Consider the following 72,089-nt stretch of genomic DNA (forward strand, 5'->3'; position numbering starts at 1 on the left):
GCAGAAACAAGATGGTATGTTCATATTTCATTTATGACGCATGGAGAATAGAGTTTGAAGTTCATGAAGCTTACCTTCAAAAACGGCAAAACTGGAGATTTGATTCTTCAATAGAGGTGTTACAGATGCTTTGTATCGATCTGGATAGCTTCAATGATGATTATGGAAGGTGTCTGGATGCTTGGAACCAACTGAATTCATCTGAGCATGGCCATGGTACCCGATCTGCAGATGCTTCAAGAGTGAATCGAACTTGATGATTCTGGAGTTTTTGATTGATGATGGGTGTTGGGATAGTTCATATGTGATGTATATAAGGTGTTGGAAGTGTTAGTTTGGACAGAAATGATCTTGAATGGATTTTGGCATGATAAGGCTCTCTTTATGCAAACATGGAGGTGAGATGATGATTCTGAGTTTTAAGGTGTTTTGGGGTGTGTGAGTGGATCAAACACATCCCATATGATATTTATGAGATGTTAGAAGCATCATTTTGCTCAGATCTTCGATGGTTTAGAGGTTGAGTTTTCTACCTCTTTGAAAACTATGAAACTTGCAATTCAAGAAAGAAAGAGAAAACCTATGCTTTGTGAGGTTTTGGTGTGTGTTTGAAGATGATTTTAACCTCTATTTATAGGCCAAGGATTCTGAACTAAAAGCTCTTGCAAGTTGATTCAAGAATGATGATTTGGCTTAAGAGATAAAATGGAATCTTTCACATTAAATGCAAATGGTTAAAAGTGACTAAACCATGGTTAAATTCCAAGCTTCCTATCCTCTTCCATTCTGATCTTCAAATCAGAAAATATCATTCAATTATTGGTTCTATGCATCATTGCTTGGATTATAGGTCATGTAGTCTTGAAACTTAGTGAAAAAATAGTGAAAATTCAAGTGAAAATGATCACTAATGTCAAAATTCAAAACCATGGCTACACTCCATATTTTTTCATGCTCTTGGACATTTTGGAAAGCTCATGTTACACACTTCAAAACCCTAGTTGAAAGTTTCTTCAATACCTTTAAGGAAATGGGTGAAAAAGATCCATGAACTTTGAAAAAAATGAAGTTTTAAGTGAAATTTTCCAAAGATGCCAACTTTGAAGCACCATATCTCTTAAATGGTTGATCTTATGGAAAAAAATTATATGTGACAAAGTTGTTTATTGGATCAAAATCTACAACTTTCATGTTGGAAGTTTTTTTCAGTTTGTAGGTGAAATTTTGAGAAATTCCCTTCCAAAGTTTGGAAAAAACCATGCAAAACACTTAGAAAATTTTTTAAGTATGTAAAGTCAAACTTTTGACTTTTTGATTCTTGATTGATTTTCTTGATTTTTCTTGATCAAATGACTTCATATATCATATATTGATGATTTTCAACTTCAAAAGTCATGGTTGACCAAAATTCCCAAAAGTCAAAGGTGTTCTTGTACAGTTGACTTTTTCAGACGAATCGCGTTTCTGGAGATTTCAAATGAAACAGGCTATCCTCACCAAATGAATGGTATGAATGGATCATATTGAGGCATTAGAGGATATTGAATCATAGTTTGAGTTGTGACATCTTGTCCTGATTAAAAAGTCAGTTGTTCAGATGAATTAGGTCAAAAACCCTAATTGTCGACCAGATGAAATTGATGACTGTAGGTCTTGAATTGAGATGTAATTTCCATTGGAGGTTGTCATAGGGATTATTTGAAGATGATTGAAACTTTTGATTGACTTCCTGGGGATTTTTAGGGTTTCCCAAATGTGATCCCTGATTTCAGTCCCTGATAGTTCAAAACCCTGATCTGAGGATTTGTCTGATCAATCTTTGTGTAGGAGATGTCTTGAGCTAATGGATTAGGTCAAAATGATGTACTTGGGGTCTTGAGGTCTTGTCCCAAGTCATTGGGTCAAATCCTGAGCAAAAGTCAAGAGTATGCTATCTTCAGTCAAAACCCTAATCTGGTTGGTTCAGAGCCTTTGAGCTTGTTGAAATGAATCTCTGAGGACCAAATGTTGATTGTTGATGAAGATGATTCATTTGAGATGAAGGGAGAACAAAACCCTAGTTGATTGTTGCTTGTACTGATGAGTGATTTCTTGATTAAATCCCTGCTGAGTCACAAGTAGCAAACACAAACTATGCAATTTGTTAGAGATGCAAATGATGCATATGCAATGATATGAGGTGGTATCTTAGGTCAAAAATTGGGGTATGACAAGATGCTGGTGAAGTTTCTAAGTTCGGTCAAAAGAATGAATCCGTAGATGCTGCTGGTGTTGTTGAAAATAAAGGGTAATCCTATGATTTTATTTGGTTTTGCATGTTATGATAGTAGGTATTGATAAATGTATGGTATTGTGTGATGTTTACTATAGTTTATAATATAAATTTTTGTTATATTATAATCTGTTATGTTGATTGTAAGTGTGGTGTGTGTTATATAAATAAATGGATATTGCAGGTTTGTAGTCTGTAAATGAAACTGAACCTCCACAAATTTGAATATGTTTCCCAAAGAATGTGTTCAAAACTTAGTGTAATGATCAGTTTGTATGTTATTATGTTGAAGGAATAATGGAGATGGGATAGGAAGCGATTTATTGAAAACAGTGGGTGTGAAAGGGAAGGAAAGCAATGCTGCTGGTGAAGTTTTGTTGCCATGCGACAACATAGGTGGAGATAAATTGAAGGGAATAAGTGAAGTTGAAAGGTTGGAGAAAGGAAAGGATAATCATGTAGGTTCATCTTCTGCGGGATTATCAGATACCGCTGATTTGAAGGAATGCATAATGATCTCTTCTAATAGTGACAGGTAAAGGTTTTTTTAAGTGATAGGGAATATATTAGAGTAATAGGCATACTGAGGTTGTTGTGTTGGCATTGAGGTGTAAATGTGGTGTTTATTTCAGGGAAATGAGTCCTATAGAGGAGGAGCTGGAAGAAGCGTACTGAACTCGTGAAGTCCATGATGTAAAGAAGTTTTGCTCAAATGTTATGGTAAGTAGTGCGTAAAGTTTATAGTTGTTGGTACAATGTTGTTATACACAGATGTAATCTAACTGATATTGTTTGTCAATGAGTGCAGCATATTCCTGCAGAAGTAGTAGACAAATGTGGTCTTGCTGGAATGTCAGAGATAGTTCTCTATGATGTGGACAACGGGTACCTATATGACTGCAATGTGAAGAAGAGGCCAAAGAGAAAGGAAACATATTTGTACGGAGAGTGGTTTGACTATGCAAAGGCAGCTGAATTGAAAGTGGGAGATAAAGTGCACTTTGTGATTCGATACCCGCCAGTGTTAGATATTATGGTAACAGTGGAGCGCAGTGGTGGTCGTTGATAAAGCTGTTGGTTTGGCAATGTTTGTGGTGGATGAATAGGACTGTTTTTTGTTAGTTTGGTTTGTATGTGAATGATCGTTTTGTTTTTTATTGTTAATTTTGGCAATGGTGTATGTGAACAAAGATTAAGAATTATGGTACTATGTATGGTTTTTAATTGAATATTATCAGTTTTGGGGTTAAGTTTTATTGATTGTGCAAACTCTGCCATGGGTTTATTTGCAAAATTGATTACCATTGTGTTTCTAAATTAAGTATTGCTTATTATAAGTAGTGAAACAGGATCTCTATCAAAATTAATTACCATTGGGTTCCTAATTTAGTTATTATTGGTTATTATAAGTAGTCAAACAGGATCTCTATAAGTAGTGAAACAGGACCTGTAAATGGTTTCCTATTAAATCTAAATGGTGAACATACAACAATAGACTTATGAAGAATTGAAATTCAATTTAATAGTAAGTGTTAAACAATAATATAGTAATATTAAATAGTTATAAAATAGTTGTAATGTGTTATATTATATTGGGAGGTGAAAGATCAATTGGGTTATGGGCAGTAAATGTGTTCTCATAAGGAATATAAATAAAATGAAAACTGTTTTGAAGTGATGTAAATGCAAAGAAGACTAATTGAACAATTGCATTGAATTCTATTGGACGGTGGAAAAGTAGCAGGTATGTGAAGAGTCCATTTAGAGTGTTATATAAGTAATGTGTAGGAAGGTTGAAAGCACTAAAAACTGAAGCAGTCATCATTACTCTGTAAACAATAGTGTAGGCTGCGAATTTCTAAAAAGATGGAAGGAAATGTTGATCAAGCAATGAAAGGTCAAGGTAAACATATCATTTGAGTGGTTGTTCTGTTACATTTTGAATTGAAAAGCTGAATATGGTTGCATGCAGGTGAAGAAAACTCGGTGAACAAAATGGTTGTGGGGAAAGCTGTCACTTCTGATAACTCTGTGTATGTTTGAATCAGTTTATGTTGAGTATATGTTTTTATGTTTTTATTTAGAAGGTTTGACAACATATTGGTTTATTGGCCATGTTGTTTGTTTGTATTATGTTGCAGATGCCATGAAGCTGATGGTGAGGATGTTAGCTACCATGTAGAGTAGCCTGTTGAGTTACCATATTGTATCTGGAAGAAAGATGTGGTGAATGGGAAGATGGCTCAGTCATGTCTTCTTGTAAGTTATTTTTCGTTTTAGGCTTATTGTCTTAGGACCCTTAATGGGACAATCTAATGTTGTTTTATATTAATATTGTAGGAAATTCCTGAGCATGTTGTGGCAAGTCGCTGGCTAAATGGAGTAAGGTTCGTAGATTTGGTCGATTGGGAAAGGGAAGTCAGGTATGAATGTGAAGTTCATCGTACTGAAAAGGGTCAGATGTTCTTAGGGCGTGGTTGGTACAAATTTGCCAAGGGCAGGAGCCTGCTTGATGGAGACTCTATGGGTTTCAGCATTAAGGATCCCGTCAGCAAGGAGATACTTGTAACAATGTTGAAAAATTGAAAAATGATGTAAAAGTTTGTTATAAGTATCTATCTATCAATATTTTGTAATTCCCTGGTGGACTTAGCTCCATCTTTATATTAATATATAAGATTTTGGTATTTAGATGTTTAGCTATACATACATTGAGGCTTAATAATATAAATGAGAAAGGTACCATAAAACATTACAACATACATATGAAGATATAATTAATTGTTATATTTTTTAACAGTAACGCATCATAAGATTCTATTAATATATGAAATTAATGTAGTATAACATAGAATGCTGTTAGTAATATATATTACTGCTATTACAAAATTACTGAGATAAATGTTTGAAACTCATACATTGTTAAAAACCTCTTTATACACAACATTTGTAGTTTTCCCCTTGAATTTCTTTTCTTCATCATGTATCAGTATTTTGATTCCCTTTTTTGTTGTTACTCTTGACAATGCAACTTAAATCTGGCCGTGTGTAAATACATCTCTTGGTATGTACAAACCGACATTATCCAATAATTGTCCCTGTGTTTTGTTGATTGTCATAGAATAGGAAACTATAATAGGGAACTGTCGTCTATTCAGTTTGAATGGACATGGTGATTGGTATGGTGACATGTCCATTCGAGGTATGTAAACCAAATTTCCCAAACCCTTACCGCCCATTATTGAAGCCTCGAGTACATGGGATGCCATCTTTATTATGCACAGCCTAGTGTCGTTACACAAACCTTCAGATTGATCTATGTTTCTCATGAGCATTATTGGTGTCCCAACCTTTAGTTTTAAGTGATGGTTAGGCAAACCTGATGTTCGGAGGGAACTTAGAAATTCTGGCGTGAGGATATCAACTACTGTTGGGTCACGAATCTCAGACTTGTTAACTGAATTTGCGCTGTAGTAGTCACGAATTTCTCTTGCATTGTTGACTGAACATAATTAGTAAAAGCATAAAATCAATTAATATAATCCATTAAGTTATATATTTTTGTTGTTTAACCTGGCATTAAGTCAAGTATATGGTCATTGATCTGATCAACGATCTCTAGTGTAGAGGCCAGTATTGCTCGACTTTTAAGGTAATCAACGGATTGGAAATTATTTATGAAATCAGGGTATGTGGTATTGACAATGGCCACAATTGGATCATCAAATTTTGTTATCAAAATATCAGGTGGTATGTCGATTTCGGTGGTGCCGTCATTAGGCTCAGATATTCGGCCCTCTCCTATTCTTAAAAGCCAATCTGAAAACTGTGCTATTTCATTTTTATCAGTCTGTGTCGATCCTGTTTGAAGCCGCATGTTTCTTGTCAATGTTAATACCTCAACTGAATGCCATATGTAAGATGCATTTATGGCACAGTGTACAATATTGGAACGACTGCCTCTGGGGACGAGCGGTAAAATCTGTCTAAAATCACCACCGAAAACAACAACCTTTCCACTAAATACATCCTTGGAATATTTGTTTGCACTCATAACATCTTTCAAAGTTCTGTCAAGCGACTCTATTGCATACTTATGTGCCATTGGTGCCTCATCCCATATTATAAGCTTTGTCTGTCGTAGCATGTCTGCAACATCATCGTTGAATTCAACCTTGCAAGTAGAATTGTCCATAGTTGGTATCGGTATCCTGAACTTTGAATGTGCAGTTCTACCTCTTGGAAGTAACAAAGATGCTATACCGCTAGTTGCAAGAGTTAAACATATATCATGTTTTGATCTTAAAGCTGCTGCGAGTGTTCTCCACATATATGTCTTTCTGGTACCACCATAACCATGAAGGAAGAAAACGGCAGGATTCTGAGACTCCACAGCTTGCATAATTTTTTCATAAATACCTCTTTGCTCATCTAAGAAATATAATAGTGAGGGTAAAAGAGTGTTAAAATAATTCATTGATTGAATTTCAAAGTGTAAAATAAAATGAATTTAATCGATGCAGTAGTAACCTATAAGAGCAACAAACAGATTTTCAAATTCCGAGTTCATTGATGCTGTATCGTAATTACACTCATCATATATGAGTCTGTTTCCCAATTGTTCAAGTACATAAGCATTCGGATATGGAATAGGACTAAAATCCTTTAGTGTCCTTCTATTTGCTTGAAGCAGTTTCTCAATTTCTGTTAAAGTCAAATTTTGTAACTCTTCTTGTGTGAGGACTAATTCTGCATTGATATGAGGAATTGAGTTATAATAATGTTGGTAAGTCATCTGTAGATTGTTATTAAGAATTCTTTTGTTTGCTATTTTATTTTGCCTAACAAACCTGGATTTGCAGCCAACGCTCTTTGTGTATGTAAGACACCATCAGATAATAGGAGCCAAGATTGTTCCCAAACATGTGCAGGGCGATTAACAGCACCTGACAAAAGCATGACGACAAACAGTTTTCGAAAAAAATGATCTGTCCCCCAATGACTCGCCTCCTTTATAGCAGATATGTATTCTTTGTCATCTTCAAGAAATCCCATTGCAAAGCACGCATCTCTAAATGTATCAAACTGGATGTTACCCACAGTCCTCATTTCCTCATAAGTTGTTGGTCCTTTTGCTACCGTCAACATCATGCGGAGGTAAAACAGTTCACCAGCTGTTGGCGGAACCCATATGAGACGTCCAATGGTGAAGCCTTTTTTACGCGGTTTCCATTCTCTTTGTTTTTTGTGATAAACAAACTTTGAGACAAATTGACCATAAGTTAATGTTCGTGCTTCTTCATATTTAGCATTTGCCACCAGCCATGCAGTAAACATTGATTCAGTCACACTTGCAGTTTCCAACTCATTTTCCATGCGTGCATAATCTGTATAGTAGATAGGTTTCTCCCCAACCAAATGGTAGAACATACGTTCCACAGCCGGTTTTCTGCCATGAATATTATAAGAGTAAATGCGCCAGGATGCTTCATTGGGGGAGACATACCTGCAATCGAGATATTGTTAGATTTCATCAACATGTTGATTGTTATTTGTTGAAACTGTTGCTGTTATTCTATCATAGCCTTTATTGACATATTTGAAAAGATATTTTATGGAAGTACTCTGATTACACCATTCCATGTTTATATGTGCCTGGTATTTCATAAGAAATCTGGTGTTATATGGAACCACATGTCTGTTGTCCAAGGTGATACAATTTTTTTCAATAGTGAAGGTTTTTGATCTTCTCCTATAAAGTGGTTATCCCTCTGCATCAATAATAGTATGTTCAATAAACTTTTTGGGATAGTATTTAGAACATCTTCCATTCTTCATACATTGTGAGTTCATGCGCGCGAGGCCACAGGGTCCATGCATCATATGTGCCTTAACCAACTTGTATAAATTGGGATGAACAGTCGGGTCGAGAATTTCAGCAGAAATGATGTTGTCTATGTCAGATGGTGTTGGGTATTTGCTCTGAGGGTGTAGGAATATCAATATGTGCGCATGTGGCAATCCACGCTTTGGAATTCAATGGTGTACATATTTATAAAATTGAAAGTTCGTTTGATGTAATATTTTGGTACTCCACAGACACATGATTCAAATGTAGTATAATTAAATGAAACAACTTACATGCAATAACTTTTCCGACGACATGGTGTTTTGTAATATCATCCATGAGGGTATCAAACTTTATTTTGAAAACTTTTGAAATGATATCTGGCCTATCATGGGGTTGTAGTCCTGTTCCTGACAATGCTCTTTTAATTTCAGGCCAATTTGGGTTGCAGGTGAATGTAACAAATAAATCAGGGAATCCCAATCGACTTGAAATGGCCATACTGTCAAAATATAGGTGATCCATATATCTCTTGCTACCAACAAATGTTGATGGCAAAACAACTCGTTTCCCTCGCTTTTGGTGTTCATTTCTTCTATCGCCATCAGTTTGAGTGGTCAAATTATTATATTTGCCCACTCTTAACTTTGATTGATTATCCCTCAACCAATTCAGTCGTTCGGATTCCATCATAGCATAATCGTCGACTAAGAATTGTTGAAATAGACGTCTTGAGTAAAGTAGTGTTTTTGCCTCTTTGTGACGTTGTTGTAACCGGTAAGAAAACCAATCCTTAATGCTCTGACGGTTTTTCTTGGTGACCTCAGTTTCATGGCGATATTTGTGCATTATATTTTTCCTGTAACCATCTTCCCCATAAGGAAATATAAGAGGATACTGATATGCCAAATATGCTGGGTGAAACTCATCTATTCGTTGCAAACCACCATTGCGGCGCTTAATTAAGATGTCCCTTTTATCAGCAGAATCAATGTCTCCCACAATGAGTGCAGCCACTTCTGAGACAGTAGGTTTGTTGTAAACACGACCATCTTCGGATCTATCAGAAATAAGCCTGAGTTTTAAATCTGTGAAAGAATTTGTCCTTAAAACATCCCTTTCCATTCTAAAAGCTTTGGCATGAACATTGTGCTCATCTAACATTAGCTCGAGCTTATTGACAACGGGTCGCTCGATGCCTTTGTTGTCCCTGTGTATTTTTGGCAGTCATGAATAAATAGTTCAACAAAATATTTTTATAAACAAATTGTGTAATTGTGTCTGAGCAGGCTTACTTGAAACATTTTATTCTGTGTTCAACTTCATTGTCCGTGTTGTAGATGTATAATTGAGCGTATTGTGGAGCTTTTCCAGTTTCTGGTAGTAGTGTACCAATTCGATGACAGGTCTGACCCTGCAGTCTCAAAGTAGGGGGTCCTCCTCTTTTAGAGTATGTTGTGTCGAATTTCATTCCGGGGGAGGTGAATGAGAACATTGCGTTGTATGTTCGTATGTTAGCCTGGTAGTTTTTACTGTCTGAATATGTTTTATTAAATAGAAGATCTTACAACACCTGTAGAGGTTGCTCAAGGAACGGGAGAACAATTTTTCCTCCACGGCAGCAATGATGAAACCGAGGAATTGCCGTAATTTTGTGTCTATTCACTTTTTCTTGGTACCACATACATGCTTGGCAGTGTGCGCATTCATAATTTTTGTCTCCAATATCGTAATATTCTGAAAGAAGAAAGCACAATATTGAATATGTCTATTAATAGTGGAAGTGTACATCATTTGGTTATTAGTGTATGATATGGGATATACCTTGAAGATGGGCCTCCTGTAATTGTGCCGGAACTGAATCCTCCTCAGAGTCAGAACTATTAGAAGAATTTAAATTATTGTCAGAGTTGGAGTCATCATTGTCCTGATAATGAGACCCAACTGACATATTATGATTTGAGGTAGATGCATGATCGATGTTCTGACTTTGACTAACAATGTTATTTGAAATTTGAACCCCACTAACTTCAGTATTGAAGAAATTTCTCAATCTTTTTCTGTTATCCAATATTATCTTCCTTCTCTTTCTAGCCATAGCCGTTTCAACAGTGGTTTCATATGTTGCAGAGGATGTAAAATTAAGATTTAAATGGGAAGCGAGGTTGTTTGATCTGACACCATTTCGATAATCCCTCTTCGCTTTGAGAATAAGTTTTCTCCTATTTCTTGCAATTGATGTTTGAGGACCAGTGTTTTCAACAACATCTGTTACCATCACAAACACAAAATATGATGAATAATACAAATAAGATTGATTTGTATAGGTTTATGCACACTATATGAGATGTATAGCATGCTACCTCATGACTTTGAATACTAAAAGTTTACAGTTTCTAATTGAAGGGGCATTGGTGGGTTAAAATGTCATGAATGCAATGTTGATTTTAATTTTTCTTTTCATAGTTGAATATATATGAAGTTGGAACTGAATATGAATAGAATGATAGTTATAGATTTAAATTACCAATTATCCCTCCCTTATAACTGTTGTGTGTGTTAAATGTATTTAATTTAATTTATATAGGTTAATTATAATATTTTATTTGATGCATGTGTTACTATTTTAAAAACACTTTAAGTAAAAACTAATATTATAAGTAAATAGAAACTGAACAGTTAACTTACTCTCTGCATGTACAAAGTACTTGTTTTCTCTTGCACTGAATAGAAGTTTAGCATTGCAACTGGTTGTCGGTTAGGGTTTTCTACAATGGCATCTTCACAAGGAGGTTCTTCTGTGCGGATTCCTTCTGATGATGATAATGATTTCAGGTATGAGCAGTTAGTTTTATTTCACTTTTGTATTGGTGTACAAAATAGGGTCTATTGTTATACAAAATATGGTAGTGTGGTAATAACAGTTATAAGCAGTTAGCGATGGGTGAAGTATCAATATAGTTTAATGTTGTATTATGTGTGATATTTGTCAAAAAATCAAATGCCAGTGAATGGCTATTGGGGTTTTTTATTGTGGGATTATATAGTTAGTTTTTGTTTTATCCAGTCTGTGTGGATCCCGTGCTTGCTCGGTATATAACTATTGCTTAGTAAAGAATGCTTCATATGTGGGTGGTTTTTAATCCATATTTGATGTTGGAACAGCAATGATCAGGCAATGGAAATCATAGGAGAATTGGTAAAGGAAACAGGGTATGATCCCAAGATGGAAAGAAAACGCAGGAACAAATAGCACGATGTAACCCCTGGTAGTGTTGTGTCGAATATTGATGTTGGTACACAAAATAGCGCAGCTGTTAAAAGCAATCACAATGCAGGACCTACAAAAGTAAAAGAGGAAACAACAGACATTGACACAAGTGAAATCAAAGTTTCAGAAGTTGGTGAAGCAAGTGGATCAAAAGAGGGTAAGAAAGGAAGGCGTAAAGTGGTGAAAAAAATCAAAGGTCAGAACAGACATTACTGTAGACCGTTCTACAGGTGCTCAAAATTTTTTCTGGAACACTCATGTTACAAATGCTAAATCTACACAGCAGAATGTAATGGTAAGGAGACATTTGAATATGATCATCATGTTATTGAAAATATAAATAGTGTATAATGTTAATAGTTTCTTTATTTCCTGTATGCAACATTTCCCTAAGGAAATCGCAAAAAGATGCCTCCGTCGCTTTCAAGATGAAATTAACCTGCTGGATGTGAGGACGAAGAACATTGTTACCCGTCAGGTCCACAAAGCTAATAGAAAGGGAATACCCCAGCTATATGAAAAGTACATGGCCCTGGGATGGTACGAAATTGCCAAATCTCTTAACCTGCGTAATGGGGATACAATAGTGTGGAGTATGCTGCGATTCTCTCCGTATATCTACGTGAAGGTTGAAAGACAATGAATTAACTGCTGTTATCAGCTAACCTTGTACTATAGCTGAATTTTAATGGTTATATTATATGTTGGGGATGTTTTTTTTGGTACAGTGGGTTTTATATATTCTACTGTATGTTATTTTGTAAGCACCTTAGCCAAAATGGTAACATACTAATATTTTGTCTATTTGAAGATCTAATGTATAATCATTTTCGGGACAAACTTTTGAAGTTCTCCTATTATATTCTTTTAATCCCCTCTGATATGTTGTTAGTTAAATTTCATAAGATCTATTGTTATCAGCATTATACTAAGATCAGTCATAATATTATTTATTGATAGTTAACATAGTCAAATGTTTAAAGTTTTGGTGTTTCTTTGTGAGGCACAATCAATGTTTCATCATACAATGTAATGAAAGAATGCTTAGGTTCTGTAAATACAAACAAACCATTCTCCGCGACATACATTATTTTAAATACATGCAGTAGAATATTCATTAGTATATCACAGTCAACATCGGATCATTATGTAAAGCTTATATTGTTAAAATAATAAAAAAGCAAGGCCACGTTATAAGAAGTACAGTTAAAATGGAATGAATGGTATATGTTCAAAAAGAATCAAAATAATTGATAATAGTATATATAATATGTAGTAGAAGTTGAATCATTTGAATATAATATGACACACAAACCATAGACATCCTTAAATCAAAATGAACATAACAGAAGCACATAGCCAGTATTCATGCACTATTTATTACAGAAAACCAAATCACACACATTTTAAAAGCAAAGGAAACTAACATCCAGTTTTTATAACAAAGACATAAGCAAAACACACACTAAATAACAATAGATCTAATCAATCTTCTCCATTTCAATTATCTTCTTCAGCTTGTTTGATGACAGTTCTCCATCATGTAATCCGTCCAAATCAGTGGATTCACTTGATGCACTAGGAAAATGCCTCTTACCAGCAGGTGTGACAGCATCAGGCTTGTGCTCAGATGTAATTTCCAGGTCCTACAAGATAATGATGAAGAGTATTAGTCAGGAATATTGATATAAATGTAAGGAGGTAAGTGTGTTGCATTAAAACTCACTGTAACCAATTCACAGTCTTCATTGGCATCTGTTTTAGCCTCATCAACACTCTCTTTAATCTATATATAGTTTAACACATTTTTCAGTATAATATAATCACAGGAAAAGCAAAAAGAGGCATACACAGTTTAAAATTTCTACCTCCAGAGTCTCAGGTATTACAGTTTGGATTGGAATAGGTTCCTTGAGAGTTTAAAAAACAAAATCAAAATCAGTCGAAAGATTGTTATAATAGCAAGTCCTCTTTTATAAAACGAATGACAGTTTATAAGAGCTGACCTCATCTGTTCCCCACTTTTCCTTAAGTTGCTGGATAATAGGATCATTTTTTATAATCATAACGACGGAACAGTTCTTCCAGCGTGGATGCCACTTAACCTTCATAGCCATTTACAACTTCAACAACTGATCAAGTGCTAACGGGAAGTCCAATGGATTAGTAATTCAGCCTATTTAAAGAACCGGCTGTATTAGTGTACGCAGAGTATCGGAAAGTACATTCTAATTCGTGAGCAGAATATAAATATAACCTGAATCATAGTGTTACGAAGTTGGGATGCAGATAAACCTAAGAGCATTTCACATTCTCTGTTCCAGAACAGAAAATTGCAGCTTTTGCCCCCATGAGTAACCTCAATCTCAATCTTATACCTGAAACATCATAAGAAGTCGCTCCATTAAAAAAGCCGACAACATAGAAACGACACAAACATGACAGAAACAACATAGATTAGGTGAGAACAACTAAAACCTAAGGACTTCAGCCATGGTTTCATGACCAGCTTCACACTCAAATGGGGGGCTGTCTCCACGCGCTATAGATTGACACATATGACAGGCACGATAGTACCATCCAAATGGAGACGCGACTAATAATTTTGTTGTAGCGACAGTAGCACAAAATGTAATCTGGACAAAGAGTAGTCAATATCAGAAATTTGGTTCACAATAAATGATGAGGTTATAATTATAATATGGAAAAATAGTAAGACATACATCCGTAAGTTGAATAATCTCAGCAATAGGTAAAACAACAGCCTTTGAGAACAATTTTTGCACAGGAGTCAGCTGTTGATTTTCAGAACTCTGGGAGGATAATTGGGAATTCCCTCCGAGTTGATCAAACAGGGTTACCCTGCTCTCCTCAGGCATTCTGCAGATCATGGATCATTATAAAAGTCATGAATAAAATAATTGCACATAATGGATGATACTAACAACATACCTATCAATACAGTCTTTCATGACAGGAAAATCAGCATCAACACATAAAAGGGTCACATTGTAGGTGTTTGTCACAGACAGAGGATACATTCCTGCAAATTCAAATTATACCTTGTCAATGGATTTATCACAGATTTTGTAGTTTTAGTATTACTTTAAAATGATTTAAATAAGTCATGAAATAACCTTCTTCTTTCACTTTGGCATACTGAAACCACACAACTGTAGGGAGTGATGCAGCAACCCTAACTTTGTTAAACCTGATGAACTGATCCGTGCATGATTCCCACAGAGTACAGTTCAACATGTTGTTGCTAAACCATGATCACAACACATTAGGGTATATCACATGATTCTACTATCAGGGAGTCTTATGTATAACAAAAACAAACCTGTGGTCACGCAACATCATGCTAATTTGCTGCTTCTTTGCGCCCGACTCAGTCTGTGCATAACCAATACTATCCACCATTCCAACGACATCTGAAAGAAATATATTAATTTCACACGGCTAAAAGGCATCAAAACATGAGATAATAAAACATCCAAAAACTATACTCACGAATCAGGACATGTTTGTCAAACTTCCCTGTTATGATGTCCGGAAAACTTGTAAAATAAATCGATTTCGGGGGTATCTCATGTTTGTCTTCATCAAGAACAGACGTTCCAGCAGTAAACTTTACCATATATTTGTGTCATGATGCCTTGAACGCCAGAACATAAGGCACCGCCTTAAAATTAGATACAGTATAAGTATGCCCTAATAGGCATTTTTCGGTGAACACCGACACACGTGGTGCTGGAACAACAACATGAATATCATCTCCCTGCGCCAGAAACCAAAAAATTTTCCAAATTATATAAACATACGTAAATGATAAACATGCCGAAACATAAACAGCGTAATCACCAATTTATCAACAAAGATCATTTCAAAATGTTCCTTGTTGTTAGACACAACATTCCATCTGTGGTGAATCCTAACAACAATCTTCCAAAGCTCTTTTCCATCGTTGACCTCTGCTATTCTCTCAACAGGTCTAGACATGATCATGCAAATTCACACTGCAGTGAATTATAACCGCAGAAGTTAGAAAGCATGGAAAGAGAAGAATGAAAGTGTCTGATAAATAGGCAAGCCATTTAAACAGGTCATTATTGCGCATTGTGCAATTTGGAGCGTGGATAGGCATAGAATGATGAACAATGCGTAATTGCAACATCATGAGAAGCTGGGAGGGTGAAACTTCCACAGTAATAACTGCCGCAGCCCACCATGCAGAGTGAATGATGAGAGAATGATGTTCAAATGCTGATGTGGAATTATGAAGGAACAGATGCTGATGTGGAAGGCCTAAGAATTGAGTAAATGGTAGACTCTTCTTATATGATAGATTAATTTTCATAGGTATGTTTTTTTAGAAGAAATTTTTATTTGGATGAACAAATACAAAATAATTTTTAAATTATTATTAAACACAAAAATCATTTTTGGCATTACAACAATTTGATTTTTCACTCAAATCCAACTTGAATTCTACCAAAAACGACCATTTTTGTCTTCCAAGGAAAATGTTACATCGCCGCCGGGCTCTGTCTGACGTAGAATAGTCTATATTATGTTCATCTAAATCATCTCTTAGATCTGTCTTTGTTTTTACCGTCGCTTATTCTATTCTTCTCTCACAATGGCCACTGGAGTTAACAGAAAAATTTCTGCAGCATCAGCTCGTTCTCACACCAGGAGGGCTAACAAATCCTCCTCTTTTCAGCTTCCTTTTGGTGGGTCTTCGTTTTTTCACTCTTTTTTTCTTCTTTCTTTTGTTAAAGTTTCGATTTTTGCTTCGTTTTTATCCATTTTTAACTGAAAATTTTAATGGGTCTAGCTGTGTAGCTATATAATTGAGGTTACTATCTCAATTATATTGTTTAGTATGAGATTTGTTTCTTAGTATTGTTTAGTTATTAGTAAGCTAAAGTTTAGGGAGAGGTCAAGAACCAAACTTAAGTCTTTTAAGTACAATCCTTTGATCTATCCTTGTTGGCCTTAGTGTGAGGTTATAGCTAGATTTACCTGGGCTCAAGTTATTAATGAGCTTTAGTTAAGGTCCAATTTGTTGGGCGACCGGGGGAATACGAGAGCTAAAAAGGACTATAAGAGACATTGACACTATATATTCATCCAAAATCTTAAGGCGATGAGTTGTAGATGTTGCGTTCCCCGGTCAACCCATCCCTGGTCAACCCAACAAGTGGTACTAGAGTCTGGTTCGAATTGGTGGGGGAGTGGGAGTTGGATCCTGTTATAGGATGTGGGAACTCACACTTGTGGGGGAGTGTTGAAATTCAAGTGCGGGTGGATAAGTCTTACATAGACTAAAGAGAGGCAAGGTTAGATAAATAAGAGAAAGAACCTATACACCTATTACCTTAAGTTTTTGGGTGAATATGTGGTGTCGAGATCTGTTATGGTTTTTGGTCTCGTTGTAGCTCTTGCATTCCCTGATATCCCTAATGAGTAGTATATGCGGGAACTTACACTTATAGGCTCCTTACCATTCACACTTGAATTTCAACATAATCGATCAGAATAAAATAATTATTCAGTTGTAGTATTTTGATATTGAAGCATGGACTTATCCGTTTTTATGTTAAGTTGTAGTATTCCCTGATATTGAAGTATTTTGATAAAGATAAACCATGTTTTGTGTTTTAAGTTTTTACTTATGTGTTTTTAAATTTGGCATTACAAACTTTCAGGGATACTTAAAACAACATTAGCAGTGTTGTTTATTGGGTTTCTAGCATGGGCTTATCAAGCAACTCAACCTCCTCCTCCCAACATATGTGGCTCTCCTGATGGACCACCTATAACCGCGCCAAGAATCAAACTAAGAGATGGAAGGCATTTGGCATACAAAGAGCACGGTGTTCCTAAAGCCGAAGCAAAGTATAAAATCATCTCTGTTCATGGTTTTACCAGTTGCAGGCATGACACAGTGGTGGCCGACACCCTATCACCCGTAATTTTCTATATCACATTTTCTTCTGCCTATTATAGCATTCTTAGATATTTTTCGTGATTTGTAATACTATATTGTGAGGTTTTTCAGGATTTTGTTAAGGACTTGGGGATCTACATTGTATCTTTTGATAGACCTGGTTACGGTGAGAGCGATCCCGATCCAAACCGTACGTTAAAGAGCATTGCTTTGGATGTAGAAGAGCTTGCTGATCAGCTAGGATTAGGGTCTAAATTTTACGTGGTCGGTGTTTCCATGGGTGGACAAGTTGTTTGGAACTGTCTTAAGCACATACCTAACAGGTTGCTTGATTAAATTGTTTATTCAAACACGATCTTATTTAGCTTTTCGAAGTTTTGTTCTGTTGACATTAAAACATTTTTCAATACTAACAGGCTAGCAGGTGCAGCGCTCTTAGCGCCAGTCATCAATTTCTGGTGGCATGATCTTCCTGCAAACTTAAGCGCTGAAGCCTATAGCCAATATAAATTACGTGACCAATGGGCTATTCGTGTTGCACACTACACACCATGGCTAACGTACTGGTGGAACACTCAAAAATGGTTCCCAATTTGTAGTGCGATTTCTCGTAGTCTTGATATCCTTTCAAAACAAGACAAAGTGCTTTTAACTAAGTTGATGGATGATAAAGATAATTATGTGGTAAGTATGAAGCTTTTAGATGATCACAAAATTGGATTTTATTTTCTAGATGCAATACATAGAATGATTGTGCCGATAGAGTATTGGTTTAAATTGATAAAAATTGATTTTGAATTTTTTTTATGGCTTCCACAGGCACAGGTAAGACAGCAAGGCGAATATGAAAGCGTCCACCGCGACTTAAACATTGGATTCGGGAGCTGGGAGTATACTCCTTTAGACATTCAAAATCCATTTCCAAACAACGAAGGTTCCGTTCATCTTTGGCAAGGAGACGAGGATATTCTTGTTCCCGTTACGCTACAACGATACATTGTGCAAAACCTTCCGTGGATTCACTACCACGAACTTCCAGGTTCTGGCCACCTCTTCCCTCATGCCGATGGAGTGAGTGAAACTATCCTTAAGTCGCTTTTAGGTGTGAAGTAGGCTTCTGTATTGGTCGCTGGCTATCTGTGGTCAGCTTCGGCATTTGTTATTTCCCTTTCGGAGAATTGAAACTGAAGTTCATACATTACATTTATATTTGAGAAACTTCGAGCAACGTTGGATGCAAGATGAATACAATTACTTCTTGATGATTAAATATGCCAGATTTTCTTTTCGATTTTTGATTTAACAGAAGGTGTGATGTTTTGTTTTTAATAATCTGTATTTGGTATAGCTTATAACTATTACATACATGAATGCATTTGGTGGTGGATTCTAAATTAGTATAATTTATGAATCTTTTTATCTTTATCCAAAAAGTCTAATTTGAGTATATTGATTATATGAATTTATGACTACATATAATTTGAATTTCCAAACCAAGCTTTCAAGCATAAGCTCCAAGATCTATTATAAAACACTGATACATACACAAACACAACATTGACATGTAAAAACAAATACTAATATAATAGTGTGCGTTAATAACCTTTGATACGTCTCAGACACAAGATACATATTTGATCTGAAGTGTCGGTGTTATATAATATATTACTCAAACTCTGAAGCTCACTATAAAGCTACCTTTCTTGTTTTGGATCAAGTTTTCTTTTCATTGTTCCAATCTGTTTAGAACTCAAGCCAAAAGCCTTCTGCAAAAGCTCCTCATCGATCCCGGAACCAAACACAGCAGAAGGTATCTTCGTCAAACCAGGATTCTGGCCATTAAAACTACCAAACAACGTAACAACTTCATCGCCAACATTCATCATAAAATGAACAAGTCCTCTAGGAAAAACCATAACCTCGCCTTGTTCAAGTATTCTAGCAAAAACCCTATTGTTAGAATCAACAAAACCGGTATAAACTTTTCCTTGAACCACATGAACAAGTTCAGTAGCTCTTGGATGAAAATGCGGTGGATTGATTCCTCCGACTTCAATGTCTGTTCTCGCGAACGACATGCCGAGCGTGTTGAGACCTGGAAAATTTGTAGGGTTTGCAGGTATTACGGATAAGCCGGTTTCTGAGAAGTTTCCGGATGTTTTCATGTTGGAAAAGATGAAGTCGTCGGCGGTGACTTGTGAGGAGTTTTTGCATGGGAGAATGGTGTGAAAGGTGTGATGTGTTTTAATGGATTCAAATGTTTGGTTTGGTATGCAATAGTCTTGAACTGGATCAGGGTCTGAAGCTAGTGTGATGGTGATTAAGTTGAGGGAGAAAATAGAGAGCATAAGCAAAAGCCAGAAGTTATTTTTGTTAAACATTTTTTGTCTTGAAGAATAAGAATGAGTTTGAGCTTGCTTATATAGAAGGAACTAAGGTGCATGTAGGGGTGGGAATAGGCTAGGCTAGGTTAGGCTAGGCTTTATAAGGCCTGGGCCTGGCCTACGATAAACTTACAAGGCCTGAGCCTGGCCTATGGCCTACTATAGGCTCGTTTTTTCAGCCTGGCCTGGCCTTTTTAAAAGCCTGGTCTGGCCTGAAAGCCTATTTAAAAGCCTCTTTCTTATTAATATTTTCAATTAATTCATATTACTTAAAAAGCCTTATAGGTCGCATATATATGAACATTTAGACCGACCTATTTAGCATTTTTTTCTAATATATATGCATATATAGACCAATCTATTTAACACTTTTTCTAATATATATGCATATATAGGCCAACCTATTTAGACTAATTTTAATATATATATGAAAATATAGGCCGGCCTACAAGGCTTTATAGGCTTTTTTAATAGCCTGGGCCTGGCCTATTTTATTAAATAGGCTTTTAAAAAAGCCCAAACCTGGCCTTTTTATCAAATAGGTCTGGCCTGGCCTGGCCTTAAGTAGGCTAGGCTATAGGCCCCTGTAGGCCGGCCTGGCCTATTCCCACCCCTAGGTGCATGTTATGTAATTAGTGCACAAAATTATAATTTTATCAAAGGTCCTACTAAAGTCAACTTTTGTTACTAATGGTTTGATATATTATATAAAATGATTATAGAAATCTTTTTGTTAAATTGATTAAAAGTGATTAAATCATAAGCTAGTCCACGCCTGGTATGAAACGGTGCAGACATTGCATATGATTAAAATGATTAACTAAGAATATGTGTTTTGATTAAAACGGTGCTACATGTTCTAATTGCTTTGCTTGTTTGTGAAGAAAGAATGATATAAATCAGAATGATGAATTTTAATTCACGCATTGCTGACATGGTTATAAGTGTAGGTATTATGGGAGGTGCTCGTGTGTCTTGTGGTCCTCTTTATTTTATTTTTTTATAATTCACACATATTTTTAAAATTATATAAAATTATGAGGTTAATTCTTATGCATGGTTGATGTAAAAAGTTTTACATAGTTAGCCATTTATAATCATTACTTTAAATATAGTTAAAATAAAAATCAAACATAATTTGAAGTCTGATGATTACGATTCACTAAAAATATTTTATATTATTGATGTATTCTAATTAAATTCTAAGTGCTTCAATATTGATCTAATAGCAATATTGTTGGTGAATGAATAATTATGATCATATAGTAGTTTATAGTGATATACGAATTTTGTTTTCATTTAAAATGATAATAATAAAATGATAAATCAATGTCACATCTACGAGTTCGGTCAATGGGTTCACGGGTTTAGAAACTCAAATTAATATCTGAGCTAAAGTTATGCGGGTTATCATGAGTTGGGTTAGATCTACCTATAGATGAACAAGTTTAAATAAGAAAATTTCTTTACGGATCCCCAGCGGTGAAAATCCCGCTGGAAATCCGAAAATACCATTCGGAGATGCATCTCCGAAAAAATTGGGATTTTGATTAATTCAGAGATGCATAAACACCAAAAAAAAATTGGAATTTGGATTAATTCGGATATGCATATCCGAAAACCCAAAAAAATGGTCAGATGTCTTTTTATATATGCATATCCGAATTAATCGAAATCCCAAAAAATTTGGGATATTGATTAATTCAGATATCATAAAATTGATATAATTTATAAGATTTGAATAATAATAATGATAATTATACGGTGGATATTTCCATTCTAATTTCATTTATAAATTAAAAAATAAATATAAAAAATATCACTCATAAATATAAAAATAAATATAAAAAATATGAGATTAAAAATCTTCATATTGATACATAAATATATAAGATATATATTTGTCCTTCATACATAAAAAAATTAAAATATATTTAACTCAAATTAATAAAGAAACGCAATAAAAATTATATTTTATTTGTATATGAATTAAAAATACAAAATAAATATATCCCATAAACATATCCTATCCTAATTTCAATTATACATAAAAAAAATTAAAGGATATTCACTTTGATTTTACTTTTTTAATTATTATTAAGTTTTTTCGGATATACATATCTACAAAATTTCAAGATTAAAAATTGGAATATTTCGTATATGCATCTCCGAAAATACCTTTTTTCCTAAAAAATGTGTTTCCGGAAGTGCATCTCCGAAATCACTTTTTTTCAAAAAAATGAGATGATTTCGAAAGTGCATCTCCGAAACCACATTTTTTCATAAAAAAGTGACTTCGGAGATGCACTTCCAAAATATAGAGGCATTTTTAAAATTTCGCCGCAGATTTACAAGAAGGTTGAGGTCTATAAAGAAATTCTCTTAAATAATTAGTAGGTTGACACGGTTTGGATCAACGGATTTGCGGACCGATCCACACCTATATACTCGTCCTACTCCCAACATGTAAATACTAGTACACAGATTTGTTCTTTTTCACAGGGTTTTACGATATAACCAATCTTATCCATTGATTTGTTGGTGAATATTATTAAGTTGAACATCTTATTTTAAATTTGACTTCAAATCCTCCTCATTGTAGTTGTATAGGTGATTTTTTAAAAATTATTATCATTTATTTATAGATAAAAAAATAAACTTAGTTGCTGTTTTGAGATCGGTCAATTTTAATTTCAAACTCGATTTTGCATACTAAATAATCTTAATTAAGGGTGTATGAGATTGAGTTGGATCAGATTTGATCTAACCGATTAACCAATTTGTTCAAATTTTTAACCCACAATTTTTTTTATCAAAATCAAACTGAATTTACTCAATCATTTGCGACTTGGATTGGATTCAAGGGTAATGTGTAATTGTGTATTAAGCAAAAAAATATTTTTGATAATTTTTTCCATTTATTACAAATTGCACACATTTTCAACAATTAAATTGAGTGGAAAGTTTCATATAATGTCTAATAAAATTTATACATATAATATAATACATAATAATATTAATAAATTTCATAAAACACATTATTTTTTGTAAAGTTTATAAATAAAATAATACAAAAGAAAATAAACAATAACTCTTAGTTTTAAAATTATATAAAGTTATTGGTCTGAAAGAAATTAATATAGTGAAATATTAATGGTGAACGAATACTTGTGGTAAAATAGTGGTCCGTAGATATATACTATTTTTCTTTTTTCATTCAAAATAACTAATAAGATACTCGTGCGTCTGCATAGATTCTATTAATTTGATATAATATAAAAGTATTTAGATACATATGTAAATTTAAAATGAGTTGCTTAAGTGTAAAATAAATAATGATCATAACTCAATTATATTAAATATGTATTGTGCTGATAGTTATTTGTGAGATGAAAATAAAGTTGTTTACACGATTATGGAATATTATCCAATTTGATATTGTATAAAGGATTAATGAACTTTTTGGTCCCTCTAAATATCTCAAACTTCGTTTTTAGTCCCTCTAAAATTTTCCTTCAAAGAATGGTCCTCCTAAAATTTTAAATTTTAACTTTTGGTCCCTCCTACAATTTAGCGACGGTTTTTACAATTTGGCGACGGTTTTAGTGGTTTTTTTATTTTAGCGATGGAATTAGAGACCATTTTAGTACGATTTTGTCATGAGGGACCAAAAGTTAAAATTTAAAATTTTAGGAGGACCATTCTTTGAAGGAAAATTTTAGAGGGACTAAAAACGAAGTTTGAGATATTTAGAAGGACCAAAAAGTTCATTAACCCTTGTATAAATGTATATAGAGACACATATAAATTTGAAATAAGCTACTTAATTGTAAAATGAACAATGATCCTATAAACTCAATTAATGTTGATTAGAAATACAATGACTATTGTGTTGATAGTAACTTGTGAGATGAAAAGTTAGTTGTTGCATGACTATGGAATACTATTCAATTTGATAGTGTAAAATATATTTAGTTATACATGTAAATTTGAAATGAGTTACTTAATCGTAAAATGAACCGTGATCCTATAAACTAAATTATATTAAATAATTGTAAAAAAAATAACCCGTGAGATGGAAAGAGAAAAAAGAGAAAATTTTGACATTTTAAAATAAAAAACTTATCTTTCAAATAAAGACAATTGTTGATTAAAATAAAATAGATATAATGACATGTGAGAAAGTAGAAAAAATAAAAAATGAGTAAATGTGATGGAGCTACATGTCACATTATGGTTGATTTAGAAATGAAATAATTGACCCATTAACGAATTACTGAATAATATTTAGATATACATATAAATTTAAAACTGAATACTTGATTGTAAGATGACCAACAATAATATAAACTCAATTGTATTAAATAATCATACAAAAAGAAAAAAAGAATATGTGAAATGGAAAAAGGAAAAAAGAGAAAAAGATATTTTGCTGATAGTGACCCATGAGAAAAAGAAAAATGTTAGACATTTGAAAATAAGAATTTTGTGTCTCAAATAAAGGCAATTGTTAATTACAGTATAATAGGTATTTTATTGATAGTGATGCGTGAGAAAAAAAAAAGAAATTTTGACATTTAAAAATAAAAATGTTATGTCTCAAATAATGACAATTGTTAATTAAAATAAAATAGATATTTTGTTGATAGTGACTGTAAGATGGAAAGTTAGTTCAAAGTTAGTTCAGTTGCGTGCACAACTATTGAGTATTATCCAATTTGATAAAATAAATTCTTAATTTTATTAAAATTTAAAAATAGATTAATTAGTATATTTAGTAATAATAAATAAAAAAATTGATTAGATATGTTGTAAAGATAAAACTAAATGTCAATATTGTATACAGTTATACACCAATTAATATTTAGTATAATAATCATATACTATAATTATACATATTAATATATTATAAATAGTTTTTAATATGTATAAAAATTATAAAATTAGTAATTATTAGAAGGGTGAAAAAGATAAAATAATAAAATGAAAAGAGAAAGAAATATAAAAGAAAAATGAGTTTAATTTGAAAGAATACTAAGATGGTGAGTGAAAGAGTGTAAAGTGAGTTGAAAATGTGTCAAGTGAGAACTTGACACTTGACATCATTTGGTTGAAGTAGAGTGAATTAATTGGAAGATTAGGTTTTTACTATTTTAACTTTTTGCAATTGTAAACAATTTTAAAGTAAAGACATTATCGGTAGTTTGCATGTATGTTATGTTAATAGTTATATAGTTGATAGTTGATTGATAATAGTAATTTGAAAATGATTATTAGTAAGAAAGTATGAAAGCAAGAAATACAAAAATTAAATCTCAATCATTCATCATTACCACTACCCATGATTCCTATTAAAAAGGAAATTAACTTTAAAATAAATTTAAAATTATCCTCTAAAATAATGACAAGTATACATTCATGTCTTTCTTGCTCAAATGATTCTTACTATATAGCATTACTCATAATAAAATGCTAAATCTATAATGTCACATTAATGGGTTGAGTCAATGAATCTGCAAGTTTAAAATTCAAACTCATTAACTGAACTAAAGCTATGTGTAACGCCCGAATAATTTAATTACTATTTTAATCACTATTTTAATCGGTCGTATGTGATATAATTATGTGATAATTGATAATTATATGGTATTGTTGGTGCTTGATGTATTGAGCTACCTTTGTGGGAGGTAGTAGCCTTAAGAGTAGAACTAAGGTAGTGGGGTGAGTGAGCAAAAGTGTAGAAGTTGGTGGCGTGGAAAGTAAGACTTATTAAATTATATCAGTTATTAATTATTTAGTTATTTAATATTAGGTAGATATTATTTAATTAAATAATTGGTGGAAATGGTTACTATTATTTTAATTAGGTGGAATTAGTAGTAATAGTAATATAATAAAATAATAGAAAAGGGGAAGATGAGTGGAGAAGTTGTCATTACGTGAAAAAGAGAAAGAACAGAAGAAGAGAAAAAAGGAGGCTAGGGCTTGGGCAAGATTTCCATGGAAGAGAGGAGTAAAACTCAAGATCGGGAACCATCAGTCTAAGGCAAGGGTGGGGTTCCAACTCTCTAATAGGTGGATTAATTGTGGGTATGTAGGATTGGTGTATGTTAGGTTTTGGTGTAGGGTATTTGTGATTGATTCTTGAAATTGTATGTGATTTGATATGTTAATTGCTTCCAATTGATGTATAGGATGTACAATGAATTGAGTTGTTGTTGTATGAGATAAACATGAGGAAGTATGATGATTTTGAGATGGTATTGTGTTGGATTTGAGTGGAATAAAGGTTGTTGAAGTGCAGAAATTCGTAGCAAGGAAGAATACCACACAGTAGAAAAATTATGTAGAAAACAACGATATGTTGACCTGGAGGCCTGGGAGGTCGACCTAAACTATCCAGAAGCAGGCATATTCCACACTCACAAGTGATAGGTAGACCTGGAGGCCTGGGAGGTCGACCTAAACTGTCCAAAATGTTGTCCATACTTTGACAGATTTTCCTAAGACCATAACTTGAGTTTCTGAACTCTGATTGATGCGCAGTTCGAAGCGTTGGAAAGCTAATGTAATGAATTATAACCTAATAGGATAAAATGATTAATAGGATGTAGTTTCCTAGTAATTGTATCGAGATTGAGTGATAAGATGATGTAGTGATAACATAGTAAGTATTCCCTTTGTTATGAACTGACGTAACCATGTCATGAATAACTTGATGTGTGTTTTCCTTATGACGATGTGATGTTATTGAGATGATGATATGTGTTTTCTTATTATAATATAATGATGTCTTGTGATGAATTAACAATAAGTATGCTTTTATTAAGAAGTTAAAATAACTACGTCATGTTGTTACTTGACTTGTGTACTATGATGTTTGATGTTATTGTGATGATATATGTTTGTATGAAAAAAATATTATTTTGGTCGAAGGCTTAAGCCTTGTGTGTTAGTGTTTTATGAATTGTGATGTGTATTGTTGTGATTAAACGTGATGGTGTTGTACGAACGATGTATGAATGAATTGTATAATATATTGCATGATGATGATGATGTTGTTGGCATGGAATGGCGTAATGTTGAGGGCCTATGCCCTGTAGTTGTATGAGTATGTTGTTGCATGTTGGTGTTGCATGAATTCATTTGGTGATGGCTTATGCCCCATTGTTGGCCTGAATTGGCAAGTTGTTAAGGGCTTATGCCCTATTGATGCCCTATTTGGCTTTAATACGAGGGTTTATGCCATGTTGGTACCACAAGTATTGAGTCAGTTTCAATCTCATTGCATAATATTAGACTACATGATGGATGTGTTGAATTGTGTGTATTGGTATGCTATTATATGATGAGCTATATGGAAGATTTGAAATGCCTAATTTTTCCTAAATATGTATATCCGTTGCATACTTATAATTATACTATCTATTACATTGTTGTGATATCTTACCCCTTCTGTTTGAATGTTTCCTCCACGTGGGTAACGTGCAGGTAATCAGGAATAGTCCGCTAGCAAAGTATCTTTGAAGATGTTGCTCTTCGTCTTTATTAGAGTTTGGCGTCATTGCTCTAATATGTAACACCGGGGGGAATGGACGCTTAGATGTTTTGTTGTTTGATGATTTGTTTAAGAGTCGTAGGAACTCCCTATTGATTGAATAATTTATCGTTTTCCTGTTGAATGCAAATGACTTTCATTATTAACTATGATTTTCCTTCGCGTAATAAAAAGTATTGTTTGAGGATTATAAAGTTTGTCTTGATTCCTCCGAAACCGTGTTATGCATCTTTAACAAATGAGCAGGTTTGGTATGTTTGAAAAATGTGAAATCCTAATTGCATGTTTTGGCTTTATATTTATTATTTTGAAATTTTTTACTCTAATTTCTTATTAATATTCAACGGGGAATTAAGGTGTTACACTATGCGAGTTATTACAGATTGAATTGGATATATTTGTACATAAACAAATTCAAATAATTAGTAAATTAGTTTACTTTAAATTTGCGAGTTAGCGTGTCAACCCACTTCTAAGAGCGGATCCAGATATTACATATTGGTGTGGCTAAACATGAAAGAATATATGAACTAAATTATATTCAAAATAAGAAATAATAATGTTTGATGAAGTACATTTACAATGAGAATCGTCTACTATCCATTTCTTGAAAATGAGCTAAAATAACATCATTGTTAATTGTTCCAAGAACATTTTTTTCTATTAAAGTCACAAGACAATTATTTAACCACCAATCACTCATTTTTTTACATAGCTAACTCTTCACAAACTTCATAGTTGAAAAAATATGTTCCATGCTTGCAGTTGCTACTGGAAAGACTAAATCCAACTTCAAAAGCTTATAAATCATATCAAATATGTTGCACTTATTTTTTCCACAAGTTTTCCACAAAGATCTGAAAGTCCTTTTAACTTTGCAAATTTTGGGTAACATCGAACATTTCTAACATAATTCTGAAGTTGATGTCGCACCACCACTTCCGACGCATCTACAAAATCATTTGGATAAAGTTCAACCATCCTAAAAAAAAAAAATTCACATCAAAATCTTCAAATAACGATGAGGGACTCAAACATAAAACACATTGTAAAAGTTTAGTATTTCTTCATCAACCTAGCATGCAACTGCAAATCTAAAACACTAAACAAACAATCATGATTATAATGATGCAAATTAAAAACACTAGAAGTTGTAGCATGTCGTCTAGGTTTCTTCCCTTATACATACGGTGCATCCATATCAGACACGTCCATATCATGCTTAATGAAAATTTCCATAATATTAGATATAAGTTCTTCTCGCCATCATTCCTCATTTCTTGTAATTCTTGTTTGGTAGCATTGACAAGTGACAAAGCATTCAAAAGGTCTTGATCATGCTTTTGTAGCACTACACTCAAATCATTTTTAAATCTTAAAATATAACCATCATATATAACGTGAAGATAAAATCAAGGGACTGAAGCACATCTTGCAAAAGCATAATTTCACCATATTTTTCAAACGATGTATCCTTCCCAACTTCTTCAAGTACCTCAATAATAGCACCATACAAAGTAATCAAACTAGATAGAGTCCTAAAGTGGAAACTCTAACGAGTATCACCCTCTCTAGAAACAAATGTTTCTTGATTTAATCCACTAGCAATCTCTATCGTGCCCTCTTCAATCAATTTAGCAAACTGAGTTACTTGTTTGTCTCGAAGCAATTCTTTTCTCTTTTTAGAAGATTGTATGAAATTAACAAACATAGTGACCTTGCCCAAAATATCAATAACATTTTTGTGAGTATTAGCACATGCAACAAGTGCAAATTGAAGTTAATGGGCAAAAAATGCACATAATAAGCAGATGGATTCTCATTATGGATTACAGTTCTCAAACCACCAAACTTACCTCGCTTATTGCCAGCACCATCATACCCTTGCCCCCAAATGATAGATAAACTCAAGCCATTAATAGACAACAACTTCTCAAGTACCTCCTTAAGTGATTTAACACTTGTTTCTTTAACACTTAAGATGCTAAGAAGTCTTTATTTTACCAAACATTCACTATTAACATAGCGAACAACAACAAACATTTGTTCTTTACCAGCAACGTCACAAGATTCATCAATCAAAACAAAAAACACATCATCCATAAAATCACATATAATTTATTGAGTTATTTCACATGCATAAGCAGCAACAAGATCCTTTTGAATCTAATGGGCAATTATAAAGTTATTTCCCTGAGCACAATCTATTACACTAGCTATCTCTGGGTCAATTTCCTGTAGAGTGTCCACTAACTCGAGAAATGGCCCCTTAAAGAAAGAGTTAAGGGACAAGCACTCCCTCTAAATGGCATGTCTGACCTCAAAAGAAACTTAGTTTCTATAAGAGACGTGTTTACATGAACACGATATTTGAAATTCATTTGCTTAGTTTAATTAACAAACGCAATGTTAATACTTTGGTTTGGATTCATGAGAGCGTAACCCATATGCACACAATCAATATGACTATTGGAAGATGTAGCATGATTAGCCCATTTTTTAGATCTCTTCCAGTCACCAAACCCCTCTTCCACAAAGTGACCCCCTATATATAGAGACATTTTTAAACAAAAAACATGGCAAATAAAATGCTAGGTCCATAGATGAAATTATGAGGAGGTTGAGGACGACCTATTTTTGAATTAGATTTCCTTACATCATTTTGGATGTCAGGGTGATAACTTAAAACTGGAGGCCTAATTCCTGGATTCGTTTCCAACAACTTATAATCAAAAACTTTAATACTCTCACTTCGATGTTGAGTTTCTGATGATTCTAGATTAGTAGAAGAAGCATCTTTGTCTCTAGAAAGCACAAGAAAAAATTTCTTCATCCTATAAAAACAACAATGAAACCATTTAAAAGAGTTATTCATAATATTAAGAGAATAGTAAAATCAATTGATTATAAAGAAAACCATTTATGAAAAATTGAGAAAATTGATTTTTTTTTTAAACAAATTGAGGTTTTATGGTTCAACTCAAAAAAAAGAAAAGAATAAGAGAAAATTGAAATACCCACTTTACCTTTGATTTTCAATCACCCATAAATAACTACAGGCAAGGCAAGTGAAAAAATTGAAGAAAGAAAAATGAAGAATTAACACATAGAAGAGGAAGAGACAAGCATGAGAAATGATGAAGCTTGTGAAGAAGACAAAAAAATAAAATACTTTGAGATAGAGAGAGAGAGAGAGAGAGAGAGAGAAATAAGAGAGAGAGAGAGAGAGAGAGAGAGAGAGAGGGAGAAATAAGAGGAAGAGATATTGTGAGAGAAAAGTGAGTTGGTGATTTTTACTTTATTAATTAACCTAAACCTAAGTGAGTCGGTCATCTTCAATTTTTGGTGAAACACGTTTGGTCAGCTGATATTCCCCATCTAAATCTTTGGTAGTTTGGCGGCTTATGCATGATAAGATTTTGACTGATGAGAGTCTCAAGGTCATAGGCTGCTTAATTCCGTCAATGTTTATTTTGTGCTTGACAAGTAAAGAATCCTTTTTTTATCTGTTTTTCAAATGCAGATTTGCCGTATATATTTAGAATTGGCTAGCAAATAAGCTGGAGGTTAGAATGCATTTTGATACAGTCCAAGACTTGTGGAAGATATGTGATATGAATTGGTCCCAGCAGGGTAATGTGGTTATTCAATCAGCTTTGGTCGACAAAATTAATACCATATGGAATTATCGAAACTTGGCTAGATTCTAGTCAAAACAAATAACTTGTTAGAATGCTACAACATTGCAATTCATCCGCCACGTGCTCCGAAAATTGTGGAAGTCTTTTGGTCTCCGCCACAAACAAATTGGATGAAAGTTAACATAGATGATTCCTCCATATCTACTTATTCAGCTTGTGTAGGTTTATTCAGAAACTCAAATGCGGATTTCGTGGTTGGCTTTAAGGAAAGTCTGAGTCGTGGCAACGCATTTCATGCGGAACTGGCAGGGGATATATGAGCAATTGTGATCGCCCATGCTAATCTTTGGTATCGGCTTTGGTTTGAAACATATTTGGAATTAGTCGTCAAAGCTTTCTCCAAATCTACTTCCATTCCGTAGGGTCTAAGGCATAGATGGGAGAATTGTAAATGATTTTCTCATAGTATGCAACTGGTGGTGTCCCATATATATATATATATATATATATATATATATATATATATATATATATATATATATATATATATATATATATATATATATATATATATATATATATATATATATAAGTTGTGACTGTTCTAATATGTTAGAGGTTGAGATAAAAAAAATTCAATTTTCTGCTTATAGCAAACTAGACACAAGCCTAAAAACAACTATGCTTCTATATAAATTTCAATTAAGAAAATCATGTAATCTAATTAATTATATTAAAATTTGTCAATAATATATATAGAGTATATATTTATTTATATAAATTGTCGTTTAATCATCATAACGTCTATTTTCACTAAATTAATTATGGTGAACACTCCGGTACCCTTGAATTTAGTTAGGTACCGATATCCTCGTCCAATCAAATTTATTATTTAATGACATGTCACTTCTTACAATTATTTTATTTAAAATAAAGTCAAATTCTAAATCAATTTGCAGTTAAGATTCCGATATCCAATTTCTTATCATGGGTACCTAAGAATTTACCTTCAATTATTATCTCATGATTTTAAATACTATATCGAGTAATTTATAAATGAGGTTATAATCTTGCAAGTAATTTTTTATAAATCTCAATTTTATCTTTATTTTGATATATTTAAGCATATTATTTTTTAATTTTTTAATGAAAAAACTAGTTTCGCATTGTAAAAAAGTAATAATAATTATAAGTTTTAAAAAATGTTTAAAAAATACACCTAGTAATTAAGAAAAAAGAATAGTTGAGAGAAAAATCCTTTGAGAGAAAAATTCAAAAGTGAGATTATTAATACTACTTAATCCTATTAATTTATAATTGAATATACTGTTGTTAGTGTCTCACTATGATTATACAAAGTGTGGAAAAAATTTGATCTTGAGAAAATCAATCATTCGTTGACCTTGTATTAAGTGATTATATTGTGTATCTTTTCTATCAAGTGATATCTAGAGTTTCAATTTATTACACAATTAGCGAGTCAATCTCAACGTCATTAGCAACAATGATTAAGTTAACCTGTTCAAACTATTTCATTTAAAAATCAACTACTACAAAGATTTGTACCAACCTTTGTAGAATAAAGGGACAAAATGAGAAACAAGTCTGATGATGACTGTAATTTGATGAACATGAAAACAATTGGACAAATTTGACAATGAATATATTAAAGTGTTTTACATCACATAACGCAAGAAACAGCTATGTTCATGATATGAAAGAAACTAAATGTTGTACAAAAGAAAGACGACCCATAATAATGCCTATATTATTCAACAATTGATGAACCTCGATTACAGAGTGACCCTAACTGTTTTCGAACACTTGAGCGATTTTCAAGGATTAGTAAATCAACTCACTGACATGAAGATGATGAATTGCAAACATTGTCCACAAGAAGTTCAACACTAGGGACAAGTCAATAGATGATTTCATAGGAGGGCCGAGCACCAAAAGATACGTAGAATTTTATTACTATCACGAGAAAGGCCACATAACGAGAGAATACATGAAGCTTAAAAGAGAGCATCAAGAAAATGATGATGCGAGTAACATAACCCTTACAATTGTTCATGGCGATGAGGTAATCTTTGTTTGCGATGATGTGCAGGGATTTTAAGAGAGGTTTTTCAAAATTGATCCTCTTAGCGGAACAATCCTGATGAGAGGATCTTGAATAAACCATTAACCACAAACCAAACACGAATAAGGATTCAAGAATTACCTCTTGAAGCGTGTTTTATCTTTTGATCACGAACGACGGAAGATACCGGCACCTCTACGTAGTCCACACGAGTGTAAAGTGGAAGGCGGTGCTAGTCGTTCTTACTCTGAGAAAATTGACAATTAGCTATTGTTAGGGGAAAGAGCTCCTCTATTTATAGAGAGCTTCTAAAACTCTAATGCTCTTATTTTTTTGGCTTTTCCAAAATAAGCTCAATCTTATTTAATTAAACTATTTTAATTAAATAAATATTATTTATATTTAATTAAACTCTTTTAATTAAATTAAATAAATTATTATTTAAATTAAATCATATTTAATTTAATTAACTGTCAATTCTCATTTATTTAATTAAATAAATTATATATGTGCTAAATGTATTAAACAATTTAAATAGTATTAACACATAATTAAATTAAATCATATTCAATTTAATCATCCATTTCACTATAAGTACTCTATGCGTGTGACCTTGTAGATTCTCATAATGATGACAATAATATTAAATCACATATTTAATATTATAAACAGTGATCGGTATCTAGCAACACATCATTGTTACCCAAGTGACGAGAATGTCGTGTGATTTGACATAACCTTTATGTGATAATGATTATGTGTACAATTACCCTTTTGACCTTATATATATATTGAACACAAGACATATAATGTGTCACCCTTGTATAGTCCAATATTTTATTCCTTGATCCCTGAGTATATAACAACAAAAAAGCCTAATATCTAATATTGACTTATTTGAGCACAACCATACATTTTACAATCATACTCTATCAAGGACCCCACAGATATTACTCTCGTATATGTAGGAGGGACAAATCCCATCTAGGTCACTCATGTCCCTCAACATGATTTGTAAAGTACCCATTAACCATCCTTATGGTCATCCTGTTACATACAACGTTTGATTGGCAATAAAGTACTTGACTCCACATCTAGGATCCATAGTGGTTTTAGGTCGAAGGGTAGTGGTATACACCACTATCACTATGAGAATAACTTATGACACTTACATAACAAACTATGTAGTATTATCATGGTGAGTCAATCCAGTATAAATATTACTCCTAATATTTATACCTATGTGAAGACTTGATATCTCATATCCATGACCTGTGAGATGCGGTCATCAATCTACTCACATAATAGTCTCTATGCATTACTGTTGTCCTATTTGACAGGAAAGCTTGACTACGGATACTTTAAGAATAACGTCATTATGTTTAATGAGGTCTCACGATTAAGTCACACTTAATATATACAAAAAGCACATGCAACCAATACTGATTGACTGTTAGGGCTTACTCCAACATGATGGTCATGTTAATTTGACATCACAAGTTACATGTTGGGTCGTGTATTCTAGTGCATCATTTCATGTAAACTCACAAAAATATTTCTTTTCTTCATATACAAGTGGTGATTTTTGCTATGTGGATATGGGGAATGCTAATATATCTTGTTGAGAAACAAGTGTGAAATGTGTAAGTCCCACATTGCTTGGAAAAGTGGAGGTTGAACACTTTATAAGTGAGAGGAGTCATACACCCATTGCCTTAAGTTTTTTTGTGCATATGTGGTGTCTCTCTCACTTGTTTGAGCGAGTCTTTGACCTTTAGGTGAGTGTTTGATCAAATGTGAATGATTCCCTTTTATGATGACCCATCAGTGGTATTATAACTGATGGTTGGAGTAATGGACTGACTCCTTGTATCGAAAGTCTTCTCGACATGGTGGTGTTCAGGTAGCGTGTCTCGTTGAAGTGACTGTGACATGATAAAGGTGTTATTCAATGGTGGTACAAGTATATGGATGAAAGAGCTTCCATTTGAAGGGGGAACATAATGGATGAATTCACACTTGAGAGGGAGATTATTGAGAAACAAGTGTGAGTTGTTTAAGTCCCACATTGCTTGGAAAGTAGAGATTTATCACTTTTTAAGTAAGATGATCCATAAAATCATTGCCTTAAGGTTTTGGATACATATGTGGTGTCTCTCTCACTTGTTTATATGAGTCTTTGACCTTTAGGTGACTGTTTGACCTTATGTGAATGCTTCCCCTTCATGATGACCCATCAGATCCAAGCTTGTGGGTAAACGACATGTTTGCCTAGAAATAAACATTGGTTATTGCCTAACACTGAGATATGTGAGACATGTTCCAAACACGTGTCTCAATCTAATATCTACAACCCAACTAGACGAAGAAGGCTATACTAGTGTATTAGGGATAGAAATAGAAGCTAGAAAAAATTTCTCGGTTGATAGCTCGAAGGAAGAAAGTAAACACTCCTTATGTGATAGAAGCCAAAGTTAATAATGAGTGTGTCGATGCTCTCGAAGAATACTCATAGGTTGAGATATGGCATAAACGACTCAGACATATGAGTGAGAAGAGACTTCAAATTCTAGTCAAAAGAGATATAATGGTATGTGTAAAAGGATAAAAAATGTCACTTAAGCCATGTGCACATTTCTTGATTGGACAATAAGATAGAGCTTCATTTTTCTACAAGGTCTCACATGGAAGATCAAATGTTTTAGATTTGATGCATTTTAATGTTTATGTTCTAATGACCACCAATACTCATGGAGGTGCAAGGTATTTTCTTATCTTTATTAATGACTACTTCAGGAAGGTTTGGGCATATTACCTTAAAAAAAGACCATGTCGTAAGATTCAAACAATTTCATGCTAGTTTTGAGCTATAATTTGGTAAAAGAAAGTTAAAATGTGTTTGCATGGACAATATAGGAGGATTTATGGGAGACTTGGGACATTACTGTGTGAGTTATGAAATTTGACAAGAATGATATGTTCCAAATACGCCTCAGCATGATGGAGTGGTAGAGAGGATAAAAACTACTGTCAAAAGAGTAAGGACGATGTTATCTCATGCCAAGTTATCCAAGAGTTTTAGGGGTGAGGATCTGATTATTGTAGTTAATTTGATCAACTTATCCCCTTTATCTTTGTTGAATGGTGATGTTACAAACAGGTTTTGGATATATATATAAAGATGTATCCTATAACCATTGAAGGTGTTTAGTTGTAAAACATTTGTTCATGTTTCAAAATATGGTAGATCAAAACTTGACATTAATTCGAAGGAATTCATCTTCTTGATATATGGAAATGAAGAATTCAGGTTACGACTATGGGATCTTGTTGATAAAAACATTATTATAAGTAAATATGTGGTCTTCGTTTAAGACTAGAACATTAAAGATATTTCTAAGTATGTTAATCTTATAAGCTCTAGATAACATCTTATAAACTTAGATTTAGTTCCTCTTTCAGAGCGTTACATGGAAGATAAAATAGGATATGTTGGAGATGCACAAAATAACCTCAAATTTATAAAGATCCAAATAAATTAGTTAATGGTAACATGACTAAAGGTTCCCGTGATGAAATGGGGGAAGACTATAAGGAAGAAGAACAAGATATTAAAGAGCCCCAATTAAGAAGGTTGGTTAGGATTCCTAATCCACAAGCTAAATATCCTGCCACGGAGTATGTGCTACTCACTCGTGAGGGGGAAATAGAATCTAATGAAGAAGTTATGGTGGATTACCACAAGGCAAAGTGGTTGAAAGCCATGAAAGTAGAAATGTAATCCTTGCATGAGAACGAGACTTATGAGTTATAGAGTTACCAAAATATAAAAGACCATTCAAAGCAAATGGGTGTACAATTTGAAGAGTAAAGAGAATAGCACACTACCCAGGTACAAGGCAAGATTAGTCCTGAAGGCTTAGTGACTTTTGAAAAGATTTGTTTACCCGTGGTAAAGATGTTAATAATTTGGGTAGTGCTTGGTTTGGCAGCAAGTTTGAATCTAAATATGGAGTGGCTAGATGTAAAATATGCATTTCTTCATGGTGGTTTGGAAAAAGAAATTTACATGGAGAAACAAAAGGGATTCAAAGTCAAAGGAAAAGAAGATTTAGTATGTTAGCTGAAAAATAACCTATATGGACTTAAGTAGGCACCACATCAATGGTATAAGAAGTTTGATTCCTTCATGATTAAGCATGGATATCCAATAACTTCTTATAATCATTTTGTATTTGTAAGATAATTGTTGATGGCAAATTCATCATACTACTTTTGTATGTTAACAATATCTTGATCATAGGAAAAATTGGTGACAAGATCAGCAAACTGAAAAATAAAATGAAGAAGTCTTTTTATATGAAACACTTAGGACCTGTAAAACATATTCTAGGCATTTCCATTTGTTATGATCAGAAGGAACGAAAGTTGTGGTTATCACAAGAAAGCTATATCGAGAAGGTATTTAAGTTGTTTCACATGGAGAAAGCAAAGTCAGTTTCTATTCCACCTGCTAGTCATTTAATGCTTAGCTCAAAGAAAATTCCAACATGTGAAATTGAAAAAGAAGAGATGTACAAGGTGTCATATGGTTCAGTTATTGGAAGCTTAATGTATGCAATGGTGTGAACACGGCCAGACATAACACACATAGTTGGTGTTGTAAGCAGATTATTGACTAAACAAGGAAAGTAGCATTTAGAATGTTGTGAAGTGAATCTTAAGATATCTCAAAGGAACTTCCAAAATGAATTTATGCTTTATGAATAGAAGACGTGGAATCATTGACTTATACAAATGCAGATAAGGCAGTAGATATTGATTCTAGGAATCTACTTATGGATTTCTGATTGCATTTTTAGAGGGAACAGTGTCCTGACAGTTAAAGTTACCAAAGTGTGTTGTTTTTTACCATAGACGTAGAGTTCATTATAGTAATAGAATCTTGCAAAGAAATACTATGGATGAAGTGTTTCTTGTAATGAGTTAGAGCATGAACAACATAAGTATATCATGCATTGTGATGGTCATATTGCTATCCACTTGGGCAAGAATTTGAGTTTTCACTTGAGGTCGAAGCACATCAATGTGAGATATCAGTAGATTTGTAATATATTGGAATCCAAGCAATTACAACTTGAGAAATCCATACTGATAATAATAGTTTAGATATGATGAACAAGTCCTTACCTAAGGACAAATACGAGTTTTGCAGAAAAGTTGTTGGACTACTAGAGTCACCCATCTAGGGGATGGGGATGGGGGGAGATTGATTCTCTAAGGGGTTGTTTGGGAGTTGGTTTTTGGAGGGAAATGCTTTGGGGGATTACGTTTATATCTTAAAATGTGTTTGATATTTTTTTTAAATTTTAAAAACGATATGATTTTCTATGTTAATGTAGTATATTGTTTTTTAAACTTTTTAAAAATAGCACACACATTTAAAGATATAGGTGCAACCTTCCAAAATCTTCCGCTTCAAAATCTTCCAAAAATCAGCTAGAGCAAGCCCCAAAAAAAATGAATGGAAGAAGAATATGAAAAAAAAACTCTCCTTTGAATATGGCCACCAATAGCTTGAAGTGTTAGCTTTAAAAATTCCACCCTTCTTTCATTTTTAAGCACTTACAAAAATTCTTATAATAAGAATACTCACTAAATAAATATTCTTACGTAAACGGCAAAAATTAAATTTATAATTTTTAAAGGATGAGTTAACTTCATATCAATTTAACTATATTTAAGGGGGTGTTTAGGAGTTGGTTTTTAGAAGATTTTGGAGAAAAAAACTTTGGAGGGTTGCATTTATATCTTGAAATATGTTGGATATTTTAAAAAAATTTAAAAACAATATACTACATTAACATATAAAATCATATCATTTTTTAAACTTTTTAAAAAATATCAAACATATTTTAAGATATAGACGCAACTCTTCAAAACATTTCCCACCAAAATCCTCCAAAAACCAACTCCGAAAGAGTCCCTAAGCATATGAATTAACCTTTACCAATTTAAGCATCATTCATCCGCATATAAGTTTAGAAACATTGACAACCAATGGTGACAATTAGACACTTATATAGGACTATCTTTACTTTGTGTAGCCGTAAATAACGATGCAATGAACATGGTAACTATATCTTACTAAAAATTGTTGAGTGAAATCTGGAAGACTTGATTGATTGTAAAAAATATACTTTTTTTTTTTTACAGGTTAATGCATGACTCTGTTTCTCCTCTGAAACATGCTAAATTCCCACAAAATTACTTTTTTTTGTCGTTAGGTTCAGTGTGGTTCAATTGAGTGAACTAAATGACCCAAAATTTCACTGGTATTTGATATCAGTTATGGTTTTTAGAACCCTTGTTTGAACAGAATAAATATAGGAAGGGATGCACACTTCAAATTAATCATATACACTGTACTCTGTAGTACAAAAAGAATGCAATTTCCTTTGGAAAACAATAACAAAATGATGCAAAACATTTTCAAATTCCATAGATAAAACCAGGAATAGAACTTCCAAATCCCTTAAAATGGGTCTGAAACATGCGAAAAGTAAATACTCATTACAGTTAGAATGAGTGAAATTGCAGTATTACAACATATTAGAAAAACATGATGGATGTGAATATGTGATATCTATGTGTTTGGTCATCATTCATCAATGTCCTCGAGATTGAACAAAAAACACAGCTCTGTTAAGATCTATAGGCAAAACTAAAGATGTAGTAACCAAAATTCTCTCTTTTACACAGAAAACTGTTACAGTACTTTACAATTTCTTGACTCTTGTGAATAGTGATTCAAAATTGAAGAAACAGACAACAATGAACAAAGTAACACATGAGATATAGAAGTGCCTTCTGGTTGAAAGATGGTCAAGACAAGAAAGAATGAGTTAGGGAACTCGCTATTCATATTCAAACTCTATCTTTACATCCATATATTGTCTTCCAAGTTGAATAATGAATTCAGTAAATTTTGCCAAAATTATGCACTCTTCATGTGTTTTAACCTCTGAAACAAAACCATGAATGACCATTTTTTTCAAGTTAGGGCATCTTTGTAGAAGCCCATCTACCCATACTGCAAAAAGTTCATTGATTGAAGTCCATCCAAGTTCTAAAACCGACACATTCATCAGAAGAGACGAGCCTTGTAGGCCATAGTTAAGTACACCGTCTCTCAAATCGTAACTTAATGACAGGTGCATCAATTGAGGAAAACAAACTGAAATCGTTTCCAAGTCGACAACCTCTTCATCGTCTTCAAAAACAACCCCCCACAGTCGAAGTCTACGTAACTTCGATGCTTTTGAGATCATATGATAAAACTTCGGCCACATAATTGTGAAGTTGCTTATGTCTACAAACTCAAGGTTATCTGCATTGTCACCAATATCAAGATGGATGACACTCACATCATCAACCTTCAACACTTTCAAAGATGCCTTTCCAATCAATTCAAAAACCTCAAAAGTACAATCTTTAAGATGTAAACACTCGAGCAAATCCGCCTCTATTACAAATTTATCCAAACCAAACGACTCAACCGAGAATTCCTTCAAAGAAGAGCTACTAAGCTCCATGGAAGCCTGTGAATCCGACATAGCGATCTCCGGGCTAACCATACACAGCGTCTCAAGCCTCGGACAAGCAGTAAGTAAAAGACACAAATCCAACTCCGAGATGCTAACGAAACTCAACGAAAGCGACCTCAAGCAAGGAAACTTCTGATAACTAGGCTCCACACGCGTGATAAAGCTCCGACCCAACGCCAACACTTCCAGCTTCTGCCTACCGCATTTCTCAATAATATTAAACATCGGCGGCGTGCTCACGTAAAAATGCAACTCGCGCAACGTATCCCTCGTATACATAAGCCACGCGATAACGGGTGCAGTAGAAAATTCATGAACATCACTCATCGATACAATTAAACACCGCAATGCCTTGGTTTGGAAGATTGTTTGAGTAATGAGTATTTCCAAACTATTAGAGGTTAATTCATGATAAACAGACCAATCACAAGAGCTGAATGAAAGAGTGTGGAGATGAGATCGCCATGCTTCTCTCCATTTCTTGCAAGTTGTTGAAGCAATCACAGTTTCACGAGCAGACCCAATGTGAGATAGTATATTACCAATCACTTCAACAGGGATATTCTCCATAAGAGAATAAAATAAACTCAGAGTCTATGAAACACAGACACCAGACACACGACACTGAGACTCCTCGTAAGTCGTAAGTCGCCACTAATAATAATTTTAGAAAATAAATAAATAAAACGTAATTACAAATGTCAGCGGAGACATTGATCCAGACACAATTTTTTTCAGAAGTGTAAGTGCTACGGAGCTCTTAATAAAAAACACTTAACCAACTACACCAATGTTGATGTGGAAATTGAATACTAATTAGGGCAAAACTAATGCACAGTTATACTAATTGTAAGGAATCGGGATCGGAATATGCAAAAAGGATTTGAAAAAATTGTTGAATTGAGAATTTTGGGGAAATTGGGAGTTACGGTAATGAAGAGTGGAAGGAATAAGAAGAATGCAATTGAAGAAAGTGACTAACCAGAAGAATGAAGCGATGATCGTGAAGTGGAAGTGGAATCTGGAAATGGATCAAAGGAATGGGGGCGAAGGTTTGAATGAATGAAGAAAAGAGAGGGTGAGGTTCGTTCGTCGCTATGCGTTTGATTCATTGAAGTTTTATTTTTTTATTTAATTTTTTTGAATAATTTAAATAAAACGTCAATAAAAAGTAATCTTTCTTTTTTCTTGGGAATTTTTGTTGGAGAAAAGGAAAATGGTCTACATCGTGGGTCCTAAATAATTTTTTAATTAATGTAATTATGTCCTTTTATAAATATATAAATAATTTAAAGTATGTTTTTTTTACAATTAATAAAATATATGCTCTGGTTTTTCTTAAGGGTGCAATGGATATACACCTGTAAAATAAAATAGTTTTACACAGTCGTCTAATAAAAAACAAGCAATAATATGTTATGTTATTAAAAAAAATTGAGAAAAAGAGATATATGTAAAATATTTTTACACTGTCAACAATTACAACCATATATTCAATAAAAATATAATTTTAATTTTAATTGGTTGTATGTGTAAAAGTTAGTTTGCATTGTCCGTGCACTACCTTAAACTCAAAAGAATTTAAAATAATATGTAATTGCATACATAGTTGTGATTGGTTAACAGTGTAAAATTATTTTACACTGTGGGTGCATCACCCTTTTCTTTTTTCTTTTTTTAAATAGTTAACTTTTATTTATTTATTTTAATAATTTATTTATTTTAATATATAACTATAAATAAATATGTTGACCATGAATTGAATTATGAACAAATAGATTACATCTATTAAACTTAATTAACATTATCAATTGAACTATTATATTCTTTTTTATTTTAACTCTTTAAAATTATTAAAATTAAAAGTATTTTTTTATCAATATCTAACCTATTAGATCGTCTAATCTAATTAGAGTAAGCTCAAGCATTAAGTGATTTCAATCTCTTTTAAATTATAGTTGTGGAGATCGAACTATGGTCTTCTATTTCAAATCCAACATGAATCACTACTAAATCAACTAACGATTATTAAATTTAAAAAGTAAAGATAAGAGTGTATATAGTGATTAAATGTACATATAAAATAATTATTTAATATCTTATACTTTTGCTTGTAAATTATTTTTTGAAAAAGTTATATTTTTGTTGTAAATAGTAATAGAAATATAATTTAACTACCGGTTTGATTTTTATATTTTACTTTATTTAATAAATTAATCTTTTTTATTTTAATTTAAAGAGATTAAAGGTAGTGTATCGACAGTGAAACTAACTTTACACATACAACCAATCAAAATCTTTACATGTCATATTAGTTTTTTTTTAAATTAAAATTGTGTTTTAATTGAATACACGGTTGTGATTGATTGACATTGTAAAAATATTTTACACTGTCACTACATATCCATGTTGATCTTTTTATTTAAAATTGAAAAAGTATCAATTTTTAAATAATATAAATATATAACACATATAAAACGTGACGAGTCAACATGTATGATTTTTTGTAATATTTTAAAAGATAAACACTTGTAGCAGGTCATTATAAAAAATGTATTTGTCATCAATTTTTCAGTTCAAAATTTTGAATAATATATTACAAAAATCTTTGAAGAATTTTAAAGATAAAAATATCAGTTACATCATTAAAAAAAATTAATTTTCAATACTAAAATGTGAGAAAAATGATCAAAACTTTTTTAGCTTGAAATAGGAGATTAATTTTGTAAATAAGGTAAAATACATAGACTAAAATTGTAATTAAATATAAATATATTTAATTACACATTTAGATTATATTTTGTGTAATAAAAATATTATTTTAGAATTTTACAAGAAATATTTTTATAAAATAAATTGATCAAATTGTTTTTGGATATTTTTTCGTTCAGGAAGCAGAAATGGATATTCTAGTCATGTTTAGGAACCAGAGATGGATGTAGTTGGAAAATTGATGTTCTTGAACGGTGGCTACGGTCTCCTTTACGATGGCACATGATAGATTTGTATGGTTGACACTCCAATACGCAAGTCAGTTCAAGATTCAAGATAAGTATAGTGAAAGTGGAGATCACAAATTGTACATTGCTTTGTGTGTGAACTGATTTTATACTTTGGGTCAAGTGGAGTGGATTTGAGATGGATTGGGCCTTGGTCATTTAGGCATTTGGTCGACCCATAACAGTTGTCCCCAAGGCTTTGAGATCAGCTTTGAAAAAAGTAATGGGAAACAAGCGCATTTAATGCAGTTCCACCATTGAAACGCTTCGTCGTCCTTTTCTGACACATGCAATGACGTGACCAACTAAGGTGTGGCTCATTTTACAAAATACTTGAGTGCACTCGAGTTGGCATGCATTCATGAGTGAAAATCTAGTCATTTATCTTGTGATTTTTTTCCAGAGTTGGTCTTGATCCTTTCAGCCCTCGTTGCTTATAAATAGGGTGAATTGATTATTTACCAATTTTCGTAACCCTTAGCATGAAAACTTAAAATTACTTTTTAGAAGCGATTTCAGAGTTTTTCTTAAAGCTTACGCCTTTCTTCCATATCTCCTACTTCATCAATCCTACAAAATTAGGTACCATTCTAACTCAAGCATTTATCTAAGCAATTCTTGTTTTCTAGTCAGGATGAGCGATAATACGGTCGATCTAGTGAGTGATTTTGAAGTTCAAATCCCATCTGCTTTTTCAATGGGGGAATCCCCGTATTCTCATCTCCACCCTTTAAGTAATGATCACATGTGACTAGAAATCATAACTATATCTAACGATGCTGACTCAAAAAGGGTATATGGAGATTCTTAGGAGGAAGAAAATCTGTCATCAAGTTCATTAGATGCCCTTATATCAAATGTTGGCAAAGGAATAAATCACGCCAAAGTCCCTATGTCCCCTCATGTTTTTTGACAAAAAAATTGTAAACCCCCTCAACTACAATTTTGGATAGAAAAATGGCAAACCCTCTCTAAAACCTTAACATGACATACAACTACCAAAATCCCGTTAAACTAGCAAGGCTACATTTTATTGTGGTGTATAAACTCAAACTAACTCTCCATATTTATAATAATACTCCAATTTTATTTTCTTCCTATTACCCACTGTGGGGCTTGAATGAATATACTATTTGATCCAGCAATGAATAGTCCAAACTTTGATCCAGCGTATGAGAATGTAGATATATCATTAGTTTGGGTGTGAATACCTAGACTAAGCATGGAATACTACAATGAGATTGTTTATTTTCTTTAGGAGCAGAGACTCGTTGTAGGACAAAAATGCTATTATAGGCTAAAAATATTTAAATTAAGAAAATGGTTTAGACCTATGATAACGCTTTATCAAAATATGTTATCATAGGTAACCATACATAAAAAATTGTAGTTCCCCTTGGATTGACAACATTTTGAAAAACAACAACATGTAGAAGTGTTCAAAATATTCAAGATTAATCAATCTTGCTTAAGATGTATGGAGGTACATAAGGGACACATGCTAGACGTGATGTCCTAGCATGTTAGTACGACATTTGGGCATTGCACAACATGTCAATGGTGTTGCGCTTTGGAAGATCTTCTGGTCAAAGATTGGATCAGATTTTATTGTTACTGGTTTAGCAATATGATTATATGATTTGTTTGACAATTGGACGAAGATCAATTCAGATTTTAAATGGATATTTAAATTTGAATTTGAATTGTAACAAACCATATCTTGTTGGAGACATCTATGGAACAAATAATATGCAACATATTCTACACCTATTCTGGACAAATCAAATCAAATATCCAAAGAGAAAAGGCCAAAATACTTTTTCCATATAAGGAGCTCAAACCTACCTTGGAAAGCAAGCATTCACGTTGAGATTTTAGAGTCCTAGGTTTACAAGATTCCTTGTTATTTTAGGTACACCGTGCTATGTTTCAGTAACTTGACATAGTTGTAGATTTGTCTAGTTGAGTTATAAATTCAACATCACCCATATTGTTGGCGACATTTATGGAACAAATAATATGCAACAGATTCTATACCTATTCTGGACAAATCAAATCAAATATCCAAAGAGAAAAGGCCAAAATACTTTTCCATATAAGGAGCTCAAACCTACCTTGGAAAGCAAGCATTCACGTTGAGATTTTAAAGTCCTAGGTTTACAAGAGTCCTTGTTATTTTAGGTACAGCGCGCTATGTTTCAGTAACTTGACATAGTTGTAGATTTGTCTAGTTGAGTTTTAAATTCAACATCACTCATATTGTTGATTGAAGTTGATCGTTAGAGTTTAGTGATTGAAATACTAAAGGGTTAGTGTTTGAGAGAAAATAAAGTGGAATGGTGTCTCATATATATGGTGGTTCCTAAATAGAAAGTCATTGGATAGTGGTAGGAAGAGGCATTAAACAACATAGGGTTTTCTGTTTCTTATAAGACTAAGTGTATTAAACTACTAATTGTTAATTTCCTTTCATAGGTTGGAGGTCAGCCCTCAAGACGTAGGTGATGTTTACATCGAACTGAGTTACCAATTGGTTGTGCTATTTATTGCTTTTCTTCTCCATCATCTTGTACAAGTTAAATTGTGTTAATTGTAGGAAGTTCTGGCTTAACAAGTTAAATCAGTTGTCAGGATATCGTGTTCAACATCTGTCCCCTGAGGAATAGAATTTCAACTGGCATCAAAGCAGGCACCCTAGCCTGTTATGAGAGCTCCAAGAAAGATAAATTTTTCTCTAAGGGACACAATAAAAGATGGAGAATTAGTCAACAAACCATCTGTTTTATATGACACCAACTATGATTATTGGATGTCCATGATGGTTGCCTATCTCAAATCTATGGGAAACAAAACATGAAAAGTTGTGATAAAAGGGTGGAAATATCCAATGATTACTTCTAAATATGGTTTAACTAGTTTAAAACCATAAGTTAATTGGACTAATGGTGAAGATGAGGAAGCTCTTGGAAACTCCAAGGCTTTAAATGCTATCTTGAATGGTGTGGACAAGAATATATTATGGTTAATCAACACATGCTTAGAGTCTAAAGAGCATGAGAGATTCCCAAGCTGTACAAGAAGGCACATCCAAAGTTCGTATGTCAAAGCTACTTCTCCTTATCCCTAAGTTTGAGAATATGAGGATGAATGAAGATGAATCTATTCCAGTCTAAGAAAAATCCTCTCCCATAAACATCGTGATTGATAATGACTAGTTTACTAAAATCATACTAGAAGAACAACCTAAATCAACCTCTAACCCTTACATTCAAACTATATCGTCCTGAAGCCCTCAATTTTCATCAATATCAAGTTCTGATTCTGATGAATCACACTTTATGCCTTTTGAAGTCACACCTCTCCAAGCCATCACTTTAGAAACCACAACTTTTGAAACTCCCTAACTAAAAGTTGAAATCAAACATGTTCAATCTCAACCTGAACTTATTTTTGAACAAGTTATATAAGACCAAACCAACCTTGTTCAAAATGAACTTACACATACACCTGAACAAATCATATCGGAACTACAACGTGAATCATACTCTCCTGAGCATCAAACACCTCCAACCATACATTCTGACCATTCTACCCCATCAAAAGAAGCAGATGTTGTGTCAGGATCTGACACAATAGTTCTATCATTATCTGAAGTTAGATCCTCACCTGTCTCTTTACCACCTCAATCAACTTCTAATATGAACCCTCCACCACATATCCTAGCCCAAAGAGAATAATTTAGGACTAGTTGCTGAGAGACTCACAACATCTGACTCGATTTCATATACTTCTAAGTGAGATACTCTCAGAACCTCCATGGGTACAGTTCTTCGAAATTCGAAGTCCTTCACATATGAGACTGTAGCTTCTTCTAGCTAGAAACAAAGAGCAATTAGAGGCTAAACGAGCTTCTATTGCTTGTAATCAGAGGCTATGGGAGCTCAGCTTCAAACTGTGGTTGCTAACCAAGGTTTTCTAGTCAACAAGCAGGATGAAATGGATGCTTAGTTGAAGTTAGTGGTTACAAGGCAGAATGACATGAGATCTGACATCAAGACCATAATGGAGCTTCTGAAGAAACCTTAAGCTTTAAGACTTAGATCCTTGTTTTTTAGACTATTTCTACAATATTTTACAACTGAAAATATTTTCCTTGGTTTTATAATACTTCTTTTTAGTATCTTTTCTTATTTTCTTTAATGTTTCTCTATATAAGGAGTTAATGACTTGAAGAAAAATAACGAATTCTTGACAATCCAAAAAACTATTACTCTATCAAATCAAAAACACAAGTTTAACTTATCATTTGTTTTTCTTAAAAAATCTTAAGCCTTAAGAATCTTATTAAGTTGTATTCTATTTACACCTCTAATTGAATATCAAGTGTAATATTCAAACAATCTTTTTAGAGTGTTTTACAAAAAGAAAAAAGAAAAACTAACACAATTCAACTACCTTCTTATGTTTTTTTCACCTTCAAAATTCGAGTGCACATAAGAGAATCAATATTGATAGTTGTGCAGGAAATTTTGAGTACACCATTGCTTGATCTCCCTTACAACTACATTTTCCTACTCACAGCCTGCACTTAATGCAAGTAAATTTATTCACTCGAATCAGCTCACAAAGTTAATCGTGCCATATCAGGTTATCATTGCTCTCGACATATCCAGACTGCTGACAGTTAGAAGAATACACATCTTTCCTGCCAATAATTAATTGATCAGTTTGGAGATTTCTGGTAACAAAGTTCCCATTAGAGGAAACATATTCTGCACCATCTCAGCATGTTTTTTCTAGTTTCCACATTTCATGAGAAGCAATGCTACAGCAACCATCATCATTAAGTGAAAGTTCAATCATTGTTGGCAATAAATAAATTAGTAAGGGGAAATTATTTTATTAATTTTTCTCAACCTACAAATTATACAGTATTCATAATACTACAATTTTTTTACATGAATGAAGTAAGAGTTGCCTGAAAAATGATATGCTAGTACATATTGTTGTCTTAAGCCTTGTCAACATCAACTTCAGAGAATTTTGTATACTGAAAGTTTTATTTTCCTCTGGTCTCACAAGCAAAATTACAGAAATCCAATTGCGGTATTTGCATGTTCAACAATGCAACCATGAAAGGAAAGACTTCCTAAATGAGGATCAACGTCTGTTGAATGACAATTTCAACCATTTCCTTACTTAGCAGCTCCGGTACTAGGTGTTGTCATGAAAGATTCACCACAACCACATTGGCCTTTGGAGTTTGGATTGATGAAAACAAATTCAGATCTGCCAGAAAAAAATATTTTAAGCAATCGCGGCAGAAAAAGAAAATAGAAGCAAGTAGCAGGATCATGCGCATCACATTCACATGTAACCACACACTAATATTCATCAACATGTTCCATCTTTTACAAGGGAGGTCTAAGCCTTTTTGTACAAGGGATATATGCTAAAATGGAGAGAAGAGCAGCCCCAAACCTCTGAAGGATTCAATTCCGAGATCAGATCAAGCAGTAACTGATGCGAACTAGTGCCTTTCGAGCAAAGTTTTCTAGGGCATCGAAAATTTCATTTAGTGAAGTACTAACCCTCACAAAACTGGGATTGCAATAAAATAACTGGCTACTCCTAAAACCAAACATATCATATCATACAGGTTGCTCATAGTAATGCATATTCTAATTCCTAAAAGTACAAATACATTCATACATCTTCAGCATAACGGAGGCAGAAAAACATTGCAGTATCAAGCTAATCTACAATGCCCAAAACACGCCATATCAAAATAAAAGCATTCAGGTTTCCCGTTGCACAACAGATCTAGTCATCTAGCTCATAAACACTAAATAATAGTAAGTTTTAAAAAGATAAGCACGAGTTATTCACAATTTGGATGTGGAAAGGAAGGCGAGGTGACAAAAATCAACGGTAGCAAAAAAGATGAACATGAACAATTGCAAATTTGCAACAAATTGAGAACAAATTGAGATTAGCATTCTAAGTTCATATCAAAATCAAAATATGAATACTTTTCAATTTCAGAGAACACCAATAACAGCTAACCAAACAACACTAAGCCTCTTCTCATAGCGGTCACCGGTCGGCCTCCGCTCCGTTATAGCGAGATAGTGCCGCTATTGACTACTCTGATTCATCCAAGAGCAACGGACGCAACAATTTTACCAAATTATGAATCGTGAACGCGGAAGCTTAAAATGTGATTGGACTAGCTTCTTTTGGGTTCAAATCATCAGTTCATAATCAAAATCACAAGAGGACGTCATAAAGAAGAACTAAATAAAAAAATTTACCTGAGTTTATCATCAACGAAATCCATCTTGGTTCCAATAACATGCATAAGAGCCTTAGGATCAATCAATATCTTAACACCCTTATCCTCAACCAACTCATCAAATTTCCCTTTTTCATCTGTCAAACCAAAACACCACCAAATCTAAATCAACAAAATTCAAACCACATTTCATTTCATCATTTCAAATATTTCACTATCAAACTAACCAAATTCAAAATTACCTATTCATTTTCCTTCATATTATTACAACTAAAACAAGTTTAAACACACCAAATTCTCCATAAAATTCTTCTAACAACCAAAAAACACAGAATTAACCGTTCACATACAAATCTTTATAAGAATCTATAAACAATTATTAACACAATTTCGAAAGGGGGTGCAAATAGCATACCAGCATAATTTAGGGTGTACGATAAGCCGTTGCAACCACGAGCTTTGACGCCGAGCTTTAAGAATGGTCTCTGACGCTGCTGAAGCAAGACGCGTATTCTGGAGGCGGCGGCGTCGGTTAAGGAAACGGCTTGGCGCCGCACCGCCGTTCCGATCTTCTCTGCCGCCATTGCCATGGCCTTGGAACCCATTTGTCGTTAATTACGAAATTGCCCGAGACTGAATGATGATGATTTATACCTGTAAGGATAATTTAGTCATTTGAAGAGAAAAGGGTATATCCGTTATTCGGTTATCTTTATCGGGTGCGTGGTCTCCACGGATTCGGAAGAAGTGCAATAGCCAATCAAAACACGTTCTTTGGTTTATTTAAACAAACACTTTCCATTATACTATAAAAAAAAAAAAACTTTCTTAAAAGTAAAAGTAGGTAAATAAATTTTATTAAATAAAATTCAACTAATAAATACTAAATATTAAGATATTGTAATATTCATATTTGAGGGTTAATACTACTTTATTGCGATTTTTGTTTTTTTTTTTTGAATTACCTCCTCTAATGTTTTATTTTAGATTCTCTTAAGCGTACAAATTAAATACAAAATTCATGAGGTAAATAATATATATATATATATATATATATATATATATATATATATATATATATATATATATATATATATATATTACTGAGATAACTTGTGTATTTCGGGGACAAAAGACATAAATTTTAACATTTTAAAGGGGTGATCCAAAATTTTATTTTTAAAATAGAATAAAATGAATTTCGGTATATTACATAGAGGTATTGTATATTTAACCATATATTTTATATTGTAAAAGAATTGTTTAAAATGCATAAATTTATATTTATAAATATATATAAATATTTTAAAAATTATTTATATAATTTTTTTTAAAAAAAATGTTTATGTTTAATATTTTAAGTAATATATTATATTTGACTATAATATTATACATATAAGAACTTTAAGCATGTTTTACTTCGTAGTGTAATTTTTATATTTTATTTATTTATTATTTATTAAACTATTAACAATAACTCATTTATATATTTTCTTAAGAGAAAAATAATACATATCAACATTGTAAAATATTTTTACACTATCAATCACTGAAATATATGTATTCAATTAAAATATATTTTTAATTTTAAAATATTGATATGACATGGTAAATAAGAATTTTGATTGATTATATAGGTGTAATATTGGTTTACATTGTCTGTGCACTATTTTTAAACTCTTTTTTAATAGACATTTAATCCATAATATTTATAAAAGTGGTTCAGTCAATGATTTATAAAAGTTTAGAAAATAACTTATACTGTGTATTTCGGACTGGACTCAAGACCCAAAGAAGGATTAGGAAGACCTAATCATATTAACCTTATAAATACTATTTTTCCGTGTCAAAGCATGTGTGAGATTCATTTTTCAAAATTTTATTTCACCTTAAGTAATTTCACAAGCTAACTTAGGCGTTGGAGTGCTAATTTTGCAAGTCCGCATTTGCCAATACATCGATCGAAGCTGCGAACATTATCATCATTGTTGCACATATGACTCCACACACAATAGAGCGTGAATTGTGGGTTTCAAAAAACTATGGTTTGAAAAACATTTTAGATTTTTTTCAGAGTTTAAAAACATTTTAGAAAGGTTTTAGAAATTTGCAATGAAAATTTAAATTGTGGAAAATAAAAAGTTAAGGGAAGAGAACAGGAGTTTAAATTATTATATTATATTTGACTATAATAAAAATTTAAATTATTAAACTTTCATGATAAAATCTCGAGGACAGGAGTTTCCAATAATGCTTAAGAGCTTTTAGCAGGTTAAACTCCTGAACCCTCTTTTACAAGGAAAAATAAAGTTTTAGGCTAACTTCCAACCAAACAACAAACAATAGTGAGAAGCAATTAGTCTTTCATCCAAACACAAACTTGCAGAGAGAAGCGGTTAGTCTTCCTTCCAAACAGAAACTTGAAGAAACATAAAGTGATTAGTCCTCAATCTAACCCGAGATTTTCAGCAGGTTTATCTCGAACCAATATGAGCTTTTCACCGGGTTGAACTTACAAACTGAAGTGAAGTTTTGACTAGGCTGACCACGAACCAATCTGAGATTTTGAACCAGACTTATCTCGAACCAAAGGTAACTTTTAAACTGTGATTAGTTGAAGAACCTAATTGAGATGTTGATCTGAGCTGATCTCGAACCAAAGTAAGCTTTTAAACCGGCTGAGCTTACGAACTAACTGGTGACTTAGAACCTAAATCTCCAAAATTAAAGTTTCTAACGAGTTTAGCTTTCAACCCAAAGAAACACATCCTTATGGATAAATGATTCAACCAAGGTAAAATATTCCTTTGTGAATTTACAATAACGCCCTTCTAGAATACAAAAATTCCTCTCTAAACAAAAATACTTTCTCTAAGCGCTACGGCTAAAAGTATGTGAAAGAAAGTTGAAATATTTTAGAGAGTGTGTGAGGTGTGAGATAGAATACTCACATTCCTGCATGTGAAAATGTGAAGAGAATGACCTCTATTTATAGGCAAGAGGGTGGCACCAAAAAGAAATTGGCACCTTACTCCAATCGATTGGAAGGTCACAAATTAATCATTTAAGATGTTTAAAAAGGAAAGAAAAAAAATAATATATATATATATATATATATATATATATATATATATATATATATATATATATATAAATAGTTGTTACCCTTCTTTTTGGTGCTCTCACAAACATTTAAGGATATCTTTTGCACTAACCTAATCGATTGGGTATAAATGAAAATCGATTGGCCAATACAAAAATTTGTCCAAAACTTTCTGACAGCTCCTAATTCAACTAGAACGACTTCAAAATGAGAGAGAGAGAGAGAGAGAGAGAGAGAGAGAGAGAGAGATTTAGTCGTATAACTTTATGAAAAGTCCTTGTGTTTTTATAGGACTTGGTTCACTTAGACGTAACTTGGTGAGCTTTCACGCTTTCTCTCTTTCACACTTTGAAGCTTCAAGACTTGTCAAGGAATTCAGTCATATAGACACTTGCTTGAATTTTTATTGGAGATGAGACTTGAGATTTATTCTAGCTGAGTGCCATCATCAGATGATCATTGCAGTGATCATCAAACCCTAGCTTGGTCTACATGCATCTTTGACCGCTTGTTATGCTTGCATTATTTAATTATCATCATCAAAATCATATTCATCATTAAGAACATTTTAGTCCCTCTATTAATTTAAGGTTAAATTTTAATAACATGGCAATTCACGTGTTATCGCACATTTGTAATTATTAATTTCATCTCATTTTTATCAATTTTTTTATTATATATAATTAATTTTAGAAATTTTGAAAAATTAATTATTTAAAATTAGAAAAACAAAATTTTGAAGCATAAGGGAACTAAGCACCTGACCTTAGTATATATGTTGGGGCACAATTCTTTCCACTTAGCCATAAAAACTTATTTTCCATTTTATGGTAGCAGAAATATGTAATATCAAAAAGATAAATGATAAAAAATATTGAACAAGATTTTCTACATATTGGGACAATAGAAAATATCAATATATTTTAAAATGGGGATTTGTTTATGATTGAAGAAAGTATAATAAGGGACTAAGTGAATAAGGGACTAAAAGAATTGTGTGGATTTTTCTTCTTCTTTTTCTTATCATGTGACTCACTAAGTTTTCCCTTTGTTGTCTCCATCTTATATTCAACTTTTGTGCCATCCTTATTACACTATATTCTCAAGTCTTCATTCTCCTCTTCTTTGTTGTCACATACTTCTTCCTTTTTCATAATGGCTTAGGTACTTATTTTTCCATTTGGATTTCTACAGAATAATTTTTTCTCCTTAATGGTAACATTCCATCCAAACATGTTCATGCTTGTTTGGTTATTATTTTTAAAATCAATTGTTGATTGAAAAAGTTATTAATAATTAAAGTGACAACATAACTTGTTTGGTTATTGTTATCAAATAATTCAATTTAGATTTTTTTTTACCATTTTCTGTTTGCTTACATGTGATATCCCTTAATGGATTCATAGCACAAGGTGTTGGAACAAAATTGGTTTATACCATATCCCTCAAGTTTTGATGATAACGAAATATTTAAAGAACAATTGGATAGACTAATGTGTGTTCAAGTGTGTAAGTACAAATATAAATATATTAATATAAAGTCAGTTCTAAAACTGCACTGAACATTGAAAGAGAAGCTCTCAAGAGACACATTTTGAAGATCAGACTTTGAAGAATCAACTTCTTATCAAATCATCTTCTGATTATCAGAACTTAAAGTCTTCATACTCTAATCAAGTCAGCTTCTGAAGATCAAGCCAGCCTCTGAAGAGTCAGAGTCTGAAGGATCAGAAGCTAATACTCAAACTCTAAAGGACAAAAAATTGAACCTAGTCGAAGCTCAAAAATCGGCGATTTTATGACAGTTTTCTATCAAACTCTGAGGTTAATTTATCCTATTCGGGTCACATGAAGACTTTACAGAAAGTTGCATAAGCCTGAAGTTTTACAACTGATAATTCCTTTTGTAGCAAAGGAGTTTGAAATGAGTTTGCAACGATATTAACCATTTCAGGAAGCTTTGCAACAAAGCTGTTGATGCTTTTCTTCGAAGACTCTCTTGTACTTGAAGTTCTGTCTAACGACTCTTTTATGGAACTCTATAAAAGGAGCTATTTGGAGAAACATACAACAATACGCCTTGACAAGAAAAAGAGAAGTTACTCTGTCAAAAAAATAGCAGAAGCTAACTTATAACTTCTTACCAATTGTACATTCTTAGAAGTTCTTAAGTCTTAGATTTTTCTGCGTTTAATTTTGTTTACACCTCTAATTGTATATCAAGTGTAATTATCACTCTATCACTATCACTATCATTTATATGTTAGATAAATGGTTTTAAGTCGCTTGCTTGTGTGCTTGATCAGTGAAGTCTCTTTCTTATGTGATTGAGCAATAAGAAGTCTTTTGCCCGTGTGTTTGAGCATTTGGAAGTCTCTTTCTTGTGTTCTTGAGAAATCAGAAGTCTCTTACTTGTGTGCTTGAGCAGTAAAGTCCCTTACTTGTGTATTTGGGCATTGGAAGTTTCTTGTTTGCGTGCTTGAGAAACTTGTAATCAAATTTGGTTATAGTAGAAATCTCTTGGGAGTGCAATGGGACTGGACTACTCATGATTTGTAGGAGGAACCAGGATATTTGCTTGTGTGTTGTCTTGCTATCTTCTTTAGTTCTGTTCAACTTTATTCCGTTGTTATTCATCAAACTCTGAATCAAATTTTGAACATTATAAGTAGAATATGATAACAGATCTTAAAGAGAAAAAGAATAAAAATTTAACACACTTTAACCCCCTTCTTGTATTTTTCTCACCTTTAGTTGGCATCAGAGCACAATCTGTGCTTTAACACTTAACAGTGGCACATAGAAGATCCTAAGAGAATAACATCATGGGTGATTATGAACTTATTAACAATGTTGATCCAACTACATATGAGAAGAAAAATTATATTTCTAAACCACCAATATTCATTGGAAATTCTACTGAGTTTAAGTGGTGGAAAAGGAAGATGTATACTCACATCATAGGTTTTGATGATGAGTTATGGGATATTCTTGAAGATGGAATTTATTTTGCAGTTGATGGAGTAGGTATGGTGGCTGATAGAAAGACCCTCACACCCGTTCAGAAAAGATTTATAGAAAGCATCACATTGTTAAAGGAATATTGATAGATGCTCTACCTCACTCTGAGTATCTCAATATTCTGGACAAATCTACTGCCAAAACTATCTTTAAATCTCTATGTGATTCACATGAAGAAAATCATAAAGTTAAAGAGGCTAAAGCAAATCTTTTAGTTCAACAATATGAGCTACTTAAAATGAAGGAGGATGAAGACATTGAAACCATGTTTTCAATGTTTCAAGTTCTTGTATCTGGTCTTCAAGTGTTGAAAAAAATTTATACGACTGTTGATCATGCCAAGAAGATTCTTAGGAGTCTTCCTATCAAGTATAGACCTTAGGTGATTGTTATTCAAGAAGCTAGAGACTTAAACAACATAGGTCTAGAAAGCTTAATTAGCAATCTCTAGAGTCATGAGATGGAGATGATTAGAGATGAACCTATTCAAAAGTCAAAGTCTCTTGCATGACATTGCCTTCTGCCCATACGACGACCACCTCCAAACGCGTTCCTTGGACGTCGTTTCTTTATACTCTGGATGCTTGACATGTGGGTCAAGTATGATGTATCCTTATGGGTGATGTGCCAGTTTGGGTATTTGCAGATTATTCTAAGTCCCCCCTCAAAGTCCGCTCCTCCCACCATCATCCGCAAAGATCTTGATGCGATAATAAAATAAATAGGGATCTTAGGTACGGGGGTTGGTTATGCAAGAGGAAGGTATTAGTAGCCCTCAAATTTGTAGTACTCTACAGGAACCTCTTTGAAAATATATGTGTTGTTGTTGTTTATGTGTTTTGTGAAATAGAGTGGGATGGTGAGAAAAGAAATTTTAAAAGTATGCTCGGCAAGACATCACATCTTGCACCTACATACCCCTTAAGTGCAATGGGGAAGTCAGAACATTTGTAGTTCCCCTTAAAAGGAAAATAAAAGGCCAAGGTGGCAAAGATATTTTTGGGTTTTGAGCTTTAACAATACTCAACGGGTTTTTAAAATGTTAAGTTTTAACAATACTTAACAAGTTCTAAAAGGTGTCAAGCTTTAACAATACAAGGCAAGGGTGATTTAAAAGATTGGTGGTTAAGCCTTAACAATACAAAACAAGGGTTGATTTAAAAGAGGTTAAGCTTTAACAATACAAAACCATTTTTAAAACAAGGAGAAAGTGCTAAGCTTTAACAATACTAAGTACAAAGTAAAAGTGGAGGAAACGAGAGTGAGTACCTTGACAATTTTAGTAAATATCATTCTCATTCCTTTGGATTTTTAGCAATAATGAGGAATCATTCATCTCAAGCAAGCATTTAAGAGTGAGTATCTTAAGTGGTGTGTGAGACATGTCATGTGTATTTATGAATAAAATCAAGGGTGAGTTAAGTCTAAACAAAGATTTCAATATGAATAGACTAAATTATAAAAGGGTTATAAATAAAAGGGATGTCATACCTCAAAATCATATCATGTATGTATGAGTATGATGTGATGATGGATGGATATCTCATGCATGTGGGGTTAGTAAACAATGTATATATATACAAAGATAAAGACATAACCAAAGTGTAAAGTACAAATATGTAAATCAACAAGCATATGTTAAAGTGGATAAACAAGGAGAGATCATGACAATAAAGTTAACATTAACATGGTATTGCATTGATTAAAGGGGAAAGATCATGGATCTTAAAATTAGGGTTTAAGTATATACACTAACCTAATAATTTTAAAAGTTGAATAAACCTTAATTGAAAACTATGGGGATCATGGTATGAACTTCAAAGGAAGCTAAGTACTATCCTAAAAGGATCACACAAATTTAAACAAGGCATCTGGTGAAGAAATCATTTGAAAAAAAAAGTTTGATTTAAAGGCCTTTTAAAAGGCATAAAAACATCATTTTTTATTTAATTGAAAATGGATTAAATAAATAATATTTTTGGAGTTTTAAAATATGCTCATTATATGTTACTTGATTAAAGGGTGTACAAAAAAACAAGTGAAAATGAGTTGATTTACTATATTAAAATAAATATCAAAGTTATGAAAATAAATGAAATAAACAAGTGGTAAAAATTAAGTTTTGGCACCCATGAGTCTTGAACTCACACCCTTGCCTTCCCAGATGAAAAGGTTAACCACTGGGCCACGCGCCAGTGGTGATAACCAAATTCCCACAATTATAAAAATATGAAAGAAGCATATAAATCATAAAAATGAAAAAAAGTTGCAAAAGGGGTGGGTGAACCCGCACCCTTAGGCATGGAGAGAGTCTTATAGCGCGCATTTTAACCACTGGGGTGGTGATACATCCAACAATCAAAACGCAAACAATTACATATATTTTAAAACAAGTTCAAAAACCAGATTTTCAACCTTGAAACCAAGGATTTCTGGATATCGTATCATGCTCAAAACTCAATCATTTTCAAAAGTATAAACATGAAAGTTGTATAATTTTTTACGACGAATCCAAAAATGTATCACTCATGAATTTATTCTAAATGTAGCCCGCGAATTTCTTAGAAAACTACATGAACCCTAATTTTTCAAAACAAAGTTAAATGATATATGCGAATGATAAATGATAAGTAGCACGGGGTTAATGATCCTTACATGATTCTAAACAAGATAGAATCGAGTTTTACTCAAAATGGTTCCTTCATCATAAAGTTTGAATTTGAAGAAACTTACCTCTGAAGTGGAGATCGAAAACTGAGTTCAAGCACTCCGAGAAGTTGTTTGATGATATGAAAAGCTTCCCGGGACCTTCCTGAAGCTAATGGGATAACTACTTTGCTTTGAAACCTCATAGATTCCCTTGATCAACTCAAGTTGCAAATGCCAAAAGTGAGAATTGGTGAATGATGAAGGAGGTATTACAAAAGCTAATTTATGGTTTGGATAATTTCTATATGATGTATATGAGGTGTGTGAATGGTTAGGTTGCAAGGAATCTGCAAGGATAGTAAAACTCAAAGAAATGGTTCTTGAGGTTCAAGAGAAAATTGCAATTTTTCAATTCTGAGTTAAGAGAGATTTCAGAGATTTTGAGGCAATTTAGGTGTGTTTTGAAGTGTTGTGGAGGCCTCTATTTATAGGGAAGGATGGAGGAAACCTCAGAGAAAAGTTCAAAGTTTTTCTTAATGGTGAAGTTAACTTTGAAAATCATGGTTCCAATGTCTAACAACGCTTGATTCGTGGATAATAAGGAAGCTTTTCTGAGTTTTAGGTGTTGCTTCTTGCTTTAGGTTGGAGTGTGATCAGGAGGAATAAGTTAGAGGCTCAAGAAAAGTTGATTTTGTGATTAAATCCCCTTCATGAAAATGGAAGTCAAGCCTTCATGTTTAAAATGGAAAGGTTTGGTGAACAATGGCTCTAATCTTTGCGTAAAGCTCAAAGGATTTGTGTAAACTTCTGATCATGTTGTGATTTAGAAGTAAACAGGGACATTTAGGTGGCTTGTAGAAAGGATCTGCATATTTTGATTGGATTCACATTGGTTTGTGCATAACTTTGTTCTTGAACATGGACCTTGGAACAACCTTGATGCACCATCTTCATCTCTTCGATTTTCCTAGCTCAAGCATCATATTTTCATGCTCTTGGACATTTTGGAAAGCTTGAAACATCCTCTATAACTTTGGGGTTGGTCAATTTCCTTGAATCAATTGGGATCTTGGAGAAAAATGGCCATAAAGTCACTTACTTTATAGGTCAAAAATGCTGGCAGAATTTTCTCTAAGTGTTGGAATTTTGGCTATGACTTCATAACTTGAAATCCTTTCACTTTTTGGAGGTTCCTTCACAAGGACAAAGTTGTAGATCATAACTTCCTCTTCAGTTTAGTCGTTGGAGCACAAAAAATGGTTGCTTATTGAAGAATTTACGAGCTTTCAAAGTTGAGCATTAAACATGTAATTTCTTCATGAAAAAGTCAAAACCGTAACATTAAATTTTGAATCTTTGGTTGATTTTCTTGATTAATCTTGATAAAATGACTTCCATAATCACATATTTATGATTTTGATCTTCAAAAGTCCATGGTTCACCAAATTTTCCAAAAGTCAAAGTTGATCTTGGACAGTTGACTTTTTTCAATTGAATTACATTCTTCCAAGTATATATTGAATCAAGCTCCTATAACCAAATGAATGATATGAATGGATTGTGATTAGGCATTAGAGATCCTTGAATCATGTCTTGAGCCATAAGTCCATGCTTTGACCAAAAGTCAACTTTATAGAGAATTAGGTCAAAAACCTGTTGGAGCGGTAAAGCGGCAAGCAACAAAAGTTTTGGAAATATTTATCCAGGAATTTATCGTGTCCACAGAGATTAGTGCTACTGAATTTCCGTTTGACGGATTCTTGGTTCTTGAGCTTGGGTTCAATGGGTTTTAAGCAAACAAGGAAAATATATAACATATGAACTTAAAAAGAATTCATTCTTGATAGAGAATAGCTTATCTGGTTTGAATCTAAACTACTCCTCACAAACTTAGATTTATCACTCCGCCGTACTCAATCTACAATACTCGTCAGAATCACCACATATCCCTCACATTAATGTCCATGTCTGCAACACCGACAGAGTTCAACTATATTGCTCTTTCGATGATGTCTCAACCGATCGAACAACACAGAAGCATTAAACTCAGATATTAAGTGGATGTTAACCCCAATCCTATGTTTAGAATCAAAAGCTAAAAGATATCCCCCTAATCAAGATTTGTGATGTCTATTTCTACAACAACACAAATCCAAAACATTTAAGCAAAAAGATCAAGGAAACACCGATTAAGATTTGTAAAGCAAACTTTATACAACTAGTAGAAAGAGTAACAAACATCCATGGGTTTAGAGTATTTACATACAAACTCACCAAAAGAGAAATACAAAGAGAAGAGAAGAAGAAGAAAACCAAATCTTTCGCAGTGTCAATCACGAGCAAAGAAGCTTCGACTCCGGATCATCCGATTGCAAGCTCCAATGGTGTTTCCAAGCTAAATCTACCCAAAAATGACCTAGGATGAGTTGGGGTTCAAAAATACCCAAAACATAACCTAAAAAATCCGATTTCCGCCTATTTATGCAATTTTGAGTTCTGTCCAGCGCGCATCGCGCCCAACCTGCTGAATTGAAAAAACAACTTTTAGTAAAAAAGGCGTAACATGAGAACCGTAACTCCGATTTGCGCCCGGTTCGAAGCGTTGAAAAGCTTATTCAATTTCCTATCTAACAATGAATAAATGGCAGTCAATTTGATGATTTTTATCATCCTCATTTTGAGCCTTAGCCACCGAATGAATTGATTCCGTCGCTCAAAATCGCGCATTTGAAGCCGTGTCTTCGACACTTTATTGCTCATGCTCCAAATACGCAAGAATACCTACAAAAAGAGTAGAAAACTATCAAAAAGTATAAAATTATATGAAAGTACATCTATTCACAAAGTATACATATTTATACACAAAATGGGGAATTATTCAACGAATATCAACAAACGTCTCGGTAAGTGCCACAAAACATATATACAAAATAACTACATTTTGGCACTTAACAAAACCCTAGTTGTGTACCAGATGAATTTGAAAGTTGTTGATCTTGAATTGAACCACACTTGGGCTTGGATATTGATAAGGTAAATCACTTGAGCATACGAGAAAGCTTGAGTCACCTTGTGAGCTCCAAAACCCTAATTTGCATGAGCTCTTTGACCAATCACCTATCGTGTGAAACAAGCAACAAGCATACACAATCTTTGTTTGTATATTTTTTGTTAGTAAATGATGCATGAATGATCTTTATATGGGATGAATGATGATCAAAATCTTTTAGATTCAATGCAAATGAGGTGGGATCTTAGGGTACAAAATTGGGGTATGACAGTTCTATAGGGTGTCACACCCTATCATGACACCAAACGCTCCTGGAAGATAACCCACACCATCTAATTAGGTGGTACTAGAGGATAGAAATGACCACATCGAGGACGTGGCGGCGATCTGTCGGTGTTTTGTGGATATGGGGAGATTGGGCATAGAGGATAAACTTTTTTAGGAAGGTAGTCTGAAGTTCGCCCTCATAGAAGGCATGATTGTCGAGGCACGGAATGCCTTGTAGTACACGCGGAGGAGAAGGCGGACGGTTAGACATACCTAGTCGTTTATGTTTGATTATGTTTTTTTTTTGTATTTTCGAAATAAGTTATGTAAGGTCTGCACATGCACATTTTGATGATTGTATGAATTTTTTCATAATTATGTAGTATTGTAATACGGTGAACTGACTTTTTATCGATCGAAAATGTCGCGGTAAGCAAGAGTCGCCACCGACTTTTATTTTATCCAAACAAATTCAGAAAGGCTAAAAGAAACAGAAAAAAACCTTTTAAAGAAATCTAAGTTCGGGGGGTAATTTATGCAAAGGGAAGGTGTAAGGCACCCTTTGCATCCATGGTTTGCCATGGGCTCTTAATTGCTTTGCTTGCTCGCTTTCAGAAAATGTAGATGAAAGAGGAAAAAATGGACTTTAGCTCGTAAATGAGCGTAGCCAGTTTTTTTTGAAGAATTTTGAGAAAGATTATAGAAAATTGAGCATTGCAAGGCAATTAGGGGCAATTACCTTAAACTCAGATGATAGGTCTCTTTTTAGCCTTTCAGAATGAAAGGGTCAATCCTTGCCATAAGAGGGCAGGAAGCCTTTCGTTTGGAGGTTGAAGGGTCGTCGAGATATCATTCGCCCAAAGACTGACCCATGCCATAGAGAGGCAGGTAGTCTAAAGGGAATGATCAGAATAGCCTTTTTTCGTAGGCAACCAGAAGATACCTCAGCCTTTTCCGTGGGCAACTTCCGAGGGTCGAGGTCATGTTAGTGTATCGAAGGCAGCATCATTTTAGGGTCTCATGACCTTTTATCGAGGCAACATGGCTGAGGTATCCTCATATTCGAGGGTCTGGCTATTCTGCAAAAACACAAGGCAACAAGGCAACAGGCAACAAGGCAACAGAGAGGTTACCCCAAAAGAGTGCGTGTGTGCATCAATCATGTGGTTCAATTCAGTTACTTACCTTGTAATTAGTGACTCTAATCCAGTTTAAATTTGCCCTCCCTAAATTACTAACCACGCAGTATATAAAGCAATAAAGGGGAGGGGAAAGTGAAACCAGCGGATCCCCAACAGGGTTTGGCACAAGTAATAATAAAAGCCATAAAATAAAATAGGGTTTAGGGTTACCAACGACGTAGCTTTGGCATTTGACAAACCCTGGAAAGAAAAAGAAGAGACAGAAAACAGAGAGTGAGTGCATTATCGGTTCGAAGGCGAACTTTATTAACCATACAAGACAAAAGAATAAAGAAATTAAAAGTAAATGAATGAAGAGTACTTAGCTTGGCATTTGCCCTGACAGGGTTGGTGGGCAAAGGTTTGCCTGAAGCATTGACTCTGACCATTAAGAACTGAAAGAAGAAACATCAAGGCGTGAGTGTATAGGCAGTTCAGAAATATAAGGGCAAACCCTAAAATCAAAGGAAACAAAATAGACTTTTAAAAATAAATAGGGTACTTAGCTTTGTGAAGGGTGTGGCGCGTAACTGAAAAACCTTTGATTAACCCTGAAAATATTAAGAATGAAAAAGAGAAAGGTTAGTGTATTAACTAATCTAAACCCTAAAAAGTTTACAAATCCTGATCCTGAACCTAACTTTATTCAAGAAAACTTATGGTGACCTACAAGGTTTGTAAGGCTAAAAGATGCATTAGTGGGTAACACCTACCAATAGCAGTGATTAGTTATCATGCTAAAATCAGGGTTTAAGGCATAAAAATAATTTTAATTAGCCCAAAATTAAATTGTTGTCCCAAAATAATTATTAGCTTGAAAAATAATTATGTTTAATATAATTATGTTTAATATTATAAGAAAAAAATCGGATTTTCGATTAAATAATCAATAGTTATAATTTTACTATAAAACTAATTTATTAAAATAAAATAAATAAAAAAGTTATAATAAAAAAAAAAGAATGAAAAGGAACATAAATATGATTGTTTAGGTAATTAAAATTAAAAAGATATTAAAAAATACTTAGCTCTGATTATGCGTGATGCACATATAGAGGTGTATGGTGGAACTTCGTCCTGGTAGGCGTTAGATCTGCTTGGATTGCAATCTGATGGTTGCCGGAGAGAGGTGCATCGTGGGGATGTGAGGATGCTGCACTGGATCTGTTGAAACAAAATATTGAAAAAATAACATGCGTGGGGTGGGGATCGAACCCCGTCCCTCACGCACAAAGGCTTTACGCACTCCCCTTTACCACTGAGCCAAGTTGCTTTTGTTGATAATAACGTGGGACGTGATTTACATAAGCGAGCAAACATGTCTAAAATTAAAAGAAAACAAAATCACACGCCCAGTATAATCATCTTCTTCATTGTGTTTCTGAACATAAACCAAACTTTTGGCTACGGTTCTTGCTGTGTGGCCATAGGCTCCTATCATCCCAACCTACAAATCAACATCAATAAACACACAAAAATATTCCAGACTAATTATAAGAAACATTGCGGACCCATTGAACTCATCAATTGGACCTGAAATCGTTTCCAATTGAAATCCCTTTTTGGAGCAACCGAAATCCTAAATATGGCATCAATAAAAACCTGCACTTAAAATACAATCAAACTACCCAGATCGCTTGTAATCATCATCCCAAACACAAATATATAATTAAATCACGGTAAAAACGTGTGTATGTATGAAATCGAAATTGGGAAATTTGCTCAAACCGTGACCGATGACAGGTGCGATTCTGGAAGTGCTTGATGACTTGTAGTAACCCAGAATGCTTCAGAGAAGGTCGACGACTTGACCTTGATGCTTGGAACGCCTTTAATCAACCTGTGCTTTTGTCTGCTATGTAGCTTTTTTCACGATTTTTTTGAAGCTTGGAATAAGGGTCTGGCCGCCGAAAATCCTCCTCCTAGCATTTGGAATCATTGTCAATATATAAGGGACTGAATTAGGTTAATCAATTTGAATCAAATCTTCCTAAATCGTGAGATTGATATTTGATTTCAATCATGTGCCATTCTTTCCAAATTGGCTTCAATCCCTTCTAATTACCATCCAACGAAAATCCTTGTGATTCAAGACAATTGAAAAACCTTCTAGAATAATATGGACCAAATTTTATGCCTAAAAGGATTCACTTATTATTTTATATGATTTACTTTGCTTAAATTGAATTTTAAATGACTTAAAAATCAAAATAAAATAGAGTAAATAGAAACAAGAGCGTGGGATTGGTCTCTTTCCTGTTTCCAATCCTTTTCCACAAAATTTTGATCACAATAGATGTATTTGGATGATTGGATTTGATTGAAAACTCAATCTTTGGTTTTAAAAATTAATTCCTCATATTTATAATTAATGTATGTGATTCCCTTCTAATTTATGGCCTAAAATGACCTAAAATATGTTGGCCTAAAATATATCAAATTTATGACAAGGTTGTTGCTTAGAAAGCATCAAGGAGTGTTACAGAGATGCATTTCTGGATAGACCCAAATAATATTCAGAGATGGATCTCTGGACCATATTTTATTCAAAATGGGGTGGATATCAGAAATAAGAAGAATGATGTGATTTTAGGTGCGTCCAAAAATACATCCCTAACAATGAAAAAAGCATTCCCTTAATATACTAATAAGACATTTCTTCTTTATTGATAACTAGTAACAAACTCGTGCGTTCGCACGGGTTCTAGTAAGGGACGCGCATTTATTTCAAATGTATACTTTTTAATAGAGAAATGTTTGATTATCCGTGAAAAAATAATAATTGAATATATAATTAATAAAAAAATATTTTGATTAGTAACTTCATGTCCAGTTAATAATTAATATTTTGATCAATAACTTCATGTTTCCGTGTACCAATATTAGTCTGATCAATAACTTCATGTCCCCGTGTACCTTAACAAATATTTTGATTAATAACTTCACGCCCTGTTAATAATTAATATTTTGACTAGTAACTTCATGTCCCGTTAGTAATTAATATTTGGATCAATAACTTCATATTCCCGTGTGTTGCACCCCAATTTTTGACCTCTGAGATCCCATCATTTTCTAAGTGTTATGATCATTATTGTTATACCCCAAAATTTGCCCGCGTTTTTTTTTCCAAAGAGAAGTCAAAAGACTTCTGTCTAAAAATTTGGAGTTTTATACAATCTTGGATTTTTATTTCATAAATATCCTGATTTTATGAATACTCAATTTTTAGAATTTTTTATACAGTATTTTGGTTCGCTGTTAAATTTATTCTTACATAAACGCCAAATACTGTTTATCACTTCATACACTGTTTATTTGAGATTTATTTTCAGATAAATAATGCTGACGCAGTTTGTGCAGAATTAAAATTTGCAGGCGCGGAGTCCGGATTTCAGATTATGCTGGTAACAATTAAATTATTATTGGTTTTATTTCCCACTAATTTTTATTTTTATACTATATTATTTTTTTCAAAATCTCTTTCTTTCTTTTCAAATCTTTTTTTTCAAAATCAAATCCTAGCTTTATTCTATACCCTTTTTCTTTTCAAAACCTACCATACTTTTTTTTTCAAATCCTACTACTATTCAAACGGTACACTCCACTCCCAACGTCTCTATCTCTCTCTTTTCACTCTATAAATACTCCTCATTTTTTCCATAAATTCTCACATCAAATTTCACTCATCTCCTAAATTTCTCAAACTTCTATCTCATAATTATTTTCTCTTCTTCCTCGGCAAAAATGGCAAAGTGGATGGATACACTTTTTCTTATAGTCATCACTATTTTTACGGTGATCATGTCCTTCTTCTGTCTGCATAGTCCTGAAAAATGCGGACCTGCGATGGTTACACTTCCGATCATCTATTTTCTGTTGTTCATAGCATGGATTATTAATCGTCATTTTTAAAGTTTGTTGTATCTGTCGCTTTCAAATAGTGTACCGTCTATTTTATTTGTCGTACTGTTCATTATATTATGTAATATTTGTACTGTTAGTATTAAATGTTGTACTATCTGTCGTACGGTAGTTTAATTATCAAGATAATATTATGTGTGTTAAATATTTATTTTTCTGTGCATTAAATATTTATTTTCAAGGTTATTATCGGTATTTTCGTTCGCGTACAATATATTTTATTTATTTATTATGTTTGTGTTTTTCTAACAGCTCAGGTAAATAAATTTTTCACCATTAACACAACAAAAACAAAAAAAGAAAAAATTAACTTTAAACTGTTGAATTTTCACTTTAACTGTTACGCTAATACCCGGACAGCTAGTTACCAGTCAAACCCGCTATCAGCGCAATTCTCCGTGTTTGTACCATCAGTCAAATCAATTTTTCGCACTTCAAATTTCCAAGATTTTGTTCTAGAAGTCTTCTGATAATCACGTGGTCAACAGAGACTCAACACTGCACAAAAATCAGGTACGCCTAACTGTCTCCTACACAAACAGTCCCTAACTAGGGTTTTTGTTTTTTTTCAGGAGAACGAGTTTTTGAGACCTCAAATGGATTTCATGGATCTCCATATGTCTCAAAATACCACCAGACAAATTTTCAAACTTCGATTCGCTCAGACGCACAGTCAACAGCTCAAACAGTCAACAGACGACCAGTTTGACCAAAAAGTCAACAGACAGTCAAAAATGCAATTTTTTGTCAACATCCATATTTTGTCAAAAGATTCATCATGTGATCAATGGTTGATCATAATTCATCAAGAAAAGTTCAGAAATCGACAAAACTCAAAATTGCAAAATTAGAGTTTTTTAGCTAAAAGTCAACTGAACTTTGACCGACCATAACTCTCTCATAATTTATCAGAAAAATTCCAACCAAAGCTCATTCTCAAGGAAATTCAATTCTCTACAACTTTGATGTTGGGACCAAGGTCAAGAAATGCTTCCGCCTAAGAGATATAAGCCAAAACATTACGGGTCATTTTGAAAGTCAACAAAAAGCAGTTTTTTTGTCAAAGCCCATATCATCAAAATAACTTCTCCAAATGCAAAAACGTTTCCAAAGTGGCTTGTAGAGGACATCTTGGGCTTTCCAAAAAGTTAAAGAACACTTTCATAGGATCAAAATTGAGGGAGATATGCCTTGATGAAGTTGACCTTTTTTGGAAAAATGCATGAAACAAGTAATGACCAAAATTTGATTTTTTTTCAAAAAGGCCAATTCTTTTGTGATTCAATCTTGATTCTCATATGTTTAAAGGGCATCCACGACCCATCCATGATTCATGACATTTTTATTTCATTTTAATTAAATTTTATTCATTTAAAGTTTAATTAAAGTGAGATAATTCAAAGATATTATCAAAGATGCTTATGGTTGCCAATCAAGACCAATTCAAGATGCTTAAATATATTATTGCAAGGTTGAAGAGAATAATACTTGAGTGTTTTAACCATGGTTAAGAAATACACTCATTGAAAATATTCCATTATCATATTTTTTCCACAAAATCAATCATGACAATTTCCACTTGCAAGGCTTCCAAGATCAAACTCTTTGCCTATAAATAGAACTTCATTTTCTTCATTCAAGAGGAGGAAAAAAAGGGAGAAACAAGAGGAGAGCACAACAAACACCAAAGCCATAGCATAAGTTTTATATTTTCCAAAAGTTTCAATAAACTTGTAAAAATCAAGGCTCATTCAAATAGCCACTTTCAATCAATTTCAATCACTCTATTCCACTCTTGGGACATCATAGAGTAAGTACAATGTAATTTTTAATATGTAGTAGTGTTAGGAGTTCATGAATTAAAAACTCCATATTTATGCATATTTTCAATTTCTCAAAAAAAATGTTTTAATTTTAGTTTTAAGTTGATAAAATGTTTATTTAATTTTTAACATAAAAATATTTTATTTCTTTTCATAATTAATTTATTTTGCTTAATTAATTAGTAATTATGTAAATATTGCTTTTTTTTTAATTATTTTCAACCAATCAAAAAACTCCAAAAATATTTTCCTTTTAGATTTAGGTTTATATTTTTTATAATCTAATTTTTGACATATAAAATAATATTTTTCTTGTTAAGTTTAATTATTTGTATAATTATTTGTTTAATTAACTTGTTAATTAACTTAAAATCAATTCCAAAAAAATCACAAAAAAAAATCGAATTAAGTTTAATTTGTTTTTATATTTATTTTTGTATATTATTTAATATTATTTCTTATCTTTTTCTTTGTCCCGAATCAGAATAAAAGATCAAATAGAGATTGTATGCAGTTGATTTAAGACTTTTGGAAATTTATCGTGTAGTCGCTATGATTCTATCAAGCTTCTGATAAATTTTCATCAACTTTAAATCCGAGATCATCATTCACTCACCATCGATCTTCACTAACATCGTGAATATACTTGACTAGCTTCAAGATGATTCACGTGCTAACATACTAACAAATGACTTTAATTTCCGCATTTCATTATATTGTTCTTTATATTTCTTGCTTTATGCTTTATTTTATTATTTATTATTTATGTTTCTGTTATTTTTTCTTTGTCCACTTGGACATATTATTTATATTTCTGTTATTTTTTCTTTGTCCATTTGGACATATTATTTATGTTTCTGTTATTTTTTCTTTGTCCACTTGGACATATTATTTATGTTTCTGTTATTTTTTCTTTGTCCACTTGGACATATTATTTATGTTTCTGTTATTTTTTCTTTGTCCATTTGGACATATTATTTATGTTTCTGTCATTTTTTCTTTGTCCATTTGGACATATTATTTATATTTCTGTCATTTTTTCTTTGTCCATTTGGACATATTATTTATATTTCTGTCATTTTTTCTTTGTCCATTTGGACATATTATTTATATTTCTGCTATTTTTTCTTTGTCCATTTGGACATATTATTTATATTTCTGCTATTTTTTCTTTGTCCATTTGGACATATTATTTATGTTTCCGCTATTTTTTCTTTGTCCATTTGGACATATTATTTATGTTTCCGCTATTTTCTCTTTGTCCATTTGGACATATTATTTATGTTTCCGCTATTTTTTCTTTGTCCATTTGGACATATTATTTATGTTTCTGTCATTTTTTCTTTGTCCATTTGGACATATTATTTATATTTCTGTCATTTTTTCTTTGTCCACTTGGACCATACTTTACTTTTATGCTAAAACACTAATAAACAACAAAAATCTAAAAAAAAACGCTTAAGGTTCTCTCTTGGACTACTGGTTACTATCCCTAGCATTTTGGAGATTTGGACTTATGGACTTAGTGCCTCTAGACCCCTATTCTGTTATTACTCTATGGTTGTTCTGTCTGTCTGGCATTGGATTGTTGTCTGTTTGTGTATGCAGGTATTTCCTTGAAAGTCCTTGATGGTTAATTCCGAGGCATTGAGATAAGGATTTTACCTGAAAACAGCCGTTACTCTGCCCGATTTTCATCAGAATTTTAATGTGATTAATGCAAAGTGGTGCTAAAGATAATAAGTTCATCTGGATCCCCAAGTGGTAATGCATCGGTCAACTGTTGGTTTCTCATTTTGGTCAGATCATTCTCTCAAACTTTTATTTTAAGCACTAGGATAGCCTCTTCATCTCCTCCCACTTCTTAAATTTTCAAAATCTTCTCCCTTTTTCCAAAATCTTCTTATGTTTGTAAAACCTCTTTTAAAAATCTTTTCTTATAAAATACCTTTTGCCCTTAGTGGCTTTTCTTTCAAAGTTTAGACACGATTAAATGTTGTAGTGAGTTGTGATACCCCACGATTTTGAGATTGATTGATATAATGGAATCTTTTCCACGTGAGAGAGATAGTGTCATACTCGTTGATTTTCATCCGAGTTGGAGCTCTTCTTTCATTTGTGATGCAAAGAATCTATTTGTTCTCATGATCAAGATCAATGGCTGAGTATTTCTCTCCGACGACGATAAAGTGTTTATTCCTTTTAAAAAAAAACCGTTTTCCCTTTTAAGCGGAACTACATTAGCTCTGACTTCTCCATTGCACCGAGGAGGTATGTAGGCACAAGGCTTAATGTCTTGCCGAGCTTATTTTAAAAATCAAACAAGAGCAAAAGTGATCTAAGCAAAACTAAGAGCCCATGGATAACCATGGATACAAAGGGTGCTTAAAACCTTCCCTTTGTATAACCAACCCCCCGAACCCAAAATCTGTCAAAAGGTCTTTCCTGTTCTTTTATGCCTTTCCTTTTTTGGATAAAATAAAAGTCGGTGGCGACTCTTGCAAAAAAAAATAAAAATAAAAAAAAATATCAAAGACAAAAAAGAGCAAGGAGTCAGTTTGCCTCAAAAAACCGAGTGACAGAACTGGCGACTCTGCTGGGGAGTTGAAAAATCTTTTTAAAAGAGGGGTTACCTTAGTTTTTGATCACTTTAATATTTGCTTATACTTGGTTATTTTGTACATACTTGTTATTTCATGCTATATGTGTGGTTTCGTCACTTGAGATACATTATGGACAAATCCTAACCCGGATTAAGTACACATAAGAATTAGGTGGAGGGTATAGTCATGTATGGCATACAAGGAGTCAGTCCTTAAAAAGCTGGCATGAGAATCCTTCCGCTCAGTGGAGGTTCCTTGTTGGTAGTATATGTTTAGCAAGTTCAGTTGCGAAGACATTATTGCTTTCATTGAACTGTAGAAGCTGAGTTGGCTGTAGAACCCATAACCCATCCTGGCCTTATTAGGTTGTGGCGCAGAAACTATTCAGGTGAAGACTTGGATTAGTTGTCATGCGGAGAGCCACACTCAGACGAGTTTTTCTTGAGAATATTATTGGCTCACAAGTTCAGTTGTGCAAGCCGGTAATATCCGAAAGAAGAATGTGGACTCTGACGTATCAGTAGAACATGTTATGCAGGTGATTAACCCTAGTACTATCCCATATTTGGTTCTTTGACCACATGCTCGTGACGTTGA

At 33.1% G+C, this 72,089-nt stretch overlaps 5 protein-coding genes across 5 annotated transcripts; 1 reads left to right on the top strand and 4 right to left on the bottom strand.

The window, feature by feature from the left end:
- Positions 1 to 12,872: 12,872 nt before the first annotated feature.
- LOC131660147 (uncharacterized) lies at positions 12,873 to 15,751 on the bottom strand. The gene is made up of 13 exons (XM_058929311.1): positions 15,495 to 15,751; positions 15,256 to 15,385; positions 15,092 to 15,172; positions 14,735 to 14,853; positions 14,529 to 14,656; positions 14,344 to 14,434; positions 14,115 to 14,271; positions 13,870 to 14,027; positions 13,649 to 13,769; positions 13,398 to 13,496; positions 13,260 to 13,301; positions 13,118 to 13,177; positions 12,873 to 13,037 (listed from the first exon to the last, which is right to left on the bottom strand). Exons 1-13 carry the CDS (start codon positions 15,749 to 15,751, stop codon positions 12,873 to 12,875), a joined length of 1,608 nt encoding a protein of 535 aa, XP_058785294.1.
- Positions 15,752 to 15,858: 107 nt separating this feature from the next.
- On the top strand, positions 15,859 to 18,780 carry LOC131644695 (uncharacterized). Its single transcript, XM_058915247.1, has 5 exons — positions 15,859 to 16,127; positions 17,106 to 17,368; positions 17,459 to 17,670; positions 17,764 to 18,031; positions 18,167 to 18,780. Exons 1-5 carry the CDS (start codon positions 16,034 to 16,036, stop codon positions 18,458 to 18,460), a joined length of 1,131 nt encoding a protein of 376 aa, XP_058771230.1. The 5' UTR covers positions 15,859 to 16,033; the 3' UTR covers positions 18,461 to 18,780.
- An 8-nt stretch (positions 18,781 to 18,788) lies between these two features.
- LOC131644696 (germin-like protein subfamily 3 member 2) lies at positions 18,789 to 19,728 on the bottom strand. Its single transcript, XM_058915248.1, has one exon. The coding sequence runs from the start codon at positions 19,726 to 19,728 to the stop codon at positions 19,042 to 19,044; it is 687 nt and encodes a 228-aa protein (XP_058771231.1). The 3' UTR covers positions 18,789 to 19,041.
- A 19,292-nt stretch (positions 19,729 to 39,020) lies between these two features.
- LOC131620708 (F-box/LRR-repeat protein At1g67190-like) lies at positions 39,021 to 41,731 on the bottom strand. The gene has a single exon (XM_058891859.1). It carries the CDS (start codon positions 41,188 to 41,190, stop codon positions 39,931 to 39,933), a length of 1,260 nt encoding a protein of 419 aa, XP_058747842.1. The 5' UTR covers positions 41,191 to 41,731; the 3' UTR covers positions 39,021 to 39,930.
- Positions 41,732 to 48,499: 6,768 nt separating this feature from the next.
- LOC131620716 (iron-sulfur assembly protein IscA-like 1, mitochondrial) lies at positions 48,500 to 50,653 on the bottom strand. Its single transcript, XM_058891871.1, has 3 exons — positions 50,330 to 50,653; positions 49,934 to 50,051; positions 48,500 to 48,908 (listed from the first exon to the last, which is right to left on the bottom strand). The coding sequence occupies exons 1-3, from the start codon at positions 50,517 to 50,519 to the stop codon at positions 48,815 to 48,817; spliced, it is 402 nt and encodes a 133-aa protein (XP_058747854.1). The 5' UTR covers positions 50,520 to 50,653; the 3' UTR covers positions 48,500 to 48,814.
- Positions 50,654 to 72,089: the final 21,436 nt, after the last annotated feature.

Source organism: Vicia villosa, linkage group LG1 (assembly GCF_029867415.1).
Source record: "Vicia villosa cultivar HV-30 ecotype Madison, WI linkage group LG1, Vvil1.0, whole genome shotgun sequence".
Taxonomy (NCBI): Eukaryota; Viridiplantae; Streptophyta; class Magnoliopsida; order Fabales; family Fabaceae; genus Vicia; species Vicia villosa.

Excerpts from the sequence above, each read along its gene's own strand:
- LOC131660147 (XM_058929311.1), bottom strand. The coding sequence starts at position 15,751 with ATGAAAATTAATCTATCATATAAGAAGAGTCTACCATTTACTCAATTC. Across the intron at positions 15,173-15,255 it reads TGATCTTTGTTGATAAATTG|GGAGATGATATTCATGTTGT; the intron begins GTGATTACGCTG and ends TTTCTGGCGCAG. Across the intron at positions 13,497-13,648 it reads TTCGTAACACTATGATTCAG|GTTAAGTGGCATCCACGCTG; the intron begins GTTATATTTATA and ends ATGGCTATGAAG.
- LOC131644695 (XM_058915247.1), top strand. The coding sequence starts at position 16,034 with ATGGCCACTGGAGTTAACAGAAAAATTTCTGCAGCATCAGCTCGTTCT. Across the intron at positions 16,128-17,105 it reads CTCTTTTCAGCTTCCTTTTG|GGATACTTAAAACAACATTA; the intron begins GTGGGTCTTCGT and ends ACAAACTTTCAG. Across the intron at positions 17,671-17,763 it reads CTTAAGCACATACCTAACAG|GCTAGCAGGTGCAGCGCTCT; the intron begins GTTGCTTGATTA and ends CAATACTAACAG.
- LOC131644696 (XM_058915248.1), bottom strand. The coding sequence starts at position 19,728 with ATGTTTAACAAAAATAACTTCTGGCTTTTGCTTATGCTCTCTATTTTC.
- LOC131620708 (XM_058891859.1), bottom strand. The coding sequence starts at position 41,190 with ATGGAGAATATCCCTGTTGAAGTGATTGGTAATATACTATCTCACATT.
- LOC131620716 (XM_058891871.1), bottom strand. The coding sequence starts at position 50,519 with ATGGGTTCCAAGGCCATGGCAATGGCGGCAGAGAAGATCGGAACGGCG. Across the intron at positions 50,052-50,329 it reads GTACACCCTAAATTATGCTG|ATGAAAAAGGGAAATTTGAT; the intron begins GTATGCTATTTG and ends TTGGTTTGACAG. Across the intron at positions 48,909-49,933 it reads TTCGTTGATGATAAACTCAG|ATCTGAATTTGTTTTCATCA; the intron begins GTAAATTTTTTT and ends TTTTTCTGGCAG.